The 60,671-nt window shown below is 42.8% G+C and overlaps 2 protein-coding genes across 2 annotated transcripts; one reads left to right on the plus strand and one right to left on the minus strand.

Moving 5' to 3' along the window:
- Positions 1-18,601: 18,601 nt before the first annotated feature.
- Positions 18,602-38,166, plus strand: LOC122448461 (S-acyl fatty acid synthase thioesterase, medium chain-like). Its single transcript, XM_043479778.1, has 6 exons — positions 18,602-18,741; positions 27,556-27,694; positions 29,504-29,603; positions 30,567-30,667; positions 36,325-36,407; positions 37,038-38,166. Exons 2-6 carry the CDS (start codon positions 27,615-27,617, stop codon positions 37,175-37,177), a joined length of 504 nt encoding a protein of 167 aa, XP_043335713.1. The 5' UTR covers positions 18,602-18,741; positions 27,556-27,614; the 3' UTR covers positions 37,178-38,166.
- Positions 38,167-38,975: 809 nt separating this feature from the next.
- LOC122448802 (acyl-CoA-binding domain-containing protein 7) lies at positions 38,976-47,506 on the minus strand. The gene is made up of 4 exons (XM_043480429.1): positions 47,356-47,506; positions 40,709-40,826; positions 40,542-40,604; positions 38,976-40,462 (listed from the first exon to the last, which is right to left on the minus strand). The coding sequence occupies exons 1-4, from the start codon at positions 47,365-47,367 to the stop codon at positions 40,389-40,391; spliced, it is 267 nt and encodes an 88-aa protein (XP_043336364.1). The 5' UTR covers positions 47,368-47,506; the 3' UTR covers positions 38,976-40,388.
- Between the last annotated feature and the right edge of the window lie 13,165 nt (positions 47,507-60,671).

A 60,671-nucleotide genomic window follows, 5' to 3' on the forward strand; every position in this document is an offset into this window, starting at 1 on the left:
GAACAGCATGTATATTATCTATGGTGAAACAGATCACCAGCCCAGGTGGGATGCATGAGACAAGTGCTCGGGCCTGGTGCACTGGGAAGACCCAGAGGAATCGGGTGGAGAGGGAGGTGGGAAGGGGGATCGGGATGGGGAATACGTGTAAATCTATTGCTGATTCATGTCAATGTATGACAAAACCCACTGAAAAAATAAATAAATTAATTAATTAAAAAAAAAAAAAAAGAACAGCAGCAGAAAAGGGAGGAGGATATAGGGTAGGGTAGAGGCCGAGGCCAACCTGGAGGGTCCCTTATCCTAGACGGCTTTGCCTGTCAGGTATTTTCCTCGTGACCTCGTCATGGATGGGGTCCCAGACGGCCTTGCCTGCCTGATTTTCTTCATGACCTCGTCACAGGTGGGCCCTCCCATAACGGCTCCCAGCAATAGGTGAGAAACAGATTTTTTTTTTTTTCTTTTAATCTTTGGCCACACCTCACCACATGCAGGATCTTAGTTCCCTGACCAAGGATGGAACCTACACCCCTTGCAGTGGAAGCACACAGTCTTAACCACTGGACCACCAGGGAAATCCCAGAAACAGGGACTTAAAGGTACAGTCATTTACACTTAATTCCAAGCACTCTGGGCCAAAGGGAAAGTTGGATAATGTTCCTGTGCTGCTGCAGAGCTGGGCTCGCGGCTTTGGGTGAGGAATTTCAACGCCTGCTGAGCTCACTCTGCTGGAGCCCGTACTCAGCACCCTGGCTGAAAGCTGACCTGCTGGATTTCCCCCGCGCCTGTGCCTAACGGGTCTTCAAAACAACTGCCTTAAAACCTCTCCTCACACCCTCTCCCGTTCCTGTTTTCGCAAGGCCCCCCGACCCCGCCCCTAGTGTAGCAGTGACCCTGGAGTACCACGGTCACATGGGGTGCATCCTGCCATGTACCCAATGCAAACATTTAAAATTTTTAAAGAATATTTAGTGGTGACAGAAAGCTCATAGTACAAATTAAAAAAGAGAGAGAGCGAGAGAGCAAAATTATATAAAAAGCAAAGTGTGTGTATAAACATATACATTCACATATCACATAGATGTTTCTCGAACACTTGAGAAAGTAACCTAGTGCTAATGTGGTTATCACTTGGGTGAAGGAATGTCTGATGTTCTACTTTATATTATGGGCTTCCCTGGTAAAGAATCCGCCTGGTTTCATATCTGGGTTGGGAAGGTCCCCTTGAGAAAAGAATGGCTACCCACTCCAGTATTCTTGCCTGGAGAATTCCATGGACAGAAGAGCCCGGCGGGTTACAGTCCACGGGGTCACAAAGAGCCGGACAGGACTGAGAAACTAACACTTTCCCTTTTTTCTTTTTTACTTTACATTTGTTCCCTTTCCCCCAAATTTCCACCCTGAACATAAACTTTTTTTTCCCTCCAAAGACCACAAGAACAGTATATTTAAGATCGTGGTTTTCCAGATCTCTGCACTAGCTTGGAAGAGCCCCTAGGCATGCCAAGGAGCAAGGGGAGGCCGCCCACACCTCCCTCTCCAGGATGGGAAGAGATGGCTGGGCAGGACCCGCCGGGTCCGCTGGCAGCAGCCTGGCGCCCGCCCTCCCGCGGCGGGTGCCTGGTTTGCGTCTAACCAGTCCCCGGGGTTCACAAGAGTTGCCATAGGGAGCCCGGCACGCCGTCAACAGAATGCACCGGTGCGGATTACGCGCAATAAGGGGGCGCTGGCGATGGGGTGGGCGTGTCTCGGGGGTCCCCGCGGACAGCTACCGGGGACAAAGAGGACTGGCAGCAGCGGCCCGAAGTGCCGGGTCAGAGATGCGCCGCGACCCCGGCGGGGCGTCACGCCGGCCCCACGCCCCACTCGAGCGCTTTTCTCCGGGACGTACGCTCCTCCCCGCCCGCAGCAGCGCGCGCACACCCGGCTCACCTGCAGGGACATGGCGGCTAAACCTGGACGGTGCCTGTCTCTAAGCGCCGGGTTCCCGGGACCCGGCGCCCAGCGACTCCTTAAAGGGCAGCGCGCCTCCGCCCGCCGGCTCCCATTGGTCGCGCTCCCGGGCCCGGCCTATGCCCATTGGTCGCTGGCCCGCGAGGGCGGGGCTGGGCGGTGAGTGACACCGTCCGGGCCCGCGGGGCCGCGCTCTTCTCCCAGCCTAAGCCCTGCAGAGAGTTGTGCGCTGCCAGAGGTTGCAACTGGCAAGGCGCAGGGAAGAGAATTTAAATGAGCTCCTCTCTGCCCCTGACTCGCTCTATTCATTCTCTAGAGGTTGTTTGCAGGAAATCCTGAGAGGTCTCTCCAGGGCACTGACCTCACTTGGGATTCCTTTTCATATATACCTCTGTCCTCTGCATGATTCTAAGAGCTTGGGTGGCAGACAGCGTTTATCTGGTATCTCTGTCTCCCGACCCGTCTTGAGGCACAGCCCACCAGGAATGAAGAGGTAGTTTGCCTCTTCTCCTCATTATAAAAGGAGAGCCACTTACATTCTGAACACGCTCTGCAATCATCCCAACTGGATTTCAATTAGGGTAAAAAAAAAAAAACAAAAAAACAAAACACACAGGACTCTTCAACATGACCCCATTCGCCAGGGGAACAAACCCAGTGTCACTCCAAGTCTGCAGACACAGAACGGGGTTGTAATTCACGTCTGATTAAATTTTCAAAGAACTGGAACTGCATTTTCTGGTCATCTGAGGAGTTCATTACATACAAGTCTTCGTGGAGCAAAGTGATTGGAAGAAAGGGCAAACTCTGTTTTAAGAAAGCTATTGATTTGAAATGTCTAACAATGTAACAACATACAGGAGTTCAAGGCCCTAAAACGGTTTATCGTGTTTTTGCATAAGAAACATTTTACCTTGTTTTTGCATAAGATTACACTTAAAAATTATTTGCTACATCTTCATGTAAATCCCTTGGTTTTTTATTTTCTCCTCAAAACTATTTTCATAGGGAAGTCAATGAGTTTCCAAATAAAGGACAAAAAGCAAATTTTAGAACAATATACTGAAAGGGGAATTCCCTGGTGGTCCGGTGGTTAGGGCTCTGCGCTTTCACTGCTGAAGGCCAGGTTGGACCCTTGGTGGGGGAACTAAGATTCCACAAGCCATGTGGTATGGTCAAAAAAAGAAAAAGAAAAAGAAATTCTTTTTTCTGTACTGGGCAGAATTTTTTTCAAAATTTCCCAGCGATGAGAAGCACACTAAAAGGCACAATGGAAATAGCAGCTGAAGAAGAGCAAGTGCTCTGTCTACTGGAGAAAGTCCTGTTTATCAGTGTGTGTCAGCTGGGGGCAGTGAGCTCCAGTATGGGTGTGTATCTGCAGTTGAGACATTTTGATATTATAGTCATTATAAAAAAATCAGGAGGAAAAGAGAGGGACGATACACTGTGCTCCATTTTATTCTCTAAGTCTAGAATGTTATTTTAAGCACTCTTTCCAAAGCATGTTCTTCTCTTGAGTTGCCATCCTCCTACTGGTTGCCAGAGCCATGACTGGCCTGTCTCAAGGAGCAAAAAGAAACAACAGAAACATCAATGTCCTCTGTTCAGTGATCATCATATACTAGGTACAATGAAAACTCAGTTTTGTGGAAACTTTAGGGAGTCAGTCAAGCTGGATAATAAAGATTTTTATTTTTACTATTATTAAGTATTGATTATAAACCAGTATGCATACATACATAAGTATTTTTAAAAATAAAGGGCGCATTTATGAGCATACCACCAATTTAAGAAATAGAACATTCCTCTTTACCTCTGTGACTCTCCTGGTTCCATTCCATCCTATCCTCCTTATTCACTCACACTTTCATTCATCTAATCCAACAGTTATTGAGTGCCAAATGAGCCAGGCACCCTTCTAGGCTTTTGAGAAACATCAGTCAGCAAAACAAACAAGAATCCCTATCCTTGTGTTACATTTTGGCAGGGGATGACAGATAATAAACATATACAAAAAGCAAATTATACAATCTATTGAAAGATGTTAGGTGATAGGTGCTATTTTCTTTTGTAAAGATTTTTTTGATTTGGAACATTTTTTAAGTCTTTATTGGGCTTCCTTAGTGGTCCAGTGGTTAAGAATCCGCCTGCCCATGCAGGGGACACAGGTATGCCCTAGTCCAGGAACTAGATCCCACGTGCTGCAGAGTAATTAAGCCCATGCACCACCACTACCGAGCCTGCACTTTAGAACCCGTGAGCTGCGACTTCTGAAACCTAAGTGCCTCGGGCCGGTGCGCTGAAACAAGAGACGCCACTGCAATGAGCAACCTGTGCACTGCAACCAAGAGTAGCCCCTGCTCACCACAACTAAAGCTCTCACGCAGCAGTGAAGACCCAGCACAGCCAAAAATAAGAATAAATATTAAAAAATAAAATCTTTATTCAATTTGTTACAATATTGCTTCTGTCTTATGTTTTTCTGGGTTTTTAGCCATGAGGCATGTGGTATCTTAGCTCCCTGACCAAGGGTCGAAACTGCGCCGCCTGCATTGGGATGTGAAGTCCCAAACACTGGACTGCCAGGGAAGCCCCTGATAGGTGCAGTTTTCAAAAAGAGCAGAGCAAAGAGATGGAGAATCTCGTGCATATGGAGTGGGGAGGTGACTTGCAGTTATAAACATGTCATCAGGATGGGCCTCATGGGAAGATAACATTTGAGTAAAAGTTGAAGGAGGTGAGGGAGCTGGCCTGGAAGATCCCTGGGGAAGAGATTCCCTTGCAAAAACAGCATCCAGTACAAAGGCACTCAGAAATGAGCTTCCTGGCAGGTGTGATGTGCCCATGGGGCTGGCGCAGAGGAGCAGAAGAAGAGGTCAGAGGATAGGAGATGGGGACCCAATCACATAACACCTTGCCTGAAAGCATTTGGCTTCAAGGGGGAGTCAAACAGAACCACCGAAGGGTTCTCAGTGAGGACTGACATGATCTGACTTACTTTATCTTTTTTTTTTTTTTTAAGACTCTCTTCTGTTACGATGACTACAAAGAACAACATTGGAAGCAAGAGTCTTATTGTAATAATAATCCAGGAGAGAACTTATGGGTGTCTCCAACTCAGGTGGCAGCAGTGGAGGCAGTGAGATGTTCAGATTCTGCATTTATTTTGAAGGTAAAGTCAATAGGAGACCCTGATAGATTCTGTATCGGTATGAAAGAAAGAGAGGAGTCAGGACAGTTGTGAGATGTTTGCCTTGAGTAACTGGAAGAACTATAGGTGGAGTTGGCCTGATGGGGTGGCAAAGATCAGAGAGTCCCTTGTACAGCAAGATCAAACCAGTCAAATCCTAAAGAGAATCAACTCTGAATATTCATTGAAAGGACTGTTGCTAAAGCTGAAGCTCCAATACTTTCCCCACCTGATGCAAAGAGCTGACTCATTGGAAAAGACCCTGATGCTGGGAAAGATTGAAGGCAATAGGAAAAGAGGGTGGCAGAGGATGAGATGGTTGGATAGCATCACTGGGTTCAGCAGACATGAACTTGGGCAAACTCCGGGAGATAGTGAGGGACAGAGAGGCTTGGCATGCTGCAGTCCATGGGGTTGCAAACAGTCAGACATGACTTAGAAGCTGAAAAACAGCAACAAACATCAGAAGTTCCACCGTGGACATGCTGCATTTGAGATATCAGACATCCAAGTGGAAATGTGAAATGGGCAGTTAGATATTCAAGTCTCGACTGGGCTGGGTGTATAGATCTGAGACTCAGGGGTTCAATTTCTGAAACTTGGATGGCCCTAGAAACTCAGTGTGTATGGAGGAGAGATGGAAACAGAACTGAAGAGTGAGCCATGGGAAATTTCAACACTAAATGTTTGGGGGGAAGAGCACGAAGGAGACAGAGAAGTGATCACTGAGGTGAGAGAAAAACCAAGAGAATGCAGAGTTGAGGAAGCATCATGAGTGAGAAAGTATGTTTTGTTGTTGTTGTTGCTCAGTCGCCAAGTCAAGTCCAACCCTTTGCAACAGCATGGACTGCAGCATGCCAGGCTTCCCAGTCCTTCACCATCTCCTGGAGTTTGCCCAAGTTCATGTCCAAAGTATGTTAAGTTAGATGAAGACTGAGAATTAGTAATTGGATTTAGGTCATTGTCCAGATCACTGATGACCTGATAGGAAGTTTTAATGCAGTCGTGAGGGTGGGGTTGGGGGGCAAGCCTGACTAGGGTGGGTTTAAGAGAAATCATGAGACTTAACATATTGATAGTTTCTTGGGCTCTGCATTTGTTTATCCCCCCACCTACATCACATTGTCTTAATTATTAAAGCCTCCCAATTTTGTTCTTCTTCAGGAAGGCCTGTCCTTGGCACCTTGCTCTTCTATATAAATTTTAACATCCATGAGTCGAGTTCCATAGAAGATTCTTGAATTTCTCTTGTCATTGCATGGGAATTCTAGCACATACAACAAGCTGGGGAAGCATCCTCTTGTTTTTGTCTTCCGGAAGAAATAAAGTAGAATGGGGGAAAAATTTACAAACGAGAGGTTGCTCAGCCATCAATGAGTTGAGCTGACCTTGTTCTTGCTGTCTCCCTCACTGTCCTTGCAGTAAGAGGCCACTTTCAAAACACAAAGAGAACCTGGCCGCTTATCCATCGAGTCTCTAACCTGCAGCCAGAATGAGCTCCTATAGCCCAAACAGCATCTGAGCGCCTGCTGCACGCACATTTCAGTTTCATCCCAGCTCTCTTATGATCAACCCCAAACTCTTTTCACAGTGGTCGCTTAATACTAGTCAGGCCTGCTCAGTAAAATTCGCCCAAGAGATTTTCCCCGGAAGCACCCGTTAGGAGTTCTGATACGTTACCAACCCTGGCTCCCCTCCCCCACAAGCACGAACGCAGAGCCAACGCCGCAGAGATGCGCGGCCAGGCGGCCCGGATGCAAACAGTCAGCTGCGGGGGCAAGGATTGCCCCACCTCTTGTCTCCCTGGAGGCTACTGGCCACTTTTTGAAGGTAGAAGATGCAATGTTGTTTTTTTAGCGGGGCGAGTGGACACAATGCTTTCCAAATCCGCAGAAGCGCAGCTTGCCACGGAAAAGAAGCTACGTTGAGAGGCGGGCGTGACCGTTTGGACCCCCGTCCTCTTGGCCCCGGCGCCAGGCATTCACAGCAGCGCAGGCCTCCGGCGCAGTTCGCGCTGACGCCCTTTGCTTCCAGCACCTGGCTGAAGCCCTGCACCTTCTCGCTGGGCTCCATGAGGTTCGCGGTCTTCAAGCGTCGTGAGCACCACCTGGCCTTCCCACGGTTTTTCTTTCTCACCGCCTGTGCTCCCACTCCATGAGGGGGAACTGTCTCCCATCCGCCTCACACTTTCAAGATGTCTTCTGACAAAGCGGAAACACAGAAATTTCAGTATGAACTTGAACTTGAACCTGGTGAAGAAGCCCTTGCTGGTCCTTCGGAAGGAAGGCTGGGGTGGCTTATCCTTCAGAGGCTGCCTCAATGGATGGAGCTTCCTTTGGACACACCCTGGAGGACGCAGGTTCCTTCTGTGGCTCTGCCACTACTTCTGATGGGTGGGTGGAAGAAAAGGACACCCTTGGGAGTCTGGGCTGGGGACACAGCCCAGCTTCCCAATGGGGCATGGCCCTGAGGCCTTGGTGAGCCATAATGCGGGGATCTCTATGCAGGCGTGGCTTTGTCAGGGAGACTGGGGTGTTGGAAGGGTGCAGAGCCCTTAGAGCCCTTGACCTTGGCAGGGTTAGGCTGGCTTTGCCCCTTTGCATAGAGGCCTGGCCGGGGCTTGCTCACTCCCAAAGCAGGCAATTCCTGCGTTGATTTGTGCTGGAGGCTAGGTGGTCTCTTCCCCTCCTTGGCTTTGCCACTGCCCTTCTGCCCTACACTTGGTCCTCCTCAGGTGGCTTATGTTCTGTGTTGTCCCTCTGAGTATTGTTAGAATGGGAATTAGTGGAAGGGGCTGCCAGCTTGCTGACACCTCACTGCTGTGTGTTAGCAGAAACTTTGGGTGGATCCTGGGTGGGCTGCTGTTGATTAGATCCACCAAAGTCTGGGGTTTCGGGGCGATGATGTGGCCCTCCTGCTCGGCTCTCTTGTACCTCAGAAGCAGAGAGATGGCCATCACTTGGTTGTGCTTCCAGCCATCAGTGAGCCTTGGACTTCTTGCCTTTTGTCACGCTGGACGCCACCATCAGGGTTCCTGGGAGTCAAGAGAGTGGCTCCATGCAAGGTTTGGTTCATCTTCACGACCTCTGTTTATCCACGGATCTTTCCTGATGAGCTCTAAAGTGCCTTTCTTGCTGGGATTGAGAATGAGAAATTTCTTGAGCAGTTCACATTTCCTGGACATGTGAAAGGGCATATGGTCTATTCCATTAAGTACTGATTCCTGCAGCTCCTTGAAGGCAGGAGTCCATCAACAGGTAAGGGGTTTGCAGACCAGTGTATATAGGATGATTCTCAGATTCCACACGTCTACTGTGGGTCAATCTTATTTGGACTTGGAAGAGTTCCAGGGTAGCCTAAAGGGGGACAGCCAGTGAAGATATCTAGTTTGTTGCCAAAGGTGAATGTAACGCCAAAGCCATAGTCTTCAAAGTTTTCTTCATATCAGCACCCAAAAGCAGGCGCTCTGCCTTTAACTCTATGAGCAATGCACTTCTGGTGACAGTGTATCACCGATGGAATTTGCCAGAACCTCTTTTTCTTATGGATTTCCATGAGCCACCAGGTCCTCAAATATGTCTCTTCCATTGAGTAATTCCTCAAGGAAGGCAGAATGGATCGCTACAAATAACTGTTTGGGGAGGACTCAAGTCTTTCATGGTTCTCACTCAAGGGACCGTCTCTGGAGTCCGGAGGAGTTTGTCTAAGTCTTGTCAATGATCTTCATGACTGCCTCTTTCCTAAGTCAGGATGTACTGAGCCAGCTTTAGCTCGGTCATGTTGCCCATGGTGATGGTCTTGACTGTTAATGATTGTCAATATGGAGGTCATCCTCAACAGAGATGTCTGAGAGGCCAGGAGCGTGTTGGACTTCCTGCTGACCTGGGAGTCAGGGTGTCTCAAGGTCAACTTAAAATTGAGGAAAGCTGGTCAGGAACTTGACCCAAATCACCTCAAAAGAAAATCACTTCCCGACATCCTCTGATGAACTGATCTTTATAATGGAACCAAAACATAATGCCAGACGTGCCAATAAACAAAACCAAATACTGACAAATCTAAATAAGAGAAAACAAAGTTTTAAAAAGGAAAAAACATGAGAAAAAGAAAAAAGTAAAGATGAAAATGAAGAAAAGAGTTTTTAAAAACTGAAGGAAAAAAGAACGAAGAAAAATGGGGACATGAAAGTAAAAATTAGTAACAGCCAAAAACCCTGTGTCTACAAGAAACATTGGTGAGAGTTCTGGTCACTGAAAACCAGTTTCTTGAGCTAGAAGAACCGAAAAGCAGCCCAGCCAGGGAGTTAGAGAACTGAAATTTTATGATGGTCTCTTGTGAGACTGTACCAAGAAACGGGCCCATTTTCTCATTTTGGGGACTCTAGATCACTTTATTCTTTTAAATAAATTATTGAGGATCCCCTGAGAGTTTTTTGATTAATGGTTATAGTTATAAACATTTACCTTAGGAGAAACTAAATCCTGTAGGCTTTTCATTTTCAGTGGCTTTTTCATTTCTAGCTTAAAAAGTTGTAATGTTTGGCTTAGAAGAGCTCATATTGGCTACACACACACAAAAGTTATATATGAAGCAAACTGCATTTTCCAAAGATTTTCTTTTACACATAGACTAAAATTTTCTACCCATTGCATTTTTTTCCTACTTCATTACATTTTCTATGGTGAGATTCACCTTATTATTTTACTAGTCACTAATCAGAAATATAAGCTTTTTCCATAAATCTAAGTGGTTTTAAATATTACATTAACAATTACGATATGGTTCTCCATTTCTGATATCTGGTTTTGTGTGAGTGGCTGAATTTGCTCAAGGTCTGATTGGCCTAAACAGCTGTTGATTATGAATATTCACAAGGAAGGAAGTGAAAAGACTCATACTTGTGTTATTTATTTGAAATGTCTATTAGTGCTACCAAATTCATTATAAACAGGTCCATGGGAAGAAAATCAAAACAGGATTCTTAGTACCTTCTGACTAATCAATGAGGTCAAGTTACTTCTAAACTAGTAAAGTTATAAAGTCAGTGATGTCCTAACACTGAATTGGTGATTATGTCAGGTGACTATGTCACAGGTTAGGTACAGTTGACTATGTCACAACTTTAGATAAATAATTTTCTACAACAAACTCTTAATAAATATAACTTCCCTGAAACCACAGACAACTAATACCACTTCCCAAAGTAAACAACTAAGTAAACATAGCCAGGAAAATCACATTTCACATTATTTTAAAATTAATATGTTTGAAAACTCCTTGCAAAAAACTAACCAGAATGATTTCACTGTAACTAGCTTCAGAAAAAGACTGTCTGACAGGACGCATTTTTACTTTTGTTTGGTTTAACATTTATTATTATTTTGGGCTTCCCTGGTGGCTCGGATGGTAAAGAATCTGCCTGCAATGCAGGAGACATGGGTTCGATCCCTTGGTTGGGAAGATCTCCTGGAGAAGGGAATGGCTACCCACTCCAGTATTCTTGCCTGGAAAATTCCATGGGCAGAAGAGCCTGGCAGGCTATACAGTCCATGGGGTCCCAAAGAGTTGGACATGACTGTTACTTTAAAAGAGTTTTCGAAGTCAAGGTTCATAAATACCTTCCAGCTTTTACCCAGTTAACAAGATGTAATGGCTAGCTCAGGGCTTTATCTTCTCCAGGTACCACTGCCAACAACCTCTCGTGAGTTTAATATTCCTCTTTAAACTTGTGTTAAACTTGTGTCATTTTTAGGCTTGGTTTCAATGCTAATACATAGGGCTGAATTAAATTATAATGGCTCATCATTTTGTTTCCACCCTGATCATTTGGTTGTTAAATTGCATGTGTTTTATGTATTAGTGTCCAATTAACGTATTCTGCAACTGAACTCCACTAAACAAAATGTCTCCCTACTGGAGACATTAATGTATTGGTTCCCCACCTAGCAGCCATTTCCCCCTTCATTTTTGTCAATGATCCTACTTTCATTTGGTTATGGAGCCATATTATGCTCCATCTCCAAGAGAAGACTCATAACTGGTCTCAGCAAGTCTCGTTTGACTCACTCACCCCCGCCAGGGACTGGTTTCAGTGGGGGCATGTGACTGATACTGTCCAGTGAGCAACAGAATGAAGTCTGTTAGGGCTTCTTAAGAAGATTTTTCTTTCTGATAGAAAGAAATGCATGAGGGAAACTTCTGCTTCCTGCCACGTGGTTATGTGAATTGTGACGATCAGAGCTGTCACCACTAGACTGTGAGCTTGAGAGGACAAGCTTGAGGGCCAATGCCAAGAGTCAGAGGATGGCAAAGGGGAAGGACAGAAAGTCCTTGGGATTTTGAGGAGATGTTGTGTAAGCCAATGAGCCCGTCTTGGAAAAGATCCAGACTTTGAAGACAGATAATAACCACTGACTAACCACTTTCAGTAGGAGGCTTTGTTAACTGCATACTAAAAAGGTCATTGATTTTGTAGCTCATCACAAAAGTTATTCTAGTCACTGATTTTAAAATAACGTTACCGTTTATATAACAATTATTATGTATGATACAGAGACCATCATACTGTGATGGTTAATTTTATGTGTCAACTTGACTGGCCTGATTAAACATTATTTCATTGTTTCTGGGTGTATCTGTGGGGGTTCCTTCAATCAGGTAGCCAAAGTATTAAAGTTGACTCATTGGAAAAGATCCTAATGCTGGGAAAGATTGAAGACAAAAGGAGAAGAAGAGGGCAGAGGATAAGGTGGTTAGATAGCATCACTGATTTAATGGGCATGAATTTGAGCAAACTCCAGGAGATAGTGAAGGACAGGGAAACCTGCAGTCCATAGAGTCACAAAGAGTTGGACACAACTTAGCAACTGAACAACAAGAACTGTGGAGGTGCTTCTGGAAAAGATTAGCAGTTCAATCAGTGGACTCAGTAAAATATTGGGTTGGCCAAAAAGTTTCTTTGGGGTTTTCCATAACAACTTATGGGGAAAAACTTGAATGAACTTTTTGGCCAACCCAAAAGATCCCCCCTCCCCAGTGTAGGTGAGCACCATCCAATCCACAAACTGGGTCTGCATGCTCAGTCATGTCTGGCTCTTTTGTGACCCCATGGACTGCAGCCTGCCAATCTTCGCTATTCATGAAGGGCCTGAATAAAACAAAAGTCAGAGGAAGGAGGAATTGCCCCCCTTGTTTCTTGCTACCCTGATTGAGCTGGGACATCCCATCTCACCTTCTCATGTCCTTGGAATGAGATTTTTAAACTCAGCTCCCATGATTATCAGGCCGTTGGGTTTAGACTGAATTGACATCACTAGCTTTCCAGGTTTCCAGCTTGCAGACAGCAGACTGTGGAACTTCTCAGGCTCCATAACTCACATCTGTATCTTCACTGGTTCTACTTCTCTGGAGAACTCCAATGTACACATACACAGAGCAAAGATGAGGATGCCCAGAGGGAAAGAAGAGTCTGCTGCTCAATTCTCCTACATTCTATTGACAAACTTTCCAGCTGGTAACTTTCTCTCAACAAAAAATTGTGGTTAATGACAAAACTTATTGTCAGGTCTCTTAAATGGCTCTTATATCATGGCAAGCGTATAAACCTAACTGTAGTCCAATTCTAGAATGAATATAAAAAGAACACTTTGTTATTCAAAGACCAAATTGAGTTCACAGGGTAAAATAACAGAGGAACAGCTATTTTTAAAAAGTAAACTGATTGGTATAAGATACTAAATATATGTTAAAGTGACAACTTGAAAACTATGTTTGGGAAATATAGGGGAAAATGTTATATGAAAAGAAAATCAGAATATAAAATTTATATTATTTTAATAATGTAAGTGCACACTTAAATGTGAAACAAATTAGAAGGAAACACTGAAAGGAAATGAGTTTTGAGGTTATTGGGTCATGGGAAAATTTTTTTAAAAACACTTCTGTTACAGTGTTTGTATGATACAAATGGGAGAGAAATTACCTTCGAAATGCATTCATTTTAGCAACATTCTTGTGGAAATTTTATTGCTTAGTCTTCAAACAGAACAAGGCACTAAAATCATAGAGGCTTAATTTTTATTAACCTATTATCTCTGAATTCAGGTTGCTACTGGATCCATCAGTTCTATTTATGAAGCACTCTGCATGTATCAGGCACTGTGCTAAGCATTTTAAGTAGATTATTTCTTCTAATCCTCACAACAGGTACTATTTTTATCACTTCATAGACAGGGTTAATTAGTTTGCTTTAGAGTCATGTGATGATGAGGTTAAGATCTTGACCTTAGCTGGTTTTGATCCAGAGACATGTATATAGTGGCTGCAAATCTTCATAGAGTAAATATAAACTGAAATGATACTCAAGCTATAAATCTGAAACCTTTGAGGGACAAAAACTTACACATATTTCCTTCCCATTGCTTTAGCACTTCAATCTGACGTGTTTCTGTCATACAGCTTAAAAATTAGATCTGAGACTTATTTTTTTTAGATTTTAAAATATTTATTGGAATAAAAAAAAAAAAAAAAGACTCATAATACTTCATTCTTTTAAAATTATATTTACCTTCCACTTTGATTGAATAATTTCTCATCTTTTTATCCAAAAATTTCTACTGAGAATTTTATTTTATTTTATTTATTTTTTTTTTTTTTGAGAATTTTAAAACTTCTATTTGGCGGCACTACTTAACATGTGATTTATCCTCATTATTATTTAATCTTTGAAATGATACTTTATAATTTTTAAATCAGTGAGTTCATTGAAGGTTTGAGAGCCACTCTGTAGGACTAAGTCATTAACCTGCAATTTTACAGTAGATAAAGTACTGTTTTCATTACTTTGAAAAAAAATAATAACCTTGTGATTGGCTCTTACATTTAACATTTTAATCTCAGCTTGCCACCATTAAATATACCTGATTGCATTGACCACATAAGAAGCCAGGAAAAAAATCACTGCGTCACAAGTTAAGCTAATTCAATTTAAATTTAACAAAGATAGCCATAATCAGCAATTTACCAAATCAAAAGCCAGGGTTAAGTTACATTCAAAACTAGCAATTTGGGAGACTTCCCTAGTGGTCCAGTGGTTAAGACTCCAGATTCTAATGCAAGGCGTGCAGGTTCAGTCCCTGGCAAGGGAACCAAGATCTCTCATGCTGTGCTGTGTGGCTCAGCCAAAGAGGAATAAAAAAGTTTATTAATGTTTTTCAAGGGTTGAATGATTTATGAAGCTTATAACCTAACACAGTATTGAGTCTACAAACAGGTCTTGTTTCACGTGACCTGCCTTAGGGTCTAGTGTCACAGCTTTTACCAATGGTAGTAGAAAGTCTAGCTGCCACCGAAGATTTTAAGTATTATATTAAAAAATCATGAGACATGAACTTTTTGCCTTCCAGTACCCAAAATGCCCATCTTGTTTCTAGTGAATAAGGCGACAGACATGATGGAAACAGGTTAGAGCTGAATCAGGACATTCAGTGACATTTCAAGAATAGAGGGATTCTGTTGGGCAGTGAGAGGTTGCTGCTAAAAATTGTGATCTGAGATTGCTTTACAACTGCATGTTTACTGTTCATCGTGATGATCTGTTACTATTCATTTTACGAAACAAAAGCCTGTTACACTCAAACTCCTAAGGTGGTTTGTTTTAATTTTTCTAATTGACCAAAAAAAAAAAAAATCACACTATACTTTACCCCGCGTAACCTGCAATACTCTGACCACACGCACAGCTCCTTGTTTTGTTTACTTTACGGCCAGCCGGGTACTATGTAGGTGATGAAAATTGAAGCTGTACAGACCAAAGATGCGACACAAAACGAGCGGTGAAGCGATTGAGAAAAACAGGAAGATATTTAGAAGAGGAAGAAAAGTGCTAAGTTAGACTGGAAAAGGAAAAGAAAGGGTATGAGGAGGGAGGAGGCTTATTAGGTCAGAAGCAAACTATGGTCTCGGTCTTGACAAGAGTAAGTCAACAGATTCAGATCCCTGATCTTGAAAATGTTCTTCAGCTGTCTTACAATTAATTGTCTGACTTCCCAGCGACTCCATTCGTAACCATTCAAGCCTCCATTGGCTGAAGTAGTCACAGTATTTGGAATTCTCTGAACTGCTGTCACAGAATTCAAGATAGCCTTTATTCGCCTCTTTACGGAGGCTCAAGATGGTCTACATCGTTGCTTGTAAGTGCATGGTTTCCTCACCACCTCCCCATTATCTTTATTTATTTCCACATTGCCAGGGATTCGGCAGAGACGCGGTGAAGGGGGCACTGGTTTAGCGTCTCTTTGGCAAGCCGAAAACAGAAAAGCGAGAGGGGCTCAGACTACCAGGCGCTGAAAGGCAGAAATTGGGTTAGAAAGGAGCGGCGACTGGAGAGAGAATTAGCCTTTGGAGTCTAACGGGTACAGTGGTCCCCAGGACAGACAGCGGATAGCTGGCCGCCCGTTACCGATAGTGGGTTAAATGATTGCTCTAATACCTCTCAACTCTAAAGTCTTAGAATTTTATGATTTAACCGAAACCAAAACTGAAGAAGGGGAAGACAAAGAGAAGGCAAGTGCAGGCAGAAGGCTTCCACCCAGAGGATTGGGTTGGGAAGGTTAGCTTTTCTTGGTCTGCGTCTGTTTTTCTCAGGAGACACAGGAGATTGGACGGAGGCAGAGGACAGGCAAGAGCCCAAGAATGAGAATGTTCTGCTAACTGTCCAGGCTTCACAGCAATGAGCAATACCCTCCCAGGCACTACCTTCTTGTGAGATCTTCACCGTGGGTTTGCTGTGGAGGGTAGGCACCCCATCAATGTGGGTTCTGAGGACCCACTGCGACACTGGCCCGGCTCTAAATAAGTGAAGAGCAGCTCCTACCCCCACCCCCAAGGCAAAGAAAGGTGGTTTTATCTTGAAACTAATGATCAAACGGTTTCGCTGGTGGCTCAGTGGTAAAGAATCTGACTGCCAACACAGGAGACACAGGTTTGATCCCTGGGTGGGGAAGATCTCCAGGAGAAGGAAATGGTAACCCAGTATTCTTGCCTGAGAAATCCCATGGACAGAGGAGTCTGGAGGGCTATAGCCCACGGGGTTGCAGAGTTGGAAATGACTTAGCAACTAAAAAAAAACAGCAATGATCAAAGTGTCTAAACCTAATTTTGTGTTTATGGCTTTGTATTGTTTTCCTTATAGAACTCCTGTAATCAGCAGAACTACTTCTGCTGATTACATAGTCTTCAGGTATGGCAAGGCTATACTTATTCTGATATTTTTGTTCATGAGAATGCAAGTCATTGAAATAGACTGAAGTAGGGCTCCTTGGCTTTAAAAAACATGGACTTGTTTTAAAGTAATGTTGAATTCAAGTCATTTTTCTAGACTCTTCAATAGCTTCCAGAAATAAGATTCAGAAAACTCACCCATTAGCTATGCAGTTTTTACCAAACTGTGGAAGGCACTATGGAAGGTTTTGTACTCCTTTAAAAAATGACTCTAGTGTTTTTCCAGTAAATGGTTGATAGCTATGAAGCTCTTATTTAGGGCTGATCCATGGTCAGTGAGTTTGCTGATAATCATTTCAGTTCAGTTCAGTCGCTCAGTCGTGTCCGACTCTTTGCGATCCCATGAACTGCAGCACACCAGGCCTCCCTGTCCATCACCAACTCCCGGAATCCACCCAAACCCATGTCCATCGAGTCGATGATGCCATCCAACCATCTCATCCTCTGTCATCCCCTTCTCCTCCTGCCCTCAAACTTGCCCAGCATCAGGGTCTTTTCAAATGAGCCAGCTCTTCGCATCAGGTGGCCAAAGTATTGGAGTTTCAGCTTCAACATCAGTCCTTCCAGTGAACACTCAGGATTGATCTCCTTTAGTTAGAAGGAATGTAGCCTCAAGTACAAAATGTCCCTCTTCAAAAGAAAACATTAAAATTACCCCTTTGAGGGGACTTCCCTGACCATCCAGTAGTTAAGACATTGCCTTCCAGTGCAGTGGGCCTGATCCCTGGTCAGGGAGCTAAGATCCCACATGTCCCATGGCTGCCAAAAAACCAAAACATAAAAAACATACTGTAACAAGTTCAATCAAGACTTTAAAAATGGCCCACATTAAAAAACCTTTAAAAAAAATGCCCTTTTTTCTCTTTAAATTAGCTATTATTAACATAAATGCCCTAATACAAGCCAAGGAGTTTTTCTCCATAAGTTATTCTTCCCCCCAAGAAAGGTTTTAACTTATGCTTAAGTTTGTGTAAAGTTTCTCATAATTAGTAGCGTTCTATTATTTTTATCATGAAAACCAAAATCCTCTTTAAGGAATACATGTAAACCTGACAAAATCTCAATCATTGTTAGTTTTGGATGCTTGTAGAGATCAACTGGGGGTGCGTCCCTGGTAGTTCAGCTGGTAAAGAATCCACCTGCAATGCAGGAGACCCTGGTTCAATTCCTGGGTTGGGAAGATCCCCTGGAGGAGGGATAGGCTGCCCACTCCAGTATTCTTGGGCTTCTCTGGTGGCTCAGCTGGTAAAGAACCCACCTGCAATGCAGGAGACCTGGGTTCAGTCCCTGAGTTGGGAAGATCCCCTGGAGGAGGGCATGGCAACCCACTCCAGTATTCTTGCCTGGAAAATCCCCATGGACAGAGGAGCTTGGAGGGTGACAGTCCATGGGGTCACAAAGAGTCAGACATGACTGAGTGACTAAGTACAACACAGCACAGAGATCAACTGACTAAATGGGAACTTAAAAAAGAGAGAGGCAAGAGAGATTTAATCATGATAGTAGGGTTGATTATCTCACATTTGGCAAGACTATATAACTTTGTAAATAATTTAATGATCAACGTGAAGACTTTACAGGAAGTGTTTAAATTATGGATGATGCAAACGTATATATATTGAATGTTTTGTACATATATTTATATTGAATATATATATATTGAATTTTTTAAAAAGCAATTATCTGGAATACTAGGTGGAAGGATAGTTGGACACTGTGGTGAAATTTCCAATGATTATATGCAGATACAAAAAGGTGTATTTAATTAACACTCAGAAGGGAGTGAAAATTACATGCTTTGGAAAACTTACAGATGACCTGAAATCATGAAGACATTGAGATAAAACTGTGTAGATACAAGTATTCCCTGAATTGGGAAAAAGGTGATTTCTAGATTAGCATGTCTATCCCTTTTAAATGTGCATATGAAATGTATTTCCTAAATATTACATATAGATACTTGACTATTTCACTTACATCTATCAAAGTTTATATATACTAACTGTTAAAAATGAATCCACGAAAAATTTTTTTGGCTGTTCTTGTTGGGAAAAAAAAAGGTGATCCCTTTATATATGAATACAGTCTCCTTATAATGAATAAAAATTTCTGTTAAAACACACCTAAATCAGTTAGGACAGGTGGACTTACTTTACATCATGTTAAATATTTGAATTTTCTCCCTAGGAATGAAAAAGTTGTGAACTGCTTATACCAGAATCGTAATGCACTTTTTAGGCTGGTTTGCTTTCCTTGGGGAGGAGGTGGCTCCAATTTCTTTGCCAGATGGGGCCAAGATATTCCTAATTCCGTGGAAGGTATGTGAACTTTTACAGCAATTTGCACGGTCAGATAACATGCACATACAAACAATACAGATTTCCTTACTGGGGGATAGTTAATATTAATAGACACTCAAGATTGCTCTTCAATAAGAGCAATTTTGTCATTTTTCTACTTCCAGAGTAAGAAATTCTGCTATCTTCTGTTACCGAATTAAACATGTTATACCATTTGTTAAGGCCAATAGGTCACTGAGATTCTGTTCAGACTCTGTTCAACTTTTTTACGCCCCTTGTCTCTCTGTCTATTACCCTGTCTGTCTTAGGAATTTTCTTTCTTTCCTTTTTTATTGTTGTTGTTGTTTAGTCTCTAAGTCATGTCTGACTCTTTTGCGATTCCATGGACTGCAGCCCATCAGCCTCTGTCCATGGGATTACCCAGGCAAGAATACTGAAATAGATTGCTATTTCCTTCTCCAAAAGATCTTCCTGACCCAGAGATCGAACCCGCGTCTCATGCATTGGCAAGTGGATTCTTTACCACTGAGCCACCTGGAAAGCCCCTGTCCCAGGTACTTTCTTATTGGTGGACTGTGAACTTGAATTTTTTTTCTCACAGCAGCATGAAAGTGAATTAAACACCACTCTTCTTTTAAGTCATTTTCTGATTATATTTTCTTATTCCCGGACATGGGTAGCTTAAGATAAGTCAAAAGCCTTGAGGGACAAAACACTGTACCTCTTACCTCTCTGAAACTGTAAGTCGCTCAGTTGTGTCCAACTCTTTGGGACCCCCATGGACTGTAGTCTGCCAGGTTCCTCTGTTTATGAGATTCTTTAGGTGAGAATACTGGAGTGGGTTGCCGTTTTCTTCTCCAGGGGATCTTCCTCACCCAGGGATCAGACCCAGATCTCCTACCTTGCAATAGATGGTTTATAGTCTAACCCACCACGGAAGTCCCTTATATCTGAGGTCACAGCATCTAATTCTTGGCTGACGTTACAGCACTGTTTTCCAGCTTTTGGCTCAGCTGGTAGAGAATCCACCTGCAATGCAGGAGACCTGGGTTCCCCTACCAGGGAAGACGACAATCTCTGAGTGAAGTGTCTCAAGTAAGTAAGCGTTATCCTCACTAGAGATGACACTCTCTAGGTCCTAGATCCTGGAAAGTTGGTTCAATAGCGTAGTCTAAGAAACCATCAAGTATCAATTACTACTGCCTTTTCAATACTACTTTTTGAAATATTTGCTTCAGATTTTATTTTTACTTTTGATTAAGATCTCTGTTAATCTTTTAAAAATACAACTATTTTTTAAAATGGTTTAGATTTATGGAAAAGTTGCAAAGTTGTTCTCAACTATGCCTCACCCAGTTTCCTCAATTATCTTCAACACACAGTTTCATGTCATTATATTTCAGGGACATTTACATGGATTATAATTTCAAATATTAGTTCTTTACCAGTATTTTAGTTTGTTTACCTTTCTTGAGAGTCACCATTTGTTCCTGTGTTGGAACACTTTCTGACTTTTGTGATTATCACCTTCTTTTGGGCTCTTTTCCTTTTTTCTTTGTTTTCTTATTCCCAGCTCTTTTATTCCTGTCCTCCATATCCATTTAAATACATTGCATCTATTACCTCGCAGACAACATTCAGTCATTTTAAAAATAATTTTTGTCCCTTTAATCAATTTCTTTCCAGTATTCTGTCACCCCTTTGTGCAACTGTCTGACTATTTCTGTTCAGGATTTTCAATTTCTGAGTTATAGTGTTTTTTCATGTCTGCAATTTCTCATTTGAATTTATATTAGAGTTTTGTATTGTTTGCTTTGCTTTGTGAGCTTTTTAAAAAGCATCTTCAATCATTAGCTGAAAAAGTTTGACTCTTACTTTGTTTTGTGTGTTATGCTTCTACTCATGATGAAGTATGTTGGATTTTCCTGACCCACAAAAACAGGTCATTCTGGAACTTTGAGATGTTTTGAGGAATTAACTCATGTTCTTAAACAGTGGGACTCATACACTACATTTTTGTAAGGAGGGGATGAGGAAGGAAATGAACTTACATTTAACATATGCATAAAATACCTTTCAAGGCTTATATTAATAATTGATACCTTTGATTGCCCTTAGCAGCAGCAGCTGGATAACTAGGTGGCTAAGAGCAAGATTTGGAGAGATTCTTGCACTGCAAGCCTTTTTGTACCTCTTGAATATTGAACCATGTATGAGTTTAAACTACCCCAGAAATTTAAAAAAAAAAAAAAAAAAATCCTGTATGAAAAAACGAAAAACCACCCAGGTCATTCAGCAGGGGGTGCTGCTGCTGCTGCTAAGTCGCTTCCGTCTGTGCAACCCCATAGACGGCAGCCCACCAGGCTCCCCCGTCCCTGGGATTCTCCAGGCAAAAACACTGGAGTGGGTTGCCATTTCCTTCTCCAATGCACGAAAGTGAAAAGTGAAAGTGAAGTCTCTCAGTCGTGTCCGACTCTTCGCGACCCCATGGACTGCAGCCTACCAGGCTCCTCCGTCCGTGGGATTCTCCAGGCAAGAGTACTGGAGTGGGGTGCCATTGCCTTCTCCGTCAGCAGGGGGTAGCCCGAGGCAATTAGTTGCTTACTCTGTTTATTAGTTCAAGGGTGCCCTCTTCTGTCACTATAAGTGAAGTGCAGTTTATAAATAAATGACACTGTGGAGTTGGGGGGGGGGTTCATTCTTCTGATTCTTTGATGCTACCTGGCATCTGTGGGGCTCTTATCTTCAGTCACTTCCTTCTTTATTTTTGCCATCAGGCCTCCAAGGGATGTTCCTCCCTTTCCAAGGTGCCTTTCTCAGCCACTACAACTCTGCTCCCTCATGCTTTCCAAGCCCCTTTCTCTCCATTTCCAGGTACCAACACTCTGCCATGGAGGTCTCCCCAAAACCCATGCACTAGAAGAAGAGAGCCCTGTTACTAATATATAAATATATTTTACAAATTATTGAAGGTAATTTCGTATGAGGTTTTCAATCAACAGTTGACAGTCTAAGATAGATATTTCACATATTTTTCTGACTTTATATAAATGTAACATACTGTAAATGTTCCTCTGAAGCTTGCTTTTTTCCCCTCTGTTTTTCTGAGATTCATCCCTTGAATATGTGACTCTCTACTTCACTGACTTTTAACTCGTATATATTATTCCACTGTGTGACTATATGTGTCTAGTCTTCTCTTTATAGGTATTAAGGTCTTTTTCTGCTATGTGTAATAACTTCTGTGAGCAGTCTCATATACAGTTGACCTTTAAATAGTGCAGGGGTTAGGGATGCTGAACCTCTACACAGTTGAGAATCCATGTATAATGAGTAGTTGGCCCTCTGTTTTCAGGGTTCAGCATCTGTGGAATTAACCAGCTGCATTTCTTGTAGTACTGTATACTTACTATTGAAAAAAAATCTGCATATAAGTGGACTCTCCCAGTTCAAACTCTTGTTGTTCAAGGGGCAACTGTATGTGTTCATGCATGCATGGGTAAAAGTCTATACTTAAAGGTGGAATTTCTGGGTATTGGAATAGGAATGTCTCTACTTCAAACTGTCCTCCAAAGGAACTGCAAAGATTTATACTGCCAAAGCAGCACATGAAAATTCGAATCCCTTTATACCCTTGACAACACTGTTATTGCCAAGACTTTAAATTTTTTGCCAATCTGTGCATGAAATTATTCTGATTTTGTTCTATTATTTCCAATGTTATTGAGATGTAAATGACTGAAGAAGCTTGGGGCTTCCTAGGTGGCACAGTGGTAAAGAATCCATCTGCTAAGGCAGGAAACGCAAGAGACGCAGGTTCAATCCCTGGATTGGGAAGATCCCTTGGAGGAGGAAATGGCAACTCGCTCCAATACTCTTGCCTAAAAAATTCCATGGACAGTGGAGCCTGGCGGGCTACAGTCCATGGGGTTGAAAGAGTCATCATGACTGAGTGACTGAGCGCACTCACACACGCACACATGCCTGCACATGGTGAATAAGTTTAAGCTGAACCACATAGCTTGACATGTATGTATTGTGAAATGATCATCATGTACGTTTAGTTAACATCTATCCTCTTAAATAGTTTCAGTTATCTTTCCTGTGATAATTTTTTGGATCTATTCTCTTAGCAATTTTCAAATATGCAATACAATATTGTTAACTATAGTCACCATGTTGTACATTATATCCCTAGAATGTATTCATAGTAATCAAAATAGTATCCTTTGGCATAAAAACAGACACACAGGCAAATGCAATAGAATTGAAAGTCCAGAGATAACCTCCCAAATACATAGTCAACAAACATTTGACGAGAGCGATATGAAAGTCGCTCAGTTTTGTTGGATGCTTTGCAACCCCAAGGACTGTACAGTCCATGGAATTCTCCCAGCCAGAATACTGGAGTGGGCTGCCATGCCCTCCTCCAGGGGATCTTCCCAACGCAGGGATCGAACCCAGGTCTCCTGCATTGCAGGTGGATTCTTTACCAGCTGAGCCACCAGGAAAGCCCACAGAAAAGACAGTCTCTTCAATAAATGGTGCAGGGAAAGCTGGATATTCACAGAAGAATGAAACTAGACCACTCTCATCACTCACTCAAAAAATTAACTCAAAAAGAATTAAAGACTCAAACATAAGACCTGAAATTATAAATCTCCTAGAAGGAAACAAAGAAAAAGCTCCTTGACATTAATCTTGGTTACGATTTTTCAGAGATGACACCTACAGCCCAAACACAAAAGTAAGATAAATAAACAAGATGACTCCAAACTAAAAAGCTTCTGCACCACAAAAGAATCAGCAAAATGAAAAAGCAACCTACCAAATGGGAGAAAATATTTGCAAATAAAACCCCTAAGAAGGAGTTAATAGCTAAAACATATAAGGAACTCATACAACTCAATACCAAAAAACAATGATTTTAAAACTGAATAAACAGAGGAACTGAATAGATGTTTTCTGAAAGACAACTTACATGGCCAACAGGTACATGAAAAGATGCTCAACATCACTCATCATCAGGGAAATGCAAATCAAAACCACAAGGTATCACCTCACACCTGTTAAAATGCTGGTTCCCAAAATGACAAAAGCATTGATGAGGACACGGGGAAAAGGGAACCCTTGTGCACTGTTGGTAGGAATATGAATTAGTGAAGTTACTCTGGCAAACAGTATGGAAGTTCCTCAAAAAATTAAAAATAGAACTACCATGTGATCCAGCAATTCCACTTCTGGGTATATATTGAAAGAAACAAAACTGGTTATCTCAAAGAGATAGCTACACGTCCCATGTTCATTAGAGCATTACTTACAATAGCCAAGACATGGAAGCAACCTAAGTGTCCACTGATGGATGAATGATATAGAAAACGTGATATCTAGATAGACAGATAATGAAATAATAGTTAATACTGAGCTGAAAAGAAGGAAATCCTGCCATTTGCAACATCATGGATGGATCTTAAGGGCATTGTACTAAGTGAAATAAGTCAGACAGAGAAAGACAAATACTATATGGTATCACTTATATGTGGAATCTAAAAGAACAAATTCAGAGAACAGAAGTGATTGGAAGAAAGGGGTGAAGGTGGTCAAAAGGTACAACTTCCAATTACAAGATAAATTCCTCTGATTTTAAACGGAGCAATCCTTGCTATAGATGCGCCTGGGCGTTTTTCTTATGTATATATTCTTGCTGTTGCTCAGTCTCTCAGTTGTGTCCGACTCCTTGCCACCCCATGGACTCCTGCAGCAGGCCACCCTTCCCTGTCCTTCACAATCTCCTGGATTTTGCTCAAACTCATATTTCTATTTATGCTTCATTTCCTGTGAGTTTCTCATCAGATTCTTATGCTTACTTTTCCAATTGATTCTCTTCTTTTTATTGATGTCTAGAAATTCTTTACATATTTATGACCCTAATTTTTTAGGTAGTGGAGGTTAAAATGTCTTTCCCAGTCTATGCCATTTCTTTCTTCACATGTTGTCTTTTGATCCATGGAAGTCTTAAATTTTAATATAGTCAAGTTTATCTCTCTTAAAGTTTGCACTTCTTACGGCTTACGGTAAAAAGTATACCCTAACTGTCAGTCACCAAGTTATTTGCCAATATTTTCTTCTATCAATTTTTTTTTCCCAGTGGGTTTTGTCATACATTGATATGAATCATTTTGTCATATTCAAGCTAGAATTGACTTTTCTATATCATGTAAGAGCTAGGTTAATAATCAGCTGACTTGGTTATTCAGAGACCTACACTTTCCTTCCCACTGATTTTAAATGTCAACACAGTCAAAAAGTAAGTTCCCACACGTATGTCGTCTATCTCTAAGCTCTCTATTCTGTGCCATTGGTCTATTTGCCTTTCTCATAAATTTAAGGCACTTCAATGCCTTGTCCTTCTCAGCCACCCTGGAAACTTGGTGTCTTATATTCCTGATACAAGCCACAATGGTGTGATCACTCACCTAGAGTCCTGGACATCCTGGAATGCAAAGTCAAGTGGGCCTTAGGAAGCATCACTACAAACAAAGCTAGTGTAGGTGATGGAGTTCCTACTGAGCTGTTTCAAATCCTAAAAGATGATGATGTTAAAGTGCTATACTCAGTATGCCAGCAAATTTGGAAAACTCAGCAGTGGCTTCAGGACTGGAAAAGGTCAGTTTTCATTCCAATCCAAAACAAAGGGAATGCCAAAGAATGTTCAAACTACGCGCAATTGCACTCATTTCACACGCTAGCAAAATAATGCTCGAAATTCTCCAAACTAGGCTTCAACAGCACATGAACCGAGAACTTCCAGATGTTCAAGCTGGATTTAGAAAAGGCAGAGACCAAATTGCCAACACCCGTTGGATCAAAGAAAAAGCAAGAGAATTCCAGGAAAACATCTGCTTCGTTGACTATGCTAAAGCCTTTGACTGTGTGGATAACAACAAATTGTGGAAAACTCTTAAGACATGCGAATACCAGACCATCTTACCTGCCTCCTGAGAAACCTGTATGCAGGTCAAGACACAACAGTTAGAAACAGACATGGAACAATGGACTGGTTCCAAATTGGGAAAGGAGTACATCAAGGCTGTATATTGCCACCCTGCTTATTTAACTTATATGCAGAGTACATCACGTGAAATGCCGGGCTGGACAAAGCACAATCTGGAATCAAGATTGCTGCGAGAAATATCAGTAAACTCAGATATGCAGATGACACCACCATTATGGCAGAAAGTGAAGAGGAACCTCATCAAGAACCTCTTGATGAAAGTGAAAGAGGAGAGTGAAAGAGCTGGCGTAAAACTCAACATTCAAAAACAAAGATCATGGCATCCAGTCCCATCACATCATGGCAAATAGATGGGAAAACAATGGAAACAGTGACAGACTTTATTTTCCTGGTCTCCAAAATCACTGCAGATGGTGATTGCAGTCATGAAATTAAAAGAGGCTTGCTTCTTGGAAGAAAAGCTATGACCAACCTAGACAGCATATTAAAAAGCAGAGACATTACTTTGCTGACAAAGGTCGGTCTCTTCAAAGCTATGGTTTTTCCAGTAGTCATGTATGGATATGAGAGTTGGACCATAAAGAAAGCTGAGCTCTGAAGAATTGATGCTTTTGAACTGTGGTACTGGAGAAGATTCTTGAGAGTCCCTTGTTCTGCAAGGAGATCCAACCAATCAATCCTAAAGGAAATCAGTTCTGAATATTCATTGGAAGGACTGATGCTGAAGCTGAAACTCCAGTACTTTGGCCACCTGATGCAAAGAACTGATTCATTGGAAAAGACCCTGATGCTGGGGAAGATTGAAGGCAGGAGGAGAAGGGGATGACAGAGGATGAGATGGTTGGATGGCATCACCAACTCGATGGACACGAGTTTGAGCAAGCTCCGGGAGATGAAGGACAGGGAAGCCTGGTGTGCAGCAGTCCGTAGGGTCGCAAAGAGTTAGACACAACTAAGCGACTGAACAACAAGAAGCCATAGACAATCATTCTGTTAGCATAGGCTCATGACTGGAATTTTTATTTTTTTTATTTTTATTTTTTCCAGTTTTTTTTTTTCATTTATTTTTATTAGTTGGAGGCTAATTACTTTACAATATTGTAGTGGTTTTTGCCATACATTGACATGAATCAGCCATGGATTTACATGTGTTCCCCATCCTGACCCCCCCCCCACCTCCCTCCCCATCCCATCCCTCTGGGTCATCCCAGTGCACCAGCCCCGAGCACTTGTCTCATGCATCCAACCCGGACTGGCGATCTGTTTCACACTTGATAATATACATGTTTCGATGCTATTCTCTCAGATCATCCCACCCTCGCCTTCTCCCATAGAGTCCAAAAGTCTGTTCTATACACCTGTGTCTCTTTTTCTGTTTTGCATATAGGGTTATTGTTACCATCTTTCTAAATTCCATATATATGCATTAGTATACTGTATTAGTGTTTATCTTTCTGGCTTACTTCACTCTGTGTAATGGGCTCCTGACTGGAATTTTTAATTCCCTCTTATTTTTTCTCTTTTCTAGTTTTATCATTTACCTTAGTGTGAGCCAAACTCTGCATGCATGTGATTCATCCAGTGTTTCTAAACGTTTTTTAAAAAATTCTAAATGTTGGAGAGTATTTTTCAGATATGTAGTCTGCTATAGCTTGTGTTATTTAATCAGCAAATTCTAAAATTTTTCTCTCCTTACATTTGACTAATATTATTCACATCTTTGAAACTCTTCCCACCATATTAACTTAAGCCCTTTCACAGTATCGCAGCAACCCTCCCACCATCTGCACACATTAACCGTCTTCCTTTACTTCCAGTGCATGCCATACGGCTTGCTGGGAGAGAAAGTCGGCTTGACGAACCTTTTGCAAGTGACATGCATCAGGTGGTTGATGAAATTGCCTGTGCCCTACTGCCGATCATCCAGGGTGAAAATTTTGCATTTTTTGGTCACAGGTATTTAACCTCCGTTTTTTTTTTTTTTTTATTGTTGTTGTTTTTAAACCTCTGTTTTGAAAAACATTTGGGGGACTTTTTTCCACCACAGATCCATGGTTAACGTTGTCCTCTGTGTCTTCCTGGGATGTGTGCCTTTGTTTTAGTTTGGTTTTGATGTTTCACCACTGCTTGAAAGAATGATTGATTCAGTATGGTTAGAGCTCTTCTCAAATGAGAAAGTCAGACTGAAAGAAGTCCTAGTAGGGACCGAAAAGATGGAAAGGCCTAGTGCTGAAATGAATGGAAACCTCTCCTTCAGGAGTGTGTAGATCCTAGGCTTCTCTTGGTATCTTCTCTTTTGAAAATAGCCCCAGCATGTTGGGTAACTCTGACCAGCCACGGCTCTTACAATTGGCCAGTCTGTACAATCATCTGACTTTTTTTCCCTTTTAGGCAGAAAGCATTAAGATTTGTAAAATCAAGACTCTAGCAGCAACGTGTATCCCATTTATTTTTAAAATTAAAAAGGATATAAAGAGTATGTATTTCTTAAGCTAATCTGTAGGATTTTAAGGTTCAATCATAAATATCAGAATTCTGTCTGCCTCTTACTCAGTTTGACCTTTGGCAACTTCCTTGGGTTTCTGAATTAAGTTTCTTCCTCTGGGAAGCCGGAATGATAATGGCTCCATTTCTGAGGATTAAATGAATAATAACCATAAATTACTTGGTATTAATTATGGTAAGGACTCAGTACATTTTGGCTCCTGTATTATATATATTTACAGATATGATTGAGCAAAAAAAAAAACTGAAAAAACAAAGTATCCATTATCCCAGATAATCCTTCAGAATTTTGATGTGGCTCCATAGTATTTTTGCGTGTTGGGATCCTATTTTATATTTCTTCCTAATTTTCCCCCCACTTAAACTATTGCTATGGAGATCTGTAATCGCTGCAAGATGATTTTGTCAATTCCTTTTAAGAGAAGAATTATTTCTGTCTTTTTTTCTGTTATAAAAGCACTTTGATGACATTTTTGTAGAAAATTTAGTATACATTTCTTATAAATTTCTTAAGGACCACATATCCAGAATTTAGGTTAATGACATACACATTGATAGAGCACTTGATAGAAATTTCCAAATCATTAATAATCCCCTTATATGCTGCTATAAAGAATACATACTTTATGCAAGACTGTATTTTCCCAAAAAAGCACTGTGAGAAGAGTGGCACTATTTTACACTTTGGCACACATTTGGTACACTCTGGCACACATGTCTGGCTTATTAGAAGGCAGCTAAGATTCTCTCTTTTGCATTCCAACTGTGCTGATAACCCATGACACACGTGGTGTATGGAAAACTCAACTATGCTCTCCTAAAAAAAGAAAATGAGAGTTTAAAAGGGAAACATTTTAACAATATTCTAAAAATGGCTTTAACCTCACAGACCACCTGAAAAGGTGACAGGAACTCCTGGAAGTCCCCAGACTATACCTTGAAAACTGCTGATAAATATTAAATACATAGTGACATCTATCTTTCAGGGAGGAAAGGAAATTTAAATTAATTTCAAGACATGGTGGAAATCAGTATTCCATCTTAGTCTGAATTATCTAGGATGTCTTGAAACACTGCTGATGTTGCTGCAAATCATTGAAAACCTACCATTTACAAATAAGTTAGCTATTATTCAACTAATGTAAGCTCTCCTTCGGTCTGTTTCATGATCATTGCTGTGTTTATGAGTTCTTGTGGACTTCTGATGTATTATGAATTTCATTGAATAGTTATTGTCATGTTTTTCTTCCCCAAATGTAGTATGGGATCTTATATTGCTTTTTTTACTGCACTACATCTGAAAGAAAAATATAATCTAGAACCAGAACATTTATTTGTGTCAAGTGTAAGCCCTCCTCATGTAAGTAATTTCATTTTCCTTAGGGAGGGTGGTGGGAAGGATGGAAGTGCAGTGGGGAAATCAAGTCATTGTTTTCCTTTCTGATGAGTTTTGATCACCAGTAGACATGGTGATGAATAAAAGATACTATTGGTTAATGAAACACTCACAAATCTCTTTCACTGTCATCTTCTCATCTTTGCTCTGAAATGCACTTTAACTGTTTGCTGGTCAGTGCCTGCACTGGCCCAGGCATCTCTGATGAAAACTATTGATTCTAAGTGTATTTTCCTCCATTCTGAGTCAGCAGAGAATTTAACTTTCAGCAAACTAACTGGATCATTCTTTTTTTTTTTTTAATAAAAAATGTTTATTTTTGGCTGTGCTGGGTCCTCATTGCTGTGCACAGCTTCCTCTAAGTTGCAGAGAGCCAGGGCTCTTCTCTAGTTATGGTGCAGGCTTCTCACTGCGGTGGCTTCTTTTGTTGTGGAACGGAGCTCCAGGGCACACAGGCTTCAGTAGGCGCACATGGGCTCAGGAGTCGTGTCACACAGGCTGAGTTGGTCCACGGCATGTGGGATCTTCCTGGACCAGGGATTGAACCAGTGTGCCCTGCACCACCAAGGCAGATTCTTTTCCGGTGGTCAGGTACTCCTGTCTGCCATCAGGTGATGTTCTGTGAGCACTCCTGTGTCTGAAGGTGTATTCCTGATGTATCCGTGGAGAGAGATGTACTCCATGTACACCTATGTCTCCACCATCTTGCACTCCCCACAAGGCAGATTCTTAACCCCTGGACCACCAGGAAAGCCCTCATCAGAGAACTCTCAAAATCACCGAAAGGGAGAGTAGAGAGCATTCAGGGTCTGAACAGGTGCTTTAAATGAAATGTCAGAGTAATGTTTTTACTGTTTCATGTCAAAGGCCCGACTTCCTTTCCTCAAAGATGATATGTGTGTCGAACAAATTGCCTTTTTACTGAAGGAAATGGGAGGCATTCGTGACGATTTTGTTGGTGATGAGGAACAGAGTCAAGAATCCTTTACCAAAGTGTTAGCAGATCTTCACATTTTGAAAGATGTCATGTAAGTCATTGAGGCATGTTTTCTTTCTTTCTTTTTTTAAATTATCTATGGAAGATGCAGGTTGGCCGTTCTCTGAGGATGCTTATCCAGGAAGGCAGAGTTTGACTTGTTTTCTTTTGAGGCCCACCTGTGATATTTTTGCTGCCTTAAAATGGAGCCTGGGCATGGAAATTACATTAATCAAGGATGAACAGGGCATCTTTATCTTTTTTAAAAAATGTGGTTCAATGTGTGTTGGGTTGGCCAAAAGTTTGTTCGAGTTTTTCCATAAGATCTTACAGAATCCCCAAATGAACTTTTTGACCAATCCAGTATGCTTTATCACATAAAAAAAAATTTGTTGCATAAATTACTAATGTCAAAGGATGCTCATCTTCTTAGGGGAACAGCAGAAGGGGATCCCTACTTATTAAATATGTGGAGGTGATCCAAGACAAGGGAGTGGTTTGCTTCTTGGGGGAATTTTGTTCCAGAACTCATTTGGTTCCATGACACCTGACTATTCCTGTCTCCTGAGAGGTCTCATTGACATTTGATTCTTCTAATAGGACTGAAGTCCTAATGTTCCAGATACTGGCCCTAATAAACTGAAACCATAAGGTTCTTCCTTTTCTAACCTCCCCACAGCAGGTCCTGTGGGGCCAGCATTTGGCCCTCAGTCACTATGATACACCATCATGCATTTCTTCAGTTTCATCTGGCTCTTGTCTCCTTTGGGGAGGAGCCGGACACATGGGTCTGTGCTCCTTTTCTTTCTGCCACAAAGCCTGGAGCTGAACCTAGAGCCTCCACAGGCAGTGCCTGTGAGCAGAAGTTTATACAAATAGCTTTAAAAAAAGAAAAAGTGGCGCAGACTTGAAGCACCTTGGGAACAGAGACAATCCGGTTCATTTTTATCACATCTCTGCCTTCACGCCGATGCCCACCTCTACTCCACCACTAGGGGCACTAGCTGCCCTGGTCTGTCATCTCTCTCCATTTCTACCCCAACTGTCTGAGCAAATGTGGTCCCCACAGGGCTGTGCTGTCTGTGTTCCTGGCTTAGCATGGAGTCAGAATCCAAGAAACACCAGTCCAAGTCCGACATCCCCTACTTCCACCAAAGGAAACGTGATTCAAAGCACTGTGGACATTCAGTGAAATAGCGTAGGCAAAAGCTGCTTTTTAATTAAGCCTCGCACAAACATCCTTCTGTTGAGGCTGTTCACCAGGATCCAGACCCCTGGCCTAGCGGCTGTGAGATCTGGATCCAGGGTCCCGCCTCTCAGAGGAAGGGATGCTGAGAGTAAACCCCTCAAGGTGTGGTAGGTGAGGAGGCCAGGAGGGCGTGTTTAGGAGACGGCGTGGATATGGCACATGACAAACCACCCTCAATTTTTAAAAATCCAACCCAACAATTCACTACCAGAGGCTCTGGTGACTTTGGGGAATTAACATTTGTTAAGAAGAACCCTGAGTGTTGGAAAGGGAGCCGAGGTTCAACCACAGACCCTGAGAGAAATTGAAATAGAGAAGTTCATGACTCACGGGTCATGGAGGAGGTCCACGGCGCACCTCGTGGGGCCACACGGGGAGGTCAAGGCCGACTGCAGGCAGAGAGGTGGCCGGACCTGATGGACATGCCCTTAGGCGTGGGTGGAGGGCTTTGGAATTCCCGGGCTAAGTCCGGATTGGTCAACTTGAACCCCAAAGAGCAGGTTTTGGTCAACTTCATGGGAGGTTTACCTAAAAGGTATACAAGGGAAGGCTCTGGGGGGCCCGGAGCAGCTGTCACCTAGGCCGCTGGGGGAGGGTCACAACAGGAACTCACCTGTGTTTGTGACTCTGCACGTGCTCCAGGAAGGCCGAGGGTCAGGTCCAGACTCTCACAAGCTGCCTGGCCACACAGCATGGATGCTGAGGCACCAATATTATAAAGCAGTTTAGCTAAACTCTCAAGAGCTCTCAAAAGAAACCTCCCCCAGACTGAAAATAAAAGTCACTCACAAGGATATTCCACTTGCAGAATTAAAAAAAAAAAAAAAAGTTTTTTAATAGTCTCACCCTCTCCCCAGCAAATCAAACCTCAGGAGCTACTTATAAGGATTCACTTCCTCTCTCCAAATCTCAAATGTCCTAAGCTTGTTCTGGATTCTCCCCTTTCTGCTTCCGCTCCTTCCCCTTCCTCGGTCTGCTCTCCTCTCTCCAGCTCTCCGCAGCACTCAGCTTTTCCCAATATACATGAAATCAGACCTGAAATGTCTCTCCACCCTCTCCTTGCCCATCACCCACCCCCAAGGCTCAAAGCCTGGAGGTCAAAAGGAAAATCCGAGGCAGGAGGGAAGGCTTTGCAGCTTCACTTCACTCAAGCTGCCCTCCTGTCCTACTCGGACGAATGCACAGTCCTCTTCTCTCTCTGGGACCCTGACGACACACAGGTCAGGCTGGCTGTCATCGTCCCAGGGCTCTCAGATGTTCTCCTTTTTTTAAAACTTTTTTTTTCTTTTCGTTTCAGTTTCGATGATTTCCATTAACCATCTTCATGTTGACTGATTCTTCGCTCAGCCGTTATCAAATCTACTGAATAGCTTGTCAAAGGAATGCCCTGTTGCTGCTACTGCTTATTTCTAGAATTTCTTTTGGACTCTTTCTTGCAGTCTTCACCTCTTTAATGAACTTCCCCATTTGTTCACATATGTCCATTTTTTCCATGAAATCCTTTGGCATCTCCATCATAGCGACTGTCAAGCCCTTCTCTGACAATTCCAACATCTGGGTCTTATTTGAGCCTTGTGCATGTGTGCTAAGTCACTTCAGTCGTGTCCGACTCTTTGCAACCCTATGGGCTGTAGTCCGCCAGGCTCCTCTGTCCATGGGGTTCTCCAAGCAAGAATACTGGAGTGGGTTGCCATGCCCTCCTCCAAGGGATCTTCACCATCCACGGATTGAACCGGAGTCTTTTATGTCTCCTGCTTTGGCAGGCTGGTAATTTACCACTGAGCCACCTGGGAAGTCTTATTCTTTTAATTACTTTGCCTCTTAACAATGGAGGTTATATATTGCTTTTTGTGTCTGATAATTTTTTTTTTATTGAAAGCTAGGTATCATGCATAAAACAGATATTCTATTGAAGGATATCATGCATGGAACTGACATAAATATACTTTATGATTTGAGCACATCTCCTCCGGCAGGCCCTGAATGTGGGGAGTTGGGTCAGTCCAGACTGGAGAGGAGCTGAGTTTCGGTTTTGTTGCTACTATGGTTACATTTCAGGGCAATGGTTCTCCCAAGTTACTGTGTGCTTACTGTGGAGACTAGACTGGAGGATTTTTCTCAATTTTTCTGTCTCTCTCCAGGCTCTCCCCCACTGACAGCTGTTGTTTGGCCCCCTATGTGTGATGCTAGCATCTGGGGTAACACGGGGAGCTCTTGGATATCCGAGCCAATCTTCAGCTTCAGTCTTAGCCAGGTCCTCTGTGTCTAGGCCTTGTGGGTGGGTCTGGTGGGTATTAGGTGGAAGTTTCCATTCCCTCCCCAGAAGTAGAAGACTTTCCCTTGGCTTTTGTATAGAACTGGGGGCCTGGCAGCTCAGCTGGTAAAGGATCCACCTGCAATGCAGGAGACCCTGGTTTGATTCTTGGGTCACGAAGATCCCTTGAAGAAGGGATAGACTACCCTCTCCAGTATTCTTGAGCTTCCCTGGTGGCTCAGATGGTAAAGAATCTGTCTTCCTGTGGGAGAACTGGGTTTGACCCCTGGGTTGGGAAGACCCCCTGGAGGAGGACATGGCAACATACTCCAGTATTCTTGCCTGGAGAATCCCCATGGACAGAGGAGCCTGGTGGGCTACAGTCCATGGGGTTGCAAGCAGTTGGACACAACTGAGTGACTAAGCACAGCACAGGGGGCCCAAGACCCTTCCCATTCCTTCCCCCAGGGTAGAGGGTTAATGCTTCCATTCCCTACATCCATGGATCTTCCCATGTGCCCTGGGCGGGGGGCGTGGAGGGGGTGTTTGATGCCCCTCCTCCAGCAACTGAGATTTCTGCTTAGTAGGAGGGGAGGACTTGACTGGGGGCGGGGTTAGTGTCCATCTCATGGTCGCATCCAATTTCCTGCTGTCCACCTGCCCAGCAGAGAGGGCTATTTCTGACCTCCTGCCTGTTCCTATTCTTTCTCGTGAACCCCTCGTGGGGGGCCATGGACAGGAGCCTGTGAGTCAGTGTGAACTGCCTCTGACACATCACCCCACGCTTGGTCCCCAGCACTTGAGCATTTGTAGCTGGTTCCTTCTCACCCACATGGACAGCAGACACCCCTTCATCCTGTGCTCTGCCCACATGAGACAGTCCGTGTGACCCACCTCTCCTTAGAGGGGCCCAGCCTTCCCTGGAGTTCGCTATCTGGTTTGCCTTGCAAACTCAGCTTCCTGATGAGTTCAAGAATTTATGGTTTTGCAGTTTGTCAGGCATTTTTCCTTGTTAGGCTGCGAGGGGCACTCCTGGTTTTCTACATTCCAGGCAGAAGTGGGAATTCTTGCCCGGACTATTGAAAGAGACAACCCTTTGTCCCCTTCAGTCTGTTCTACACATTGTACCAAAAGGGATGACTGTCAAGTCTGGTCATGATATGCCTTACCCTAAATCCTCTTGGTGGCTTCCTGACTCTTAGGATGACCAGATCCCTTCAGGAGACCTACACGTGGCCCTCGCTTGCTTATTATTCTGGTTTTTGGTCACACCACGTTGCCTGTGGGATCCTAGTTCCCTGACCCAGGATTGAACCTGCACCCCTTGCATTGGAAGCTTAGAGTCCTAACCACTGGACCACAGGGAAGTCCTCTTGCTTGCTTCTTCTACCGCAATTTGTCCCAATTCTCCATTCACTCATGGAACAAAAGCCACCTGGTTTGTGCTCACCTGGCCCCTCTTTCCCTGCCATCTCTGCCCGTTGCCGAGTTTTTCCTATCTACTCAGATCTCAAGTCTAACCCCATGTTCCAGGGAGTCCCTGCTTGATGTCACTCCACCCCCACTTGTCACGTGTTCACAGATCACCCTGAACTTGGTGACCCATCTGTTCAATCTGTTCAATCGCCTGGCGACTTCATTAATGTCTGTCTCCCCAGCCAGTCTCTAAGTGGCAGGAGGAAAGGGGCTGTGCTTACCCAAGTGTCCCTAAGGGACTAACACAGCCCCAGCACCAGCTCTCAGCAAATGGTTTCCTGCTGTTTTGATGAAACTGAGAATCGGCAGAATCAACTCAGGGGCCCTCTGTCCATAAATCTGCATCTGTTCTGCGCACAGCAACCCTCTGCCGAACAACGGAGGCCTGGGGGATAGAGAGGTGGCCATTTCAGGGGAATGACAGTTGAAGATACTATATAACCAGCCCCATTTTGAGTTGGACTGGGTGCCCAGGTGCCACCTGCCTGCACCTGGCTGTTCCAGAAGCCAGAAGATCTTAGAAAATAACCTGGACCACAGTGACTCTCAGGTGCTGACACGTAAAAGTGCCATGGATAAAAATAAAATAAAATAAAATGTTTGTATTGCTGTAAACAGCAAAAGGGAAGGAAGTGAGGACTTGTTTGATTTAAATGAGGTTATTAATAGGAAAAGATTCTAGGGGGTGTCTATTACGAAATGTTACAAACCGGCATCTTTATATTTGCAGCTGTAACACACACTCTAAGACTCGTCTTTCTTGTGACATAACATGCTTTTCTGGATCTGAAGATATACCAGCGGATATGGAAGGTGAAATGATTTTGATGGCTTGAGGTGTTTTATTGAGATATCTGATGATTTCCATGCCAGAGTTGCTGGCAGGCCTTGCAGCACAGATCTGATTTTTTTTAAAATGTCCTGTACTAGTACATAAATCCAGCCATGCACCTTTTTTCATACACTACAAGGGGATGTGTAATATCCATGCTTCTTTTTTTATCCTTAAACTATTGCCATACTTCAAGTAAGTGTCTTTTTGAAAAAATTCACTTGTATAAAAATGGTCTGGTCAGTACAGGGCACAAACGCCAAACAAAAGTATTAGTTAAAAGTATTAGTATTAGTATTTAACTAATACAAAAGTATTAGTTAAAAACAACAACAAAAAACCTCTCAACTGGCAGTTGCATGGAGTAGAAAACTGGTCCCAGTTTTATCTAGTGTAAATGGAGAGATGTCAGTTCTGTGTAAAATGAGAGAAGGCAGGTAATACCACTGTATACTGAGAGGTCTCTGAGAAATTAGAAATTCAGGATGCACAGAACATGAAACCATGGGAGTAACTCTACCACCAGTGTCAGCTCTTAGAAAAGTAACACCTGGAAGTAAATCTGCGGGTGGTGGCATCATTTGTTATTAAATACAATTCTGTTTTTTCAGCCTGGAAAGATGTAACCAGTGGAAATTTTGACAGTTTTGTGCTTCCAGGACACCACTTCTATCTTCTGGAACCTTCCAACACAAGCTTCATCAAGAAATACATAGCCAAGTCTCTAGAAATATCAGCGCTTGCCTCTTGACAGATACCTCCCCTTCTTGGTCTTAAAACAGTCCCATTGATCATGTGATACTCTTCTTCGGTGTTTCAGAGTAGCTTAGGAGTTTGTTTCAGAGATTGGAAAATGATCAATTTGCTGCTGTCAGGGTGATGTGTTATCTACAAATGTATTTCCCCACAGAGCATTTACATATCTGGGGGATGCAAGATGAATGGGTCAAGAATACTTTCGGGAGGGTCTTTCTTCTTTGTATTAGAATCGCATTTGGGTCTCATCTGTGGAAGGTTTGTCAATGAAGTTCCTGCTTGGTCAATGATTCGTTTCTTCCTTTCGGTTATTCTGACAGTGAAAATCACAGACAGGGGAAGTGCTTGAAATGAAATGACTGTTTCATTAACACACTGGGGCCCAAAGCCTGATCTCATCTTTTGAAATATAGGGTTGCCCCAATCAATGAGGAAATGTTAAAATAAGACAGCCCTGAATAATCATTGCTGCCTGTCCTGGCAAGTCCCCGGAATGCCCGTAGCCCTCTTAGGTTCTCTTCTAAGGGGTTCCTCCGACCTGGACTGCTTGCTGTCTGTGTGTGTTCCCGCTGCTGTTCAGGCAATGACCAACTGGGACTCAGGGTGACTGTCCGGAGTCTAGTCCTCGGTGTACAGAGGGTCAGGCACAAATGCCAGACCCAGCAGGCTGCCTCAGCTTCATGTGTGATCATCTGAACCAGACAGAGAAAGCAAGCACACCAGTTGGAAACATACAGGAAAGAAAAGGGAAAAAATTAAGTAGGAGACTGATCTGAGTCAGAGCAACGGCAGACCACCACTGGTAGGATTCACAGATGCCTACTGCCCGGGATGGAGAGGCACCATATCCCCAGGGCTACGTGGGTCCTGCCATCTCTGCCGAGGCCCAAACCGTGTTTGTCTCTTGGAATCCTGGCTGTTTAACTGGCACCTTGATTTGTTATCTCCCTTGGTTCTTCACAATAAAGCCCCTACTGCATGCAACCAGTGTCTCTTCCTTACGGCTTCCAAAGCTTAACACAGCTTGACACGCTAAAATGTCACCTTCTAAAGCACGGATGTGTTTGGGATCACATAATATGGGGTCGTGTTTTTGTTGGTTTAAAAATAGTATATAGAGAGTCTTAGTGAGTAAGATTAAGGGAAATACACACAAGAGGGACTTTTTAGAATATATCATTCTTTTTAATATTTATTTACTTGGCTGTAGTGGGTCTTAGTTGCAGAATGTGAACTCTAAGTTGCAGCATGTGGGATCTAGTTCCCTGACCAGGGATCAAACCTGGGCCCCTGCATTGGGACCTCTGAGCTTTAGCTACTGGACCACCAGGGAAGTCCCCATTGTTTCTTTTTAACAAAGTGAAAATAATATAAAATTCATTGTCAGGGGGGAGGGTTTTGAGTTAAAATTCATGTAATACATTTGAGTTAAAGGTAACCTCGAGAAACTATGTTCACCGTTTAGTGTGCACTGAACTGTGCTTTACTCTTGGGTAGGATACAGGGCTCTGTTCTAGAAGGATTGGTGCTAAAGGAATCTAGATTTGTGATTATTCATTTGAACAACCTGTAGTTACTACAGTCCACAAATAGGAATCTCATGATGCGGCCGATGCCAGCCTTTTGGGGTGGAGGTGAGGTCCACGCAGGAACAGCTCAAAGAGTTTCTGAGCCCTCCACTGGAAGAGGGTGTCAACTTCATCGTGGAAGACTTCTGTCTTTAGGCAACACTTAGTAGAGAGGAGAATCACCTTTAACTTTCCCAAGTTTTCCAGATTAGAAATCAAGCTAGATTTGTTTTTCATTAAACTTTTTATTTTGTGAGAACTGTAGATTCACATGGGGTTCTAAGAAATGACACAGAGCTCCCCAGCTTCCCCAACATCGTGCAAAATTTTTGCAACATCATGCGAAATTCTAGTGTCACTGCCCAACCAGGGGATGACATTGATACAGAACATCCCATCACCACTGGATCCCTCCTGCTGGCCTTTTAACATCCTCCCTCATTCCCCTCCTCCTTGGCAATCACTATTCAGTCCTCAAGGTTTGCAATTTTGCCATTTCAAGAATGTTACATAAACAGGATCATACAATATATAACCTTTTGGGACTGGCTTTTTTTTCACCCAACATAATTCCCTGAAAATTCATCTAGTCAATCCAAAAATTTTTTTCTTAAGTCACATGAAATCAATCTCTCCCAGTGCTCACACAACACCAAACCTACACCCTTCAGCAGGGGACAGAGGCACTCTCTCTGGGAAGACTTCTAGCCTGTAGAATCTCAAACGGATGTTAGGACTCTGAAAATGAGGCCACCTTCTTTCAGAGAGCCTGTGGACACCAAAGTGAGACTGCAAACTGGTCCAATAGACATTCCAGATTCTTCATTTTCACTCTGATAAAACTGGACTTTAGAGGCATACTGTACAGTCTGTCATCACCAGCTACTACATTTCAGCCTGATGTTTTTATTTGTCCTAAGCATAGAAACTTGAATAGCTGATAGCCCATGACAGCTTTTCTTCTTTCTTTGAAGAGCTTGAGATAGACTCATAAGTTTATTTTTAAAAATTTTGTTGCTTGCTCTCGTCTTTTATACAGTATACACTTTAAAATGAAGGTAGGATAAATACAGGTACCTCATTCAATTCTTAACCTCTGAGATCGACATTTTCCCCTTACCCTACAGATGAGCTTTAGCCAAAGCTTCAGTAACTTGCCTCGGGTTACCTATAAATCAGTCACTGAAGGGAGCCTGGAGCCAGATGTGTCTGTATTGCCGAGGCTCTGCATTGGTGTGAATCCCAAAGCTACACAGAGGAATGAATTGACCCTTGTGATTAGTTCTTAATAAACTGTGCTGATTATACCAGTAAGACCACTTCACTGCAGAAAAAACAGAGAAGCCAAAAGAACAAGCTTTTTGTGTACACACACACACTACACTAAAAACTAATGTTTTTGTATACAGACTACAAGAGCAACACTTTAAAAATAACTCTTTAAAATTGCCTGGTTTTAGCAAGTAAAATTTTATTAAACATGTAGTTTCAGCATACCTCTAATTCAGAATGACAAGTCATGTTACTAGCAAAAATACTGATGATCCATCAAGAGTTACAGTGCATTTCTCCCCTAAGTATTAGGTCACGATACCATTATGAAGGCTTCAAAAGGAAAATTCTCTCACGGGCTGAATTCTAGATTCCGTATTTTTCTATTAGCTCTCTTGCTTTAGAAATATAGGCACTCATGGCATCTTCCTTTGATAATCCTAGAAAGATACAAACAGGTTGACTCACCGACCGATGTACGTGGAAATTAAGAAGGTTCGTGTAACACTTAAAAACTACCTTTTTGAAGGTTCCAGGCTTCCCACTTAGCCTTTCCTTTTAGATCTAACAGTGCTGGACACTCTGCCAAAAGAAGGAAAGATACATTCACAGAGTTACTTGTTATTCTATGCTTCTATACTGTTCAACAAAGTGTACTGTTATTTTTTAATATGACAGCACAATACCAATATCTATGTCTCCAGTTACAGACTGTTTGTACAGTCCATAGATCTCTTTTAGTTCCTCATCATCTGGCCTGGTTTTCAGCTTCTTCACGTCTTTGGGCGCCTTGTCAAAATCAGCCTAAAACAAAAAGACAGTGCATTTGCCAACTTTAGGCAGGTTTATCTGCTTCAGGAGAACTTAAAGAGGACAGGAAGCTTTCAATCAGAAATGAACTATTACTGCTCTGGTTCCACCAGGATTATCCTTATTTTAATTTGTGGATACTTCCTTTGGTCCTTACCTGTTACACGGACAATGCACCTACATATTTGATACAGAGAACAAAATAAAATTCTTAATATTTAAAATGTTTATCTAAATGTTTAAAAACTGAAGAATACATAAATAAATGGAAAGATAGTCCCTGTTCTTCAATAGAAAACATTAATAGTAAAATGTTCATCTTACCCAAAGTCATCAACAAATTCAATGCACTTCATTATCAAAATTCCAATGGCATTTTTCACCGAAAGAGAAAAAGCAATCCCAAAATGTGTATAGAACCATAAAAGCTAAAGCAATCTTGAGAAAGAAGAACAAAGCTGGCGGCATCACAATTCCTTATTTCAAATGATATTACAAGCTATGGTAAGCAAAACAGTATGGTACCGACATAAAAACGGACACAAAGATCCATGGAACAGAGTCAAGAGCCCAGAAATAAACCCATGCATATATGGTCAATTCATTTATGACAAAGGAGCCAAGAATATACACTGCAGAAAGGACAGTGTCTTCAGTCAACAATTCTGGGAAAACTGAATACACGAGCAAAAAAATGAGACTGGACCCCATCTTACACCACATACAAAAATCAACTCGAATGAAAGATTTGAACATAAGATTTAAAACTGTAAACAACTAGAAAAAGAGATAGAAAGTAAGTTCCTTGACATCATTCTTAGCAGTGATTTTTGGATGTGACACCAAAAGTAAAACTAGTTAAAACAAAAATAAACACAGGACACTATAGCAAACAAAAAACTTCTGCACAGCAAAGGAAACATCAACAAAATGAAAAGGCAACCTACTGAATGGGACAAAATATTTGCAAACTGTTTATCTGATAAGGGGCTAATATCCAAAATATATACAGAACTCGTATGACTGAACAGAAAAAAAAAAAAAAAAAAGCAAAACAAAACAATCTGATTTAAAAAGAGTCAGGAGATTTTTCCACAGAAGATACATAGTGATCTGAAACAATGTTCCACATCATTAAGCATCAGGAAAATGCAAATCAAAACAACAATGACATATCTCCTCATATCTGTAAGAATGGCTATGATCAAAAAGGCAAGAAATAACCAGTGTTGATGAGGATTTGGCGAAAAGGGCACCCCATACACTGTTGGTGGGAATGTAAATTGGTGCAGCCACTGTGGAAAACAGTATGAAGCTTCTTCAAAAATTTAAAAAAGAACTACCATGTGATCTCACAATCCCACTTTGGAGTATTTATCCAAAGGAAATGAAATCAGTATCTTGAAGAGACATCCAAATATACTAAAACGTGTCAATACTAATGGCCTCTATTGGTAAGTTTCCTGTTTGTTTTTTTTTTAAATACCATCTATACTCTCCAAATTTCCCATAATGTGCATGCACATATTGTGTCTATAATAAGGACAAAGTTAAAATGCTACATTACTTCCCTCAGCTTCCTAAGGGCAGGACAGGGCAAGACTGTCCAGGAGGTATAGGGATCCTTCCCTTCAGGGTTGGCAGGCATCTCAGGTGTTCTATTTGCTGTGAAGTCTCGTGCCATCTTCCAATGACAGCAACTCAAGTCCTTTTGGCAAGCTAAGCCTTGATACGAATTCTAAGGCTTCTCAGAAACCTGCTAAGTCCCTGCCTTCCAGGAAGGAGTTTTTGGAAGACTGTGCTTCATGTTTTGAGGGGTATGGAACCATCTAACAAGCTCATGAAAGTCTTGGACCCTCTCTATCCAAAAGTGGAGCCCTTGACCATTTCCCAGGCAATTTCAGAGGTCCCCTCTCTACTCTCTCCCCAGGCAGAGGAGAAAAACCCATTCCAGAGCAGGGCCCAGTGTCAGTCTTTCTCTCCAGCATGCCCTTCCCTGGCACCCCAACGTCATGCACTCGTGTTTTACGTGGCAGTTTCAGTGTGCCTTCTCCCAGCCCAGCTACGATGAGCCGTGGCGGGAAAAACATTGGGCTCATGTCAGGATCCTGGGTTTTAATTCTAGCTTGGAGACACACTGCCCTGGGACTCTGTGTAAGCAATGGAGCTCCCATGAGATTTGGCTTCAGCTAAAAAAAAAAAAAAAGGCATCAACCTTAGCCGGGAAGCATGAGGATGAAACAAGAATAAGACCGTAAATATTCTTGACTTCATTCTGTTGACTCTGCCAGCCCAGAGCTCACCACTTGTATCACACTATTGATTCAATATGTATTGAACACCTCTGAGGGGCCAGGCCTTGGGAGAGCAGACAGGGATGAACAGGGCAGCCAGCTTTCACAAAGCTCAGCATCCTGTGGGAGATGAGTGGGTCACAGTGATCATGTGATACTTGCTCAAGCAGAGGAGCAGTAGGTGTCCTGGGACCACAGAGAAGGGAACAGTTGTGAGGGTGGAAGGCACCTTCTCAGAGAAGATGATGCTTAGTTGAGCCTGGGGTGGGGTCAGTACCTAGCGGATGGACAGTGACAGGGAAGCGGGTTCCAGGCAGACCTAACAGTATTTATTAGGGCTCAGCACAAGGCTGGTGGGAAGGTATTTGTTCCCCCCAAGTATCCAGAACAGAGGATAGGCACAAACATTCATCTCAGTAGCAACAGCCTTGCCTTACAGAGTGCTGGCAGGTGGGAGGAGCCCATCTGAGCCCTGTACCTCCTTGTTGAACACATGAATGAAAAGTGAGTAGATATTAGGAGGGTCTGAAATTATCATAGGTTGCCAGGCTCTAGCCCCAGCAAGATCCAGGGGAACCCTCAGGATGAACGGCGTCGGCGAATGAGAGAGAGAGTGAGACAAAGCTCGGGGCTAAGTCTAAAGTTTATTTTCGCAGGGCCCCTTTATACCCTTAACAACATCTTTTGGGGGAAAGTGCATATTGTTTACACACAGGTCATCTCAAAACATTACAGCAACTTGACCTTCAACAGAAACTGGATGTCACCCACATACTTTTTCGTTCACAAGAGTCTTTTTTATCATTTGGCCTTCAGGCCTGCTAACATTTTATGGCTTGCACCTGGTGTGACTTAAGCAACTTCAGTAGCCGACCCTGTTTTTCTTATAATTAATCTATTTTCTTTCTAATAAGTGTCATCTCTATGGGAACTAGATAGGATTACATTTTTACAGAACAGAAATGCGAAGGACTGCAGAAACAGCAGACATGGCACAAAACAGGCTCTCAGTCTAAAAGTTAACTACCTGCAAGAAGTTGCCAGCTAATCTCTCTCTAAAGTATTTTCTATTAGGCACATTTGTGGCTATCATATTTGTGGAGCTTTTCTCACCCTGTGAAGGGGCCTATGCTTAATAGTTTCTTTTGTTAGTGTACTGTGCTTAGGATGTTTAGAACAATCAAGAGCATTTTGTGCAATGAGATCACACATTTATCAAACAAGCCAGAATGCCAGCAAAATGTTTGAAGTGAAGCATTTCCTTCATCCCTGGCCCCTTCATAGCGTACCAGCGTCCAGGAGATTTATTAATTAGGGTTTTAAGTTGGTCTTTATTCAGTGAAAGAGGAGCAGGAGAGCTCTCGGCAGGCAACACAAGAATCTGCAGCAGGGCAAACAAGAACAGCAGCAAAAGCTTTTAAGTTTCATTAGGTCCCATTTGTTTAGTTTTGCTTTTATTTCCAATATTCTGGGAGGTGGGTCATAGAGGATCTTGCTGTGGTTTATGTCAGAAAGTGTTTTGCCTATGTTCTCCTCTAGGGGTTTTATAGTTTCTGGTCTTACATTTAGATCTTTAATCCATTTTGAGTTTATTTTTGTGTATGGTGTTAGAAAGTGTTCTAGTTTCATTCTTTTACAAGTGGTTGACCAGCTTTCCCAGCACCACTTGTTAAAGAGGTTGTCTTTTTTCCATTGTATATCCTTGCCTCCTTTGTCAAAGATAAGGTGTCCATAAGTTTGTGGATTTATCTCTGGGCTTTCTATTCTGTTCCATTGATCTATATTTCTGTCTTTGTGCCAGTACCATACTGTCTTGATGACTGTGGCTTTGTAGTATAGTCTGAAGTCAGGCAGGTTGATTCCTCCAGTTCCATTCTTCTTTCTCAAGATTACTTTGGCTATTCGAGGTTTTTTGTATTTCCATACAAATTGTGAAACACGTGCATCCCAATGTTCATCGCAGCACTGTTTATAATAGCCAGGACATGGAAGCAACCTAGATGCCCATCAGCAGATGAATGCATAAGGAAGCTGTGGTACATATACACCATGGAATATTACTCAGCTGTTAAAAAGAATTCATTTGAACCAGTTCTAATGAGATGGATGAAACTGGAGCCCATTATACAGAGTGAAGTAAGCCAGAAAGATAAAGAACATTACAGCATACTAACACATATATATGGAATTTAGAAAGATGGTAACGACAACCCTTTATGCAAAACAGAAAAAGAGACACAGAAGTACAGAACAGACTTTTGAACTCTGTGGGAGAAGGTGAGGGTGGGATGTTGCGAAAGAACAGCATGTATATTATCTATGGTGAAACAGGTCACCAGCCCAGGTGGGATGCATGAGACAAGTGCTCGGGCCTGGTGCACTGGGAAGACCCAGAGGAATCGGGTGGAGAGGGAGGTGGGAGGGGGGATCGGGATGGGGAATACGTGTAAATCTATTGCTGATTCATGTCAGTGTATGACAAAACCCACTGAAAAAATAAATTAATTAATTAATTAAAAAAAAAAAAAGAACAGCAGCAGAAAAGGGAGGAGGATATAGGGTAGGGTAGAGGCCGAGGCCAACCTGGAGGGTCCCTTATCCTAGACGGCTTTGCCTGTCAGGTATTTTCCTCGTGACCTCGTCATGGATGGGGTCCCAGACGGCCTTGCCTGCCTGATTTTCTTCATGACCTCGTCACAGGTGGGACCTCCCATAACGGCTCCCAGCAATAGGTGAGAAACAGATTTTTTTTTTTTTCTTTTAATCTTTGGCCACACCTCACCACATGCAGGATCTTAGTTCCCTGACCAAGGATGGAACCTACACCCCTTGCAGTGGAAGCACACAGTCTTAACCACTGGACCACCAGGGAAATCCCAGAAACAGGGACTTAAAGGTACAGTCATTTACACTTAATTCCAAGCACTCTGGGCCAAAGGGAAAGTTGGATAATGTTCCTGTGCTGCTGCAGAGCTGGGCTCGCGGCTTTGGGTGAGGAATTTCAACGCCTGCTGAGCTCACTCTGCTGGAGCCCGTACTCAGCACCCTGGCTGAAAGCTGACCTGCTGGATTTCCCCCGCGCCTGTGCCTAACGGGTCTTCAAAACAACTGCCTTAAAACCTCTCCTCACACCCTCTCCCGTTCCTGTTTTCGCAAGGCCCCCCGACCCCGCCCCTAGTGTAGCAGTGACCCTGGAGTACCACGGTCACATGGGGTGCATCCTGCCATGTACCCAATGCAAACATTTAAAATTTTTAAAGAATATTTAGTGGTGACAGAAAGCTCATAGTACAAATTAAAAAAGAGAGAGAGCGAGAGAGCAAAATTATATAAAAAGCAAAGTGTGTGTATAAACATATACATTCACATATCACATAGATGTTTCTCGAACACTTGAGAAAGTAACCTAGTGCTAATGTGGTTATCACTTGGGTGAAGGAATGTCTGATGTTCTACTTTATATTATGGGCTTCCCTGGTAAAGAATCCGCCTGGTTTCATATCTGGGTTGGGAAGGTCCCCTTGAGAAAAGAATGGCTACCCACTCCAGTATTCTTGCCTGGAGAATTCCATGGACAGAAGAGCCCGGCGGGTTACAGTCCACGGGGTCACAAAGAGCCGGACAGGACTGAGAAACTAACACTTTCCCTTTTTTCTTTTTTACTTTACATTTGTTCCCTTTCCCCCAAATTTCCACCCTGAACATAAACTTTTTTTTCCCTCCAAAGACCACAAGAACAGTATATTTAAGATCGTGGTTTTCCAGATCTCTGCACTAGCTTGGAAGAGCCCCTAGGCATGCCAAGGAGCAAGGGGAGGCCGCCCACACCTCCCTCTCCAGGATGGGAAGAGATGGCTGGGCAGGACCCGCCGGGTCCGCTGGCAGCAGCCTGGCGCCCGCCCTCCCGCGGCGGGTGCCTGGTTTGCGTCTAACCAGTCCCCGGGGTTCACAAGAGTTGCCATAGGGAGCCCGGCACGCCGTCAACAGAATGCACCGGTGCGGATTACGCGCAATAAGGGGGCGCTGGCGATGGGGTGGGCGTGTCTCGGGGGTCCCCGCGGACAGCTACCGGGGACAAAGAGGACTGGCAGCAGCGGCCCGAAGTGCCGGGTCAGAGATGCGCCGCGACCCCGGCGGGGCGTCACGCCGGCCCCACGCCCCACTCGAGCGCTTTTCTCCGGGACGTACGCTCCTCCCCGCCCGCAGCAGCGCGCGCACACCCGGCTCACCTGCAGGGACATGGCGGCTAAACCTGGACGGTGCCTGTCTCTAAGCGCCGGGTTCCCGGGACCCGGCGCCCAGCGACTCCTTAAAGGGCAGCGCGCCTCCGCCCGCCGGCTCCCATTGGTCGCGCTCCCGGGCCCGGCCTATGCCCATTGGTCGCTGGCCCGCGAGGGCGGGGCTGGGCGGTGAGTGACACCGTCCGGGCCCGCGGGGCCGCGCTCTTCTCCCAGCCTAAGCCCTGCAGAGAGTTGTGCGCTGCCAGAGGTTGCAACTGGCAAGGCGCAGGGAAGAGAATTTAAAAGAGCTCCTCTCTGCCCCTGACTCGCTCTATTCATTCTCTAGAGGTTGTTTGCAGGAAATCCTGAGAGGTCTCTCCAGGGCACTGACCTCACTTGGGATTCCTTTTCATATATACCTCTGTCCTCTGCATGATTCTAAGAGCTTGGGTGGCAGACAGCGTTTATCTGGTATCTCTGTCTCCCGACCCGTCTTGAGGCACAGCCCACCAGGAATGAAGAGGTAGTTTGCCTCTTCTCCTCATTATAAAAGGAGAGCCACTTACATTCTGAACACGCTCTGCAATCATCCCAACTGGATTTCAATTAGGGTAAAAAAAAAAAAACAAAAAAACAAAACACACAGGACTCTTCAACATGACCCCATTCTCCAGGGGAACAAACCCAGTGTCACTCCAAGTCTGCAGACACAGAACGGGGTTGTAATTCACGTCTGATTAAATTTTCAAAGAACTGGAACTGCATTTTCTGGTCATCTGAGGAGTTCATTACATACAAGTCTTCGTGGAGCAAAGTGATTGGAAGAAAGGGCAAACTCTGTTTTAAGAAAGCTATTGATTTGAAATGTCTAACAATGTAACAACATACAGGAGTTCAAGGCCCTAAAACGGTTTATCGTGTTTTTGCATAAGAAACATTTTACCTTGTTTTTGCATAAGATTACACTTAAAAATTATTTGCTACATCTTCATGTAAATCCCTTGGTTTTTTATTTTCTCCTCAAAACTATTTTCATAGGGAAGTCAATGAGTTTCCAAATAAAGGACAAAAAGCAAATTTTAGAACAATATACTGAAAGGGGAATTCCCTGGTGGTCCGGTGGTTAGGGCTCTGCGCTTTCACTGCTGAAGGCCAGGTTGGACCCTTGGTGGGGGAACTAAGATTCCACAAGCCATGTGGTATGGTCAAAAAAAAGAAAAAGAAAAAGAAATTCTTTTTTCTGTACTGGGCAGAACTTTTTTCAAAATTTCCCAGCGATGAGAAGCACACTAAAAGGCACAATGGAAATAGCAGCTGAAGAAGAGCAAGTGCTCTGTCTACTGGAGAAAGTCCTGTTTATCAGTGTGTGTCAGCTGGGGGCAGTGAGCTCCAGTATGGGTGTGTATCTGCAGTTGAGACATTTTGATATTATAGTCATTATAAAAAAATCAGGAGGAAAAGAGAGGGACGATACACTGTGCTCCATTTTATCCTCTAAGTCTAGAATGTTATTTTAAGCACTCTTTCCAAAGCATGTTCTTCTCTTGAGTTGCCATCCTCCTACTGGTTGCCAGAGCCATGACTGGCCTGTCTCAAGGAGCAAAAAGAAACAACAGAAACATCAATGTCCTCTGTTCAGTGATCATCATATACTAGGTACAATGAAAACTCAGTTTTGTGGAAACTTTAGGGAGTCAGTCAAGCTGGATAATAAAGATTTTTATTTTTACTATTATTAAGTATTGATTATAAACCAGTATGCATACATACATAAGTATTTTTAGAAAATAAAGGGCGCATTTATGAGCATACCACCAATTTAAGAAATAGAACATTCCTCTTTACCTCTGTGACTCTCCTGGTTCCATTCCATCCTATCCTCCTTATTCACTCACACTTTCATTCATCTAATCCAACAGTTATTGAGTGCCAAATGAGCCAGGCACCCTTCTAGGCTTTTGAGAAACATCAGTCAGCAAAACAAACAAGAATCCCTATCCTTGTGTTACATTTTGGCAGGGGATGACAGATAATAAACATATACAAAAAGCAAATTATACAATCTATTGAAAGATGTTAGGTGATAGGTGCTATTTTCTTTTGTAAAGATTTTTTTTGATTTGGAACATTTTTTAAGTCTTTATTGGGCTTCCTTAGTGGTCCAGTGGTTAAGAATCCGCCTGCCCATGCAGGGGACACAGGTATGCCCTAGTCCAGGAACTAGATCCCACGTGCTGCAGAGTAATTAAGCCCATGCACCACCACTACCGAGCCTGCACTTTAGAACCCGTGAGCTGCGACTTCTGAAACCTAAGTGCCTCGGGCCGGTGCGCTGAAACAAGAGACGCCACTGCAATGAGCAACCTGTGCACTGCAACCAAGAGTAGCCCCTGCTCACCACAACTAAAGCTCTCACGCAGCAGTGAAGACCCAGCACAGCCAAAAATAAGAATAAATATTAAAAAATAAAATCTTTATTCAATTTGTTACAATATTGCTTCTGTCTTATGTTTTTCTGGGTTTTTAGCCATGAGGCATGTGGTATCTTAGCTCCCTGACCAAGGGTCGAAACTGCGCCGCCTGCATTGGGATGTGAAGTCCCAAACACTGGACTGCCAGGGAAGCCCCTGATAGGTGCAGTTTTCAAAAAGAGCAGAGCAAAGAGATGGAGAATCTTGTGCATATGGAGTGGGGAGGTGACTTGCAGTTATAAACATGTCATCAGGATGGGCCTCATGGGAAGATAACATTTGAGTAAAAGTTGAAGGAGGTGAGGGAGCTGGCCTGGAAGATCCCTGGGGAAGAGATTCCCTTGCAAAAACAGCATCCAGTACAAAGGCACTCAGAAATGAGCTTCCTGGCAGGTGTGATGTGCCCATGGGGCTGGCGCAGAGGAGCAGAAGAAGAGGTCAGAGGATAGGAGATGGGGACCCAATCACATAACACCTTGCCTGAAAGCATTTGGCTTCAAGGGGGAGTCAAACAGAACCACCGAAGGGTTCTCAGTGAGGACTGACATGATCTGACTTACTTTATCTTTTTTTTTTTTTTTAAGACTCTCTTCTGTTACGATGACTACAAAGAACAACATTGGAAGCAAGAGTCTTATTGTAATAATAATCCAGGAGAGAACTTATGGGTGTCTCCAACTCAGGTGGCAGCAGTGGAGGCAGTGAGATGTTCAGATTCTGCATTTATTTTGAAGGTAAAGTCAATAGGAGACCCTGATAGATTCTGTATCGGTATGAAAGAAAGAGAGGAGTCAGGACAGTTGTGAGATGTTTGCCTTGAGTAACTGGAAGAACTATAGGTGGAGTTGGCCTGATGGGGTGGCAAAGATCAGAGAGTCCCTTGTACAGCAAGATCAAACCAGTCAAATCCTAAAGAGAATCAACTCTGAATATTCATTGAAAGGACTGTTGCTAAAGCTGAAGCTCCAATACTTTCCCCACCTGATGCAAAGAGCTGACTCATTGGAAAAGACCCTGATGCTGGGAAAGATTGAAGGCAATAGGAAAAGAGGGTGGCAGAGGATGAGATGGTTGGATAGCATCACTGGGTTCAGCAGACATGAACTTGGGCAAACTCCGGGAGATAGTGAGGGACAGAGAGGCTTGGCATGCTGCAGTCCATGGGGTTGCAAACAGTCAGACATGACTTAGAAGCTGAAAAACAGCAACAAACATCAGAAGTTCCACCGTGGACATGCTGCATTTGAGATATCAGACATCCAAGTGGAAATGTGAAATGGGCAGTTAGATATTCAAGTCTCGACTGGGCTGGGTGTATAGATCTGAGACTCAGGGGTTCAATTTCTGAAACTTGGATGGCCCTAGAAACTCAGTGTGTATGGAGGAGAGATGGAAACAGAACTGAAGAGTGAGCCATGGGAAATTTCAACACTAAATGTTTGGGGGGAAGAGCACGAAGGAGACAGAGAAGTGATCACTGAGGTGAGAGAAAAACCAAGAGAATGCAGAGTTGAGGAAGCATCATGAGTGAGAAAGTATGTTTTGTTGTTGTTGTTGCTCAGTCGCCAAGTCAAGTCCAACCCTTTGCAACAGCATGGACTGCAGCATGCCAGGCTTCCCAGTCCTTCACCATCTCCTGGAGTTTGCCCAAGTTCATGTCCAAAGTATGTTAAGTTAGATGAAGACTGAGAATTAGTAATTGGATTTAGGTCATTGTCCAGATCACTGATGACCTGATAGGAAGTTTTAATGCAGTCGTGAGGGTGGGGTTGGGGGGCAAGCCTGACTAGGGTGGGTTTAAGAGAAATCATGAGACTTAACATATTGATAGTTTCTTGGGCTCTGCATTTGTTTATCCCCCCACCTACATCACATTGTCTTAATTATTAAAGCCTCCCAATTTTGTTCTTCTTCAGGAAGGCCTGTCCTTGGCACCTTGCTCTTCTATATAAATTTTAACATCCATGAGTCGAGTTCCATAGAAGATTCTTGAATTTCTCTTGTCATTGCATGGGAATTCTAGCACATACAACAAGCTGGGGAAGCATCCTCTTGTTTTTGTCTTCCGGAAGAAATAAAGTAGAATGGGGGAAAAATTTACAAACGAGAGGTTGCTCAGCCATCAATGAGTTGAGCTGACCTTGTTCTTGCTGTCTCCCTCACTGTCCTTGCAGTAAGAGGCCACTTTCAAAACACAAAGAGAACCTGGCCGCTTATCCATCGAGTCTCTAACCTGCAGCCAGAATGAGCTCCTATAGCCCAAACAGCATCTGAGCGCCTGCTGCACGCACATTTCAGTTTCATCCCAGCTCTCTTATGATCAACCCCAAACTCTTTTCACAGTGGTCGCTTAATACTAGTCAGGCCTGCTCAGTAAAATTCGCCCAAGAGATTTTCCCCGGAAGCACCCGTTAGGAGTTCTGATACGTTACCAACCCTGGCTCCCCTCCCCCACAAGCACGAACGCAGAGCCAACGCCGCAGAGATGCGCGGCCAGGCGGCCCGGATGCAAACAGTCAGCTGCGGGGGCAAGGATTGCCCCACCTCTTGTCTCCCTGGAGGCTACTGGCCACTTTTTGAAGGTAGAAGATGCAATGTTGTTTTTTTAGCGGGGCGAGTGGACACAATGCTTTCCAAATCCGCAGAAGCGCAGCTTGCCACGGAAAAGAAGCTACGTTGAGAGGCGGGCGTGACCGTTTGGACCCCCGTCCTCTTGGCCCCGGCGCCAGGCATTCACAGCAGCGCAGGCCTCCGGCGCAGTTCGCGCTGACGCCCTTTGCTTCCAGCACCTGGCTGAAGCCCTGCACCTTCTCGCTGGGCTCCATGAGGTTCGCGGTCTTCAAGCGTCGTGAGCACCACCTGGCCTTCCCACGGTTTTTCTTTCTCACCGCCTGTGCTCCCACTCCATGAGGGGGAACTGTCTCCCATCCGCCTCACACTTTCAAGATGTCTTCTGACAAAGCGGAAACACAGAAATTTCAGTATGAACTTGAACTTGAACCTGGTGAAGAAGCCCTTGCTGGTCCTTCGGAAGGAAGGCTGGGGTGGCTTATCCTTCAGAGGTTGCCTCAATGGATGGAGCTTCCTTTGGACACACCCTGGAGGACGCAGGTTCCTTCTGTGGCTCTGCCACTACTTCTGATGGGTGGGTGGAAGAAAAGGACACCCTTGGGAGTCTGGGCTGGGGACACAGCCCAGCTTCCCAATGGGGCATGGCCCTGAGGCCTTGGTGAGCCATAATGCGGGGATCTCTATGCAGGCGTGGCTTTGTCAGGGAGACTGGGGTGTTGGAAGGGTGCAGAGCCCTTAGAGCCCTTGACCTTGGCAGGGTTAGGCTGGCTTTGCCCCTTTGCATAGAGGCCTGGCCGGGGCTTGCTCACTCCCAAAGCAGGCAATTCCTGCGTTGATTTGTGCTGGAGGCTAGGTGGTCTCTTCCCCTCCTTGGCTTTGCCACTGCCCTTCTGCCCTACACTTGGTCCTCCTCAGGTGGCTTATGTTCTGTGTTGTCCCTCTGAGTATTGTTAGAATGGGAATTAGTGGAAGGGGCTGCCAGCTTGCTGACACCTCACTGCTGTGTGTTAGCAGAAACTTTGGGTGGATCCTGGGTGGGCTGCTGTTGATTAGATCCACCAAAGTCTGGGGTTTCGGGGCGATGATGTGGCCCTCCTGCTCGGCTCTCTTGTACCTCAGAAGCAGAGAGATGGCCATCACTTGGTTGTGCTTCCAGCCATCAGTGAGCCTTGGACTTCTTGCCTTTTGTCACGCTGGACGCCACCATCAGGGTTCCTGGGAGTCAAGAGAGTGGCTCCATGCAAGGTTTGGTTCATCTTCACGACCTCTGTTTATCCACGGATCTTTCCTGATGAGCTCTAAAGTGCCTTTCTTGCTGGGATTGAGAATGAGAAATTTCTTGAGCAGTTCACATTTCCTGGACATGTGAAAGGGCATATGGTCTATTCCATTAAGTACTGATTCCTGCAGCTCCTTGAAGGCAGGAGTCCATCAACAGGTAAGGGGTTTGCAGACCAGTGTATATAGGATGATTCTCAGATTCCACACGTCTACTGTGGGTCTATCTTATTTGGACTTGGAAGAGTTCCAGGGTGGCCTAAAGGGGGACAGCCAGTGAAGATATCTAGTTTGTTGCCAAAGGTGAATGTAACGCCAAAGCCATAGTCTTCAAAGTTTTCTTCACATCAGCACCCAAAAGCAGGCGCTCTGCCTTTAACTCTATGAGCAATGCACTTCTGGTGACAGTGTATCACCGATGGAATTTGCCAGAACCTCTTTTTCTTATGGATTTCCATGAGCCACCAGGTCCTCAAATATGTCTCTTCCATTGAGTAATTCCTCAAGGAAGGCAGAATGGATCGCTACAAATAACTGTTTGGGGAGGACTCAAGTCTTTCATGGTTCTCACTCAAGGGACCGTCTCTGGAGTCCGGAGGAGTTTGTCTAAGTCTTGTCAATGATCTTCATGACTGCCTCTTTCCTAAGTCAGGATGTACTGAGCCAGCTTTAGCTCGGTCATGTTGCCCATGGTGATGGTCTTGACTGTTAATGATTGTCAATATGGAGGTCATCCTCAACAGAGATGTCTGAGAGGCCAGGAGCGTGTTGGACTTACTGCTGACCTGGGAGTCAGGGTGTCTCAAGGTCAACTTAAAATTGAGGAAAGCTGGTCAGGAACTTGACCCAAATCACCTCAAAAGAAAATCACTTCCCGACATCCTCTGATGAACTGATCTTTATAATGGAACCAAAACATAATGCCAGACGTGCCAATAAACAAAACCAAATACTGACAAATCTAAATAAGAGAAAACAAAGTTTTAAAAAGGAAAAAACATGAGAAAAAGAAAAAAGTAAAGATGAAAATGAAGAAAAGAGTTTTTAAAAACTGAAGGAAAAAAGAACGAAGAAAAATGGGGACATGAAAGTAAAAATTAGTAACAGCCAAAAACCCTGTGTCTACAAGAAACGTTGGTGAGAGTTCTGGTCACTGAAAACCAGTTTCTTGAGCTAGAAGAACCGAAAAGCAGCCCAGCCAGGGAGTTAGAGAACTGAAATTTTATGATGGTCTCTTGTGAGACTGTACCAAGAAACGGGCCCATTTTCTCATTTTGGGGACTCTAGATCACTTTATTCTTTTAAATAAATTATTGAGGATCCCCTGAGAGTTTTTTGATTAATGGTTATAGTTATAAACATTTACCTTAGGAGAAACTAAATCCTGTAGGCTTTTCATTTTCAGTGGCTTTTTCATTTCTAGCTTAAAAAGTTGTAATGTTTGGCTTAGAAGAGCTCATATTGGCTACACACACACAAAAGTTATATATGAAGCAAACTGCATTTTCCAAAGATTTTCTTTTACACATAGACTAAAATTTTCTACCCATTGCATTTTTTTCCTACTTCATTACATTTTCTATGGTGAGATTCACCTTATTATTTTACTAGTCACTAATCAGAAATATAAGCTTTTTCCATAAATCTAAGTGGTTTTAAATATTACATTAACAATTACGATATGGTTCTCCATTTCTGATATCTGGTTTTGTGTGAGTGGCTGAATTTGCTCAAGGTCTGATTGGCCTAAACAGCTGTTGATTATGAATATTCACAAGGAAGGAAGTGAAAAGACTCATACTTGTGTTATTTATTTGAAATGTCTATTAGTGCTACCAAATTCATTATAAACAGGTCCATGGGAAGAAAATCAAAACAGGATTCTTAGTACCTTCTGACTAATCAATGAGGTCAAGTTACTTCTAAACTAGTAAAGTTATAAAGTCAGTGATGTCCTAACACTGAATTGGTGATTATGTCAGGTGACTATGTCACAGGTTAGGTACAGTTGACTATGTCACAACTTTAGATAAATAATTTTCTACAACAAACTCTTAATAAATATAACTTCCCTGAAACCACAGACAACTAATACCACTTCCCAAAGTAAACAACTAAGTAAACATAGCCAGGAAAATCACATTTCACATTATTTTAAAATTAATATGTTTGAAAACTCCTTGCAAAAAACTAACCAGAATGATTTCACTGTAACTAGCTTCAGAAAAAGACTGTCTGACAGGACGCATTTTTACTTTTGTTTGGTTTAACATTTATTATTATTTTGGGCTTCCCTGGTGGCTCGGATGGTAAAGAATCTGCCTGCAATGCAGGAGACATGGGTTCGATCCCTTGGTTGGGAAGATCTCCTGGAGAAGGGAATGGCTACCCACTCCAGTATTCTTGCCTGGAAAATTCCATGGGCAGAAGAGCCTGGCAGGCTATACAGTCCATGGGGTCCCAAAGAGTTGGACATGACTGTTACTTTAAAAGAGTTTTCGAAGTCAAGGTTCATAAATACCTTCCAGCTTTTACCCAGTTAACAAGATGTAATGGCTAGCTCAGGGCTTTATCTTCTCCAGGTACCACTGCCAACAACCTCTCGTGAGTTTAATATTCCTCTTTAAACTTGTGTTAAACTTGTGTCATTTTTAGGCTTGGTTTCAATGCTAATACATAGGGCTGAATTAAATTATAATGGCTCATCATTTTGTTTCCACCCTGATCATTTGGTTGTTAAATTGCATGTGTTTTATGTATTAGTGTCCAATTAACGTATTCTGCAACTGAACTCCACTAAACAAAATGTCTCCCTACTGGAGACATTAATGTATTGGTTCCCCACCTAGCAGCCATTTCCCCCTTCATTTTTGTCAATGATCCTACTTTCATTTGGTTATGGAGCCATATTATGCTCCATCTCCAAGAGAAGACTCATAACTGGTCTCAGCAAGTCTCGTTTGACTCACTCACCCCCGCCAGGGACTGGTTTCAGTGGGGGCATGTGACTGATACTGTCCAGTGAGCAACAGAATGAAGTCTGTTAGGGCTTCTTAAGAAGATTTTTCTTTCTGATAGAAAGAAATGCATGAGGGAAACTTCTGCTTCCTGCCACGTGGTTATGTGAATTGTGACGATCAGAGCTGTCACCACTAGACTGTGAGCTTGAGAGGACAAGCTTGAGGGCCAATGCCAAGAGTCAGAGGATGGCAAAGGGGAAGGACAGAAAGTCCTTGGGATTTTGAGGAGATGTTGTGTAAGCCAATGAGCCCGTCTTGGAAAAGATCCAGACTTTGAAGACAGATAATAACCACTGACTAACCACTTTCAGTAGGAGGCTTTGTTAACTGCATACTAAAAAGGTCATTGATTTTGTAGCTCATCACAAAAGTTATTCTAGTCACTGATTTTAAAATAACGTTACCGTTTATATAACAATTATTATGTATGATACAGAGACCATCATACTGTGATGGTTAATTTTATGTGTCAACTTGACTGGCCTGATTAAACATTATTTCATTGTTTCTGGGTGTATCTGTGGGGGTTCCTTCAATCAGGTAGCCAAAGTATTAAAGTTGACTCATTGGAAAAGATCCTAATGCTGGGAAAGATTGAAGACAAAAGGAGAAGAAGAGGGCAGAGGATAAGGTGGTTAGATAGCATCACTGATTTAATGGGCATGAATTTGAGCAAACTCCAGGAGATAGTGAAGGACAGGGAAACCTGCAGTCCATAGAGTCACAAAGAGTTGGACACAACTTAGCAACTGAACAACAAGAACTGTGGAGGTGCTTCTGGAAAAGATTAGCAGTTCAATCAGTGGACTCAGTAAAATATTGGGTTGGCCAAAAAGTTTCTTTGGGGTTTTCCATAACAACTTATGGGGAAAAACTTGAATGAACTTTTTGGCCAACCCAAAAGATCCCCCCTCCCCAGTGTAGGTGAGCACCATCCAATCCACGAACTGGGTCTGCATGCTCAGTCATGTCTGGCTCTTTTGTGACCCCATGGACTGCAGCCTGCCAATCTTCGCTATTCATGAAGGGCCTGAATAAAACAAAAGTCAGAGGAAGGAGGAATTGCCCCCCTTGTTTCTTGCTACCCTGATTGAGCTGGGACATCCCATCTCACCTTCTCATGTCCTTGGAATGAGATTTTTAAACTCAGCTCCCATGATTATCAGGCCGTTGGGTTTAGACTGAATTGACATCACTAGCTTTCCAGGTTTCCAGCTTGCAGACAGCAGACTGTGGAACTTCTCAGGCTCCATAACTCACATCTGTATCTTCACTGGTTCTACTTCTCTGGAGAACTCCAATGCACACATACACAGAGCAAAGATGAGGATGCCCAGAGGGAAAGAAGAGTCTGCTGCTCAATTCTCCTACATTCTATTGACAAACTTTCCAGCTGGTAACTTTCTCTCAACAAAAAATTGTGGTTAATGACAAAACTTATTGTCAGGTCTCTTAAATGGCTCTTATATCATGGCAAGCGTATAAACCTAACTGTAGTCCAATTCTAGAATGAATATAAAAAGAACACTTTGTTATTCAAAGACCAAATTGAGTTCACAGGGTAAAATAACAGAGGAACAGCTATTTTTAAAAAGTAAACTGATTGGTATAAGATACTAAATATATGTTAAAGTGACAACTTGAAAACTATGTTTGGGAAATATAGGGGAAAATGTTATATGAAAAGAAAATCAGAATATAAAATTTATATTATTTTAATAATGTAAGTGCACACTTAAATGTGAAACAAATTAGAAGGAAACACTGAAAGGAAATGAGTTTTGAGGTTATTGGGTCATGGGAAAATTTTTTTAAAAACACTTCTGTTACAGTGTTTGTATGATACAAATGGGAGAGAAATTACCTTCGAAATGCATTCATTTTAGCAACATTCTTGTGGAAATTTTATTGCTTAGTCTTCAAACAGAACAAGGCACTAAAATCATAGAGGCTTAATTTTTATTAACCTATTATCTCTGAATTCAGGTTGCTACTGGATCCATCAGTTCTATTTATGAAGCACTCTGCATGTATCAGGCACTGTGCTAAGCATTTTAAGTAGATTATTTCTTCTAATCCTCACAACAGGTACTATTTTTATCACTTCATAGACAGGGTTAATTAGTTTGCTTTAGAGTCATGTGATGATGAGGTTAAGATCTTGACCTTAGCTGGTTTTGATCCAGAGACATGTATATAGTGGCTGCAAATCTTCATAGAGTAAATATAAACTGAAATGATACTCAAGCTATAAATCTGAAACCTTAGAGGGACAAAAACTTACACATATTTCCTTCCCATTGCTTTAGCACTTCAATCTGACGTGTTTCTGTCATACAGCTTAAAAATTAGATCTGAGACTTATTTTTTTTAGATTTTAAAATATTTATTGGAATACTTTTTTTTAAAAAAGACTCATAATACTTCATTCTTTTAAAATTATATTTACCTTCCACTTTGATTGAATAATTTCTCATCTTTTTATCCAAAAATTTCTACTGAGAATTTTAAAACTTCTATTTGGCGGCACTACTTAACATGTGATTTATCCTCATTATTATTTAATCTTTGAAATGATACTTTATAATTTTTAAATCAGTGAGTTCATTGAAGGTTTGAGAGCCACTCTGTAGGACTAAGTCATTAACCTGCAATTTTACAGTAGATAAAGTACTGTTTTCATTACTTTGAAAAAAAATAATAACCTTGTGATTGGCTCTTACATTTAACATTTTAATCTCAGCTTGCCACCATTAAATATAACTGATTGCATTGACCACATAAGAAGCCAGGAAAAAAATCACTGCGTCACAAGTTAAGCTAATTCAATTTAAATTTAACAAAGATAGCCATAATCAGCAATTTACCAAATCAAAAGCCAGGGTTAAGTTACATTCAAAACTAGCAATTTGGGAGACTTCCCTAGTGGTCCAGTGGTTAAGACTCCAGATTCTAATGCAAGGCGTGCAGGTTCAGTCCCTGGCAAGGGAACCAAGATCTCTCATGCTGTGCTGTGTGGCTCAGCCAAAGAGGAATAAAAAAGTTTATTAATGTTTTTCAAGGGTTGAATGATTTATGAAGCTTATAACCTAACACAGTATTGAGTCTACAAACAGGTCTTGTTTCACGTGACCTGCCTTAGGGTCTAGTGTCACAGCTTTTACCAATGGTAGTAGAAAGTCTAGCTGCCACCGAAGATTTTAAGTATTATATTAAAAAATCATGAGACATGAACTTTTTGCCTTCCAGTACCCAAAATGCCCATCTTGTTTCTAGTGAATAAGGCGACAGACATGATGGAAACAGGTTAGAGCTGAATCAGGACATTCAGTGACATTTCAAGAATAGAGGGATTCTGTTGGGCAATGAGAGGTTGCTGCTAAAAATTGTGATCTGAGATTGCTTTACAACTGCATGTTTACTGTTCATCGTGATGATCTGTTACTATTCATTTTACGAAACAAAAGCCTGTTACACTCAAACTCCTAAGGTGGTTTTTTTTAATTTTTCTAATTGACAAAAAAAAAAAAAATCACACTATACTTTACCCCGCGTAACCTGCAATACTCTGACCACACGCACAGCTCCTTGTTTTGTTTACTTTACGGCCAGCCGGGTACTATGTAGGTGATGAAAATTGAAGCTGTACAGACCAAAGATGCGACACAAAACGAGCGGTGAAGCGATTGAGAAAAACAGGAAGATATTTAGAAGAGGAAGAAAAGTGCTAAGTTAGACTGGAAAAGGAAAAGAAAGGGTATGAGGAGGGAGGAGGCTTATTAGGTCAGAAGCAAACTATGGTCTCGGTCTTGACAAGAGTAAGTCAACAGATTCAGATCCCTGATCTTGAAAATGTTCTTCAGCTGTCTTACAATTAATTGTCTGACTTCCCAGCGACTCCATTCGTAACCATTCAAGCCTCCATTGGCTGAAGTAGTCACAGTATTTGGAATTCTCTGAACTGCTGTCACAGAATTCAAGATAG

Source organism: Cervus canadensis, chromosome 10 (genome assembly GCF_019320065.1).
Source record: "Cervus canadensis isolate Bull #8, Minnesota chromosome 10, ASM1932006v1, whole genome shotgun sequence".
NCBI classification, from domain to species: Eukaryota; Metazoa; Chordata; class Mammalia; order Artiodactyla; family Cervidae; genus Cervus; species Cervus canadensis.

What these genes read in the sequence shown, in the direction of transcription:
- LOC122448802 (XM_043480429.1), bottom strand. An exon ending in AACTGGAGACATAGATATTG is followed by an intron (nt 40,605 to 40,708) that starts GTATTGTGCTGT and finishes TTCTTTTGGCAG; the next exon opens with AGTGTCCAGCACTGTTAGAT. An exon ending in AGCCTGGAACCTTCAAAAAG is followed by an intron (nt 40,463 to 40,541) that starts GTAGTTTTTAAG and finishes GTATCTTTCTAG; the next exon opens with GATTATCAAAGGAAGATGCC.
- LOC122448461 (XM_043479778.1), top strand. Translation starts at nt 27,615, where the DNA reads ATGCATCAGGTGGTTGATGAAATTGCCTGTGCCCTACTGCCGATCATC. An exon ending in TTTGCATTTTTTGGTCACAG is followed by an intron (nt 27,695 to 29,503) that starts GTATTTAACCTC and finishes CCCCAAATGTAG; the next exon opens with TATGGGATCTTATATTGCTT. An exon ending in TATACCAGCGGATATGGAAG is followed by an intron (nt 36,408 to 37,037) that starts GTGAAATGATTT and finishes CTGTTTTTTCAG; the next exon opens with CCTGGAAAGATGTAACCAGT.